Genomic DNA, 58,842 nt, shown 5'->3' on the forward strand with positions numbered 1-58,842 from the left:
TTCAACAATTTATTCAGTTGAAATGGGCCATTTATTCAAATCGGACAATTGAGCCATTGACCCAAAAATCGATGACCAGAACAATTCTAATTCTGGGTCGGTTTTTAAAAACTTGGCCAAGGCTAACAAGGGAAACTTTTGATACCCCTCCCCCATAAATATATGCCAAATTGAATTTGAGCAATAGATTTTTTTTTTTCTTTTTATTTGTATTACGACTGTAGAAACTTATTGAGAGTAATCAAAAGGGGATCCCAAACTGGACCAACAAATCATTGAAGCCCACACACCGGCCAGGCCAGTGAGGAGGCAAGTTGACAAGGGAATGAGCCAATCTGTATCAATAGTTCAACAAGATTCAATTTAGGGATGGCAATTTTCCTGTTTCCCATTCCCATCAGGTACCCGGTTTCTTCAATCTCATTGGGTTAGGGGTGGAGATTGTCTGCAGGAACGGGGTAAGAATGGGGAGTGAATTTTCCGCCCCACCCCAACACCGATCATATATATTAAATACATACATATATAATATTATTTATATCAAAATTTATTTTAAAAAATTCCCTTGTTTTAAATAAATATAATTTTTAAAAATTTCAGGGATTCGGGTTCCCAACGGGGAATCCATCTTCGTCGGGGATCAGAGATGGAGGGTCATTTTTATTTCCAACAGGGATCAGGGTCTAGAACGGGGACTTGTTTGAAAGTCGGGGTCTGAGGAATATGGTCTTGCCAGAGATTGATGATAGAGGGTCATAGTTATCTCCAATCTAGAACCACGATTTATTTCAAAGTCAGGATTGAAGATGGAAAATATGACCCTCGCCCCAAAATTGCCCCATTGTCATTCTTATTCAATCATAACTGCGGCCAAGCTCAATGACACCACTTCAAAATAGGTAGCATGTAAATGGATTGGATTGGATTCGAACCAGGGTATATTTAAATCCGATCCAACATTGTTCATGTTGGATCCGATCCGATCCGATCCGAAGATCTGAGCGGATCTAATAAGACTCGATTTGAATTCAAATCCGATCGATAAGTCGGAACTTTCAGATCTGATCCGATCTAACTTGTTTTCTTTAAAAATTAATAAATAATTAAAAGAAAGATAAAATAGAGTAATTTAAATAAAGTAAAACAATCGGATTGCGGATCGAATCATGATCCATTTGCACCCCTGAGAATAGGTAGCTGGATAGCAATGCCTTCCGGTCATAGATCATCGCATACTGTTGATTTCATCGATACAGGATTAACTGCATTTGATGGCTGTGTTGGGGTTGTTTAACTACCACCATTGTAATCTATGACTTAGCACGCATAGTTGATTTGTGGCGTTATTGTTGGTAAAATAACCTCTAACACAACAATAGATAATCCAAACTCGATTCATCAGCTGTTCCATTAGCAAACCGGATGAGATAGATGCTAATAATATTTTACTCATTCTCTACAGCTTTTATTAGCATTGTTTTAATTGGCATTCATAGCTTTGGCATTATCTGTGTAATCTCTGGATTTAAGCTCTCAAACTAAAATTATATTTAAGATTTAGTGAATCTTAAAATCATAGTCATAGGTTGTGTTTGGTATTCATTATTATTTTTTTCTAAAACGTTTGGATTGTCATAATATTGTGCAATATGTGAAAACGAAGAGCCAGAATTGAGCCCGAACTTGAGCCTGAACTAAGCCCAAGTTCAACTATTTATTCACAAGCCCAATCCGATCGAGATGGGCAAATTTATCACCATCTACACACTCTCTTGACTGCTAACTTTATCATCGTTACTCTATAAGAAAACTCAAACAAAGCCTTTGAAGCATTGGAGCTTACAATCTCCTCCTATATATGAAGTTGATGCAAATTTCTCTTCCCCACCATTGTGCAGAAAATGGTAGAGGTTAAGTTCATATCCAATCATCTGATCAGGTTCCGGGACTTGCATTGTGTAATGGCTCTTTATGTACAATATACGTCTGTCTTCTCCACTCCGCATTGTCTTTCCCAAACAAAGACACTAAAATATTCCATCAACCATCAAGCAATGTTATTGGTGAGGCCAAAAATTATCATCCCTGATTTTTAACCTCTACTCCATAAAAGATCCTATATACCACTTTAGCAGGAATTATTCTACATTTTAGAAATTTAAGGAATTTTTTACTCTTTCTTCTTTGATAAAATTTTAATTTCTTGCAAGCTCCTATATTTGACTATTTATTGTTTCATTTTAGGGGCTGTTTGGCAGGTGCTTTTAAAGAAGGATATTTTATATCAAAAGCCTCATTTGAAGTTTCTCGATTTTCAGCCGTTTAGGGCATTTGTGAGGTTTTTGTCGAATGAATCTTTTTGGTATTTATGTCTTTTATTGTAAAATGGAAAATGACCAAATTTTGGTCTTTTGAACTTTGAAAAACCCCAATGAAAACTTCCCAAGTACCCTCTTAATTATTATTATTATTATTATTATTATTATTATTATTATTATTATTATTATTATTATTATTATTATTATTATTATTATTATTATTATTATTATTATTATTATTATTATTATTTTGGTAAAGGTCCCAGCACATCATTACAAATCCCCCCCCCATTTGAATTTGGAACATTTAGGGTTGTCAATAGGTCGGGACTGGGTCAAGACCAGTTAGAATCGGAACCAATTTCATAGGAAATATTGAGGACTCGAAACCAAACCAAACTTGATAGGGTTTGTAATTTTCAGACCCAGAACCAAATCGATCGATTCTCAGAATAATCGGGTCTGACTCGACAAACCCGATTATAATAAATAAATACATTTGTATATATATATATATATTAAATATTATATTTATTATATGTATATTATATATAATTTACTAGCGTCATGCCCCCGCTTCGCAAGGGCTAATGAATAGACAATTTATCAGAATAGCAAATTAAAAAAGCAAAATAAGAAAAAAAAAACAAAATTTGAAACTCACATCATACAAGAATTTTAAAATAAAATAATATATAAATCAAATTGATGCAAAAAATAATCTTTATATGATTTAATATTATGAGAGAATAAAACCATTTTAAAAAACATATTACCTGATTACTTTATGGATATATAGGGCCACCGTGGAAATATCCTACAAAAAATCAACTAAAAGTATATATATAATAAAAATGCCAATACATCTATTATAGCCTACTTTGAGCTGGGGAACATTTTCCTTTCACGCTATTAACTAAATTCCATTAAATATCTACCTTCCCCCTCCCCCTCCCCTACTAGGCTATACACTTAATGTATGTTAAATTAATTTTACTTAATGTATTTTTAAAATAATTTATTAAATACCTTAAAGTTATTAGTTGTGATTATAATTTTTTTTAAAATTTGAGTAATTAATGTAGTTTAAGTATGTAATTAGATTAATTAAGTTAATAATCTATTTAATTTATCATGATTAAATCAAATAAACAAACTAAGACAACTAATTAAATTATACTAAATTAATTTGCTTAACTTAGCTAATTGAATATCTAAAAACATTTTTAAAGTTATAATTAGACAAAATCTATAAACATTCTATGAAAATTGATGCAATATAGATTTGCATTGTAAATATTACAATTGAAATCATATCACTTCTTCTTCTTATATTAGGCCCCATCAAGTTTCGTACAACCCCCAACTCTCTTGGCATATCCCCCTCCCCTTATAGGTGTAAAGTGTGCCATGCCATTTGCTGGTCCATAGGCCGTCACAGGTTGTGCTGCCCTCTACGGTGAAAAATTTGGGGATTGGCCCAGCACGGCCTATGGCCCTGGCCCGTGGGTCAAGTCTTGGTCCAAATTGGGCCATGGATTGAGCCAAATTATTTTTAACTATTTAAAAATTTTGAAAAAACACTTAAAATTTTAATTTTATATGAATTTTGATATATACAATTGCTTATATATACAACAATTAAATAAATTAATATAATAAAATTGAAAACAATTATTTATTTTATTAATATATTATATACTATATATTATTATAATTATAATTTATATAATATATTATATATTATATAAAGCTACTCTCTCCCGGTCTCTCCCTAATAACAACACCAAGTCCTATGCAACTCCTCACTTTCTCTCTCTTGACACTAGGCCTCATTGGTTCATCGTGTATTCGTGTCCCACATAAACCCCTCCCTCTCCCCCTCTACCTCCCCCCTAATTATGACACTGAGTGCCATATAACCCGTACCACTTCCCCCCTGACACCACACCACACAAGCCACTCTCTCTCTCTCTGGTCTCTCCCCCTAATTAATTACAACAACGGGTCCTACGTAACCCCTCTCTCTCTCTCTCATGACACCACGCCCCATCGGTTCATCGTGTCCCACATAACTCCTTCTCTCGCTCTTCCCCCAGTCCACATTACCTCTCTCTCTTCATTTTGATCAATGTGTAATACAAATTAATTAATTGATCTAAATTCATTTGATTAAATTAAAGATATTTTAACAAAGGTGAGAAATAGGAAAAGTAATAGAAAGTAATAAAAAATATAAGAATTAAGTGATTAGTGATAGTCGAAATAATAATAATAATAGAAAATATAAATTAAAAATATTTTTAATAAATGTAAAATAGAAAAATAAAAAATCATGTTCTTTTGCTTACATTAAAAAACAATAATAATCATAAAAATATGTTGATGATGTTAGTATAACATTAAAAGTACAGAAAATAATGAAAAATGTAAAAACAAAATTAATAAAGTTTTAAATTAATAATGTTTAAGAATAGGTCGTCGGCCTTGTAGCCAAAAAAATCCCATTTTCTGAACTAACTTATATGTTAAAAGGTTTTTTTTAACCACCACTTATGATAAAGTTAAGTGAAATTACTTAATTAATTAATATATTTAACTTAATTTAATGTAAGATTTAAATTATATTAACATACTTAATTGAGCTTTAATGTAATGCAATCTAATAATTTATCATGGTTGATGTAGTGTCACAATTTATATAGTTTACTGGTCCAAGTTATTATTATTATTATTATTATTATTATTATTGAATGGCTTTCATGCAACGGTTTTGGTCATTGGATCATATCACTTACAATGGTCTAAAAATACCACTGGACTTGCTTTAATTAATTTTGTTCATCTCACTACTGATGGGATAAATTATATATAAATAAATATAAAACGAACGCTGCTCCAACATTTTGGAAATAGTTGCCAGCTTATTGTGGGAAATGGATTTTTGAAAAATTTAATTTTCAATTCTTCATTATTAGTCTTTTATCCCTCTTGGAGTTGGACTTTTATCTATATGACCCCTAAAATATTATAAATGACCCCTCGATTAATAATTTTTTTGATGTTTATCCCTACATCTACATAAATTCTATAAAATTGTAATACATACAATAAATCAAGCATTAAAATCCCCTTTTTCTCTCACTGAATTAGGTTATTACTACTATTGGAAAGAATATTTTTTACCAATTTGAAAGAATTAAGTATGGAAAAAAGAATGAAAATTGCTAGGATTTGGAAGAGAGATTTCAGGGGATTTAAGATACATTTTATTTAAAACCAATTAACTAATACCAAAAAATGTTATGTTATGACACTTGTAATACATAGTATATCTAATATTTTATATCATATAATATACAAGATATATTTTATGCACAAACATGACAAATATAAAATATTTATTGAACATTTTATATATAAAAAACATAAGCACAGGCGACAGAAAAGTTTGTCTCAACCAATAGAAAACTGCCACGCCACCTTCTGCATCTGAAACTTAAATTTAACAGAGTTAGACTTAATGGTTGGACTCTCCAAAATGCATTTTAATTTAGTTTATGGGAAAATTCTCTATAGGTACCTTGTATTTTACGCTAAGTGCTAATTTAGTACCCAAACTTTAAAACGTGACAATCTAGTACCCGAACTTTTGAAATGTGACAACCTAATACCTACCATTAATGGACCGTCAATTATGTATATCACGTGACATCATGTACGATTTAAGACTTTTGAAAATGTCAAAATTACATTTAAAAATAAAACACACTGTTCATCATCTTCTTTCTTAAGAAAATGAAACAGAGCCCAAGCCAAGCTTTCAACAGTCCAATTCAGACCATCATTTCATGATGAAAACACAAGAACCAGGAATTGCCACTGGCCGCCACCATGGCCAACAGGAGGGGTGGTGTTCTCAATTCACCACCGTAGCTGCCACCATGGCCCACGTTGGCATGACTGAGTACTAGGTTTCAACTGCACTAACTGAACACTTACAACTACTCAATCCACTCTACAAAGTACACAATGGCAGATTTGGATAATAACAAGAGCGTGATGTCAAAAGAGAAGCAGAAAACGGCAGAGAGAACCATAACTGATAAATGTTGGCACGACTGTCTAATAGAGGGTCCAACGGCACAAACATGACTGTTGGGAGTTGGGACTCATTTACGTTTTCTTTTTTCATTGCATTTTATTTTTAATTATTTTGACAAAGATAATAAAATAATGGATAATTTCTATCTAATGGAACAAAAATGTTTGGATGAAAGGCACATTAACTAGGACATGTGTCACACAGCTATTACGTGCTCACTCATTGTGCTTACCTAACGTGCCTACTACATCTGGACTTAGTACTCAGTCTCTTTAAAATAGAATGATCAACTAAAACATTAGAGAGGACTATAGAAGAGACAGGGAAAATGAGCACTACTGCAATCATCATGAAACCTAGGGAATTGTAACGAAGGATCTTAACAGTTTCTCTCAAGATCTTCAATGCACCCATGGAATGAAAATGAAATTGTTGATCTGAGCCAAGGCTCCTATACCAGAATCCGCTGATTCCATCTCAATGCTCTGCAAATGTGATACTTCAGAGCATCCATCATTCAACAACTCTGAGTCAATTTTACAAGAATGCTCACCAAAGACCTCCATCTTCATCAATATCTTCAGAAATTCGATAGTTCTAGTTACATGATTAAAACGGTAATAGGAGACAAAGTAGTCTATGGACTCGCAACAACGAATTTCCATTACAAAATTCAAGTATAATCATCTTTAATCTTTGAGTTCGAAACCGAATTTCAGCAAACAAGAACAAAAAATGATTGAGCTTTTCTCCATTAAAAATCCTTGACTATAGCACGAAAAGAACTACAAACAAGTTCAACAAGCCAAAGTTTCCCAACAGCAGAATGTATACGAATCCAAATTTTATAATTTCCTCTGTATATGTTTAGCATTGATGATGCAGTTGCAGCTGCTGATGTGTGGCTTGGAGCAATGAGCTGCAACTCCAGGAAACGCCAAATTTGGCGTTGCTCCAAGCCATGCCTTCCCGATTTCCAACGCATGGCTTGGAGCGCCGTTTTCTATGAAAAAACGGTTCCAAACAAAAGGTTGTTTCCTGGAGCACCATTTTTTCTTACATGACACTGATGTGGCACCGTTTTGTGGAGCAACAACAACGGTTCCAAACAGACACATAAATCAAAGGGAAAAATTGTAACCGACAGGTACCATTCTTTGAATTTACAAGGGGCAGGCTTTTCTTCTCTATTTTGGCCTCATCAGGACTGTTTCTGCCACCACAAGTAGTCATGTACCATTCCTGGTATTATGACTGCTACTCCTCTTACAACTCTTGTTTATGTTCTGACACTTTAGGTCATCCAACTCAATACGACAACTAGTGTTTTGGGCGAGGGTGGGTAAGAAAATGGTTATTCACTCTTGGCTTGTATCTAGTGGCGTTGACGGAGCTGCTATTCGACGAGTTGTGGCTTCTGCAACTATCTTAACGGAATCCAACCAACCCATTATCAGAGCTAACGAAGAGTCATAAAGGTAGGATCTGACCCTGAAAGAACACGTCGTTGGCTGCACACATTTCTGATTCTGTCGAAAGAGAGGCACCCCATGAACCAAACTCGAATTCCTCTTTGGCTTCAAGAGATTTAATTTCCTCGCTTAATGCTTATCTCTCTTGATTTCCATAATCGGTATATCAGAGAGTGACAAGGCTTCTGCTTCGTTTGTTCTTATGCTTTCATATATTTGAGTTCTTATGCTTTCTATTTGGTTTGGTTAGCGGGAAGTTGGGATCGTTGTGCTTTATTAATATAAGGTTGATAAAAAAAATTAGATATGACACTTGAAGGGCATTTGTGTCTTTTCTTATAACACTTAACAATAAATCAACACCGTATACTAAATCGTCACAAAATAAAAGTTCAGATATTAAATTATTGCATTTTAAAATTTAGATAATAAATTTATACTCAACCTAAAGTACAAGGTACCTATGAAAAATTTTCCCCTAATTTATTTACCCCAACCCAATCTCTCTCTCCCTCCCTCTTACCTTCTTACTCTCTTTCACCGCCCTCCTCCTCCTCCTTCTCTTGTTGCAAAACAGGCAAAGTCGAAAAAAGAGACCTAGAGCAAAACACCATTGCCCGATGGGATTATTTGATGGATTTTTACATGTATCGCTCTTAGGACCGAGAGAACTCACCTTTACAAACATTTAAAAAATTAAAGTAAAACATTAAAGTAAAAAAATCATTGGTCGATGGGATGAGGTGATGGATTTTTACACGTCTCCCCCTCAAATCAACTTTTGTACGTCAAATCATCCTTACAAAAATTGAAGCAAAAAATCGTTGGTCGATGAGATTATTTGATGGACTTTTACACATGCCGCTCCCAGGGCTAAGAGAACCACTCCCAGGACCAAGAGACTTAACTTTTATAAACATTTAAAAAAATAAATTTAAAACTTTAAAGCAAAAAAAAAAAAAACCATTGATCGATGAGATTAATTGATGAGTTTTTTACATGTGTGGGTCCCCATAAAAGTAATGGCAGTCTATCTACACTCGTATAGATTCTATTTTGTGAAACTTTAGGAGGTTGGTTCGCAGTCGGAATCGAAATCAGAATCGGAATCGGAATTCATAGGAATCAGAAATGGAATGGCCCATTTCCAAAGTCTATTTGGTTGAGACAAGAATGGAATGGGAATTGAAATTGATGAGGGCCAAATCAACTTCGTGATACATGACATCTTGGAACCATTGGATGACATATATACATCATCTAAGCGATGATTTGGAGTCCCAGATCGTAGTTCGTCTTTGCTCAGACTTATCGACCTCGGCTACAACTTAGGTCGGATAGGAGCACATCGTCCAGCGCTGACCTGTAGCACCTCGTCATTGGCTAAAGTGACCTTGGCGCGAGAAGCGACCTCCCTTGAGGGCTTGTCGGCCTGACTAAGGTCCAAGTGGCGACCTACGAGATGTGCTCGTCGACAAACTCAACATGCATATCCCGACACTCCCAAGTTTCTCGGAAATTGGCCCACGTACCGAGTGTTCTAGAGCATGGTCAACGTGCGTGATAGTTACCTTCAAGGATTTCGGAGCAGTAAGGCACAATCTCCCGGAAATCTCGGATGTGGTGCGTGAAACCAACACCAAACAATGCCTATATAAAGGCACCAACCCCAATGACACAGGGTAAAAGGTACACGTGATTATTTACTTACAAGCACTCAAGCATTCAAGTATTTAGCTCGCATCCACAGTATAGAACTGAATTAAGCATCGGAGTGACCCCGTCGGGCTAGTCACCCTGGGTTCTCTGATCAATTATTTTGCAGCTTGGTCCAGCTCGCGGCGCAGCTAGAGTTCGGATCACCTTCCAGCTAGGAGTATCTAGATCGCACACCATCAATTGGCACTGCCTATGGGATGCGCTACAAGAAGTTAAGTTCTCACTCTCTAATTTCCATTTTGTTACTAACTAAATGGTATTTTTAAGCAGCACCAACATCAAGAACGAAAAATCAATTACTGGGGGACAAGAACATCTGACAAACCTTGAGAACCCCTCCTGTGACAATCAGGTGTAAGCATGGGAGAAGTTCGGTGCATTCACAAAACAATCAACAACTGAATGGCCCCAACAACCAACAGTCTGATGACAGGCACCTTGGAGTAAGGCCACCCCTCCAAGTCAAGCCCTTCGTGGCTCCCGCAAGAGTTGATGATCAATTGATTAAGCAGCTATGGCAACCTCATTTCAGCTTAGACGAGCCTCATTAGCCTTCATCGCGAGGTCTCCCCTACAGGTTGAACCCTTCGTGGCTTCCACGGGAGTTAGGGGCCTACGGACTATGCGGACGCCCTTGCTAGTTGAGCTTTTCAAGGCTCCCACACGAGTTGGCGAACTACAACTAATTGAGCTGCCCCTACAGGTTGAGCTCCCTATGGCTTCTCGTAGGAGTTGATGACCAGCATCTCCGAGGGCTGATGTAGTGCAACCGTAACATCAACTTATCATCTAACGTCGAAAGTAATGACAAAACCTACAAACTGAACAGAAATGAATAACCAGCCCAGGCAAGCCTCAACGATTTGACCCGAACTGCGAAGCCTCACTATAGATCGAGCTTTTATGGCCCCCCTAAGAGTTGGAAGCGAATTGAAAGTGAAACTGCCTTCATAGGTCAAGCCCCTTATGGTTCCCGTGAGAGTAAGCGACTAGCATACAACAGAGCTAACCCCTCAAGGTGAGGCATCCATGACTCCAATTGGAGTAGGCGGTTAGCAGTTCCAGGAGCAATACGCCATGATCTTGCAAGCACCTTCCCAAAGAAGCCAATCTCAAGTGATGATGTAGAAGTAGCCACATCTAAAGTTACAACAGAATGACCACCCGCTTAAGTGAACAGGTCAGGTCGCACATTGGCTAAATAATGTTATGGAGAGTGGATTATGAGTTGCACCCAGAGCCTAAGGGCTAAGGTGCCGAGCTGATAAGACCTCGGCACCACATAAGACCCAATCGCCTCTTCGGCATGGGTAAGATCAAGGATAAAGAGAGTAACCATAAGTCGGTCCTAGAGCCAAGGGCTATGACATCAAACGAAAAGTGACCTCGGCGCTAAACACGAATAAGACCCAATCGCCTCTTCGGCATGGAAGAAATAAAAAACAATTTGCATTCAGCACGAGAAAGAGACAAAGGAAAATCTAGTTCGCTCTCAGCATCATGACAGATGCAAACTTAGCCAATCTCTTCACCTCGGTTTCAGGCTCCGTGTCGAACTCGCTAGCTACTCTTTTGAGAACTAGCTCGAGTGACACTGCGTCGAAATCTATCTAGGTGGAGTGACCTGATAAAGCAATCACATAGAACCCCTTCATGAGGGCGACATGATGAGCTTTGCTCTTGAGGTGATAGGTCGGATTGCAGAACCCCTTGATGGTTGCATCCCTAATAAGGTAGATGTCCTTGGGGTACCTATTTCACCTCTCCTCGAGCGGATGAGTTCACTCTCGTGCCCCGAAAATCAAGACAGCGAGGTCCTGCTTAAGGCTGCAAACACTTAGACTCTTCTGACCTGAGAAGCAAATTGGGTCGACGCTAATAACTACGAGCTCATCAAACAATCATTCTGGGCCAAAAGGAGCACTCTCTCCCTTCGCCGAGCTGCCCTCAGCTCGAGAGTGGGGGGCAATTGATGAGGGCAGATTTGGCCCTCTAGTAACATCGTGACACATGGCATCTTCGCTCCGACTTGGCGACCTCGGCCACAACTTAGGTCGGCTAGGAGCACCTTGTCCAGGGCCGACCTGTAGCACATCGTCACTGGCTGAAGTGACCTCGGCGCAAGGTGCGACCTCCCTCGAGGGCTTGCCAGCCTGACTAAGGTCCAGTTGGCGACTTGTAAGATGTGCTCGTCGACAAATTCGACATGCATATCCCGACACTCCCAAGTTTCTCGAAAGTTGGCCCATGTGCCGAGTGTTCCAGAGGATGGTCAACATGTGTTGCAGTTACCTTCAAGGATTTCGGACCAGTTAGGCACGACCTCTCAGAAATCTCGGATGCGGTGCGTGAAGCCCATGCCAAACAATGCCTATATAAAGGCACCAACTCCAATGACACAGGGGAAAATGTATGCATGATTATTTACTTACTAGCACTCAAGTATTCTAGTATTCAGCTCGCATCTACAGTATAAAACTAACTTAAGCATCAGAGCGACCCCACCGAGAAAGTCACCCTGGGTTCTCTGATCGATTATTTTGTAGATTGGTCCAGTTCACCGTGCAACTAGAATTCAGATCATCTTTCAGCTAGGAGTATCTAGATCGCACACCATCAGAAATCAACAAAAATAGGATTTCATTCCCTAAGGAGGGGTAGGGAATTGCCATTCTCTCAAATGAGGGAATGCCATTCCAGCATAAATGGGAATAGATAAAATTGATTTCAAACCAATAATAATCGGGATACTATATTATAACCTGAAACCGACCCATCAATTCCAATTCATAGAATTGAAACCGACCCAATCAATTTGGGTCCATCAAGTTGGACCCCGACCCACTGACCACTTTGGATCATTTGTCCACAAAAATTCTGTCCACGTCTACCCACAATAGACTACTCCTGTAAATTAAGAATATCTCCGCCTCCATGATACATGAGATGTTATGTAGGTAAACGTAGACAGAGTTTGTATCGACAGGAGTTGCGGACTCCCCATTGACAGCCCAAGGAACATTATTACTCTCATTTAGCATCCCCTAAGCTCAGTTTGAAAATAGTATAAATACAAATATATAATAAAAACAAGGTTTATAATATATAAAATACATATTTTTGCACCGTAGACTTGATGATCAGTTTGGGATATGTGTAATACAATCTACAAAAACCTTAAAATGTACATATTTGTAATTACACTATTTCGCTCTTATCTGTTTGGATCAGAAAACAATTTTGTATGAGCTTTGGGCACCAATGGCACAAGAACACGTTAGGTACTGATGAGTTTAGGCAATGAAGACGCCCGCATTGAATCAATTTTTATCAAAGCCAGAGTCCACGTAAGCGATAAAGGGATAGGAACAATGACGCGTCTTCCCGTACCTTTTAAGACTTTATCGTCTCCAAGACAACGACAAACTTTCTTTCCTACACCACGTGGCACCTAATCCATACCTTCGTTATGATCTCTACCCACTCACTCACACTATCGCTTTTCCTTTTACTTTTTGTTATCATCAGCTTCAGCTTCAGCTTGGCTTCCGAAGACTGGCTAGCCAGCCACCAAGCCCCATTTGCCTTTTATCACTCATGACTTTCTTACACGTGGAAGATAGCTCGTCCTCCGATCAGTAGCGGCTAAGCTACGAGTTTGGACTTCAGGAGCTTTGGAGCTCACAAACACTTGATTCTAGAATAGGCGGGTGAGGACGAATACCGCGTGCTCTCCCAACGGTAATGACTTTGGATGAGAGAGAGATGTGGGCACAGGAAAGAGGAAAAAAAAAACCAGGTGCCCTGTCGAATCTACTACTACAAAATCAGTAGTAGATTCGGAACATTCTCAACAGTGCCCCTGCCCTTATCGATAATTTACAATGTATTTGTTGCTATAGATCAGCTATTTCACAAAACCCCGAGGGTTTTTGTTTATTCTTCTCACCTTATAAGGAATTGGTCTATTCGTTCACTGACGCTGTTCTAAACTTTTCCAGCCCCCTTCATCTTCAATCCTCTTATCCTTTTGTTGCTAAATAAAGGTAGAAGAGATCATCGGGTTTTGCTTTTCAATCGGCGACGGCTGTTTTCTGAGCGGTAATGGACGTAATGTCGCGGCGAACCACATCTTCCTTGAATCCAAACGCTCCATTGTTCGTTCCATGGGCTTATCGGACGGTGGAAGATTTTTCCGACCAATGGTGGGAACTGGTCCAGACTTCTCCTTGGTTTCGCGATTACTGGCTCCAGGAGTGCTTCCAAGAACCTTCCCAAAACGGCGACCTTGATTGTCCCCATTACGACGGCGATGAGCCTTTCCTCCCCGAAATCGATTTTCTCTTCGATGGCTACGGCGGCCAGCGTAAGTATTATTATACTCCCGAAAGAAATCGATCGATCGATTTCTTTTTCTAATAATTTTTAGATATCTGATTTGAGCTCACTTGCAGAGGAGGATGAACAAGAGAAGAACTATTACAGGGATCTTGTTTCGTTGGGAGCCTTGAAGTGGCGTAGGCCTCGAGGATCCTCAGATATTCCCAAGTACTCAGAGAAAGCCCCTAAGATTGTGAATGTGAAGGTCAACCCTCGCCCAATTCAACAGCCGAGGTAGAGAGAGAGTCGGTTTCCGGCATGGTTTGTTTGTCGGAACGAGAGAGGGGCAGGCAACAGACTTATGAAATCAAGTGTAGTTACGTTGTTGTTTTTGTTCATCCGTCTCCTTTTTTCTTCTTCTTTCTGTAAAGAGAAGTTGCTTACTTTTAGTTTTCAGAGTTTCTTTGTTCTTCGTTGTCGTTTGTAGTTTCTTGTAAATTTACCAAAAAACAAAAAAACATTTTCCGCTTATGAGAAGAGAGAATTGTCTGGTCGCTCTTCTTACTTTGATTCATGATGTTCCGTACCACCGTGATTGTTTGTTGTATATAGACATTGTGTAGTTTAGTTTTTTCCACACATGAGCAGCAGAAGCAGAACCGAATGGAGAATGGTACTGGGTTGTGCTTTCTTTGGGCCTGTTGGTGTTGGCGTGTTTTAAGTGGGGCCCCTCGGTATGGTTTCGACGGATGGATTGAAGAAAATCTTGAAATCGGACATACCTGTGGAAGATTTCAATCCAATGGTGTAAGGAAGATGGCCTACACAATTCTAATTCTATTTCTAATCTCATCAGCCACTTAAAATTTTTTTTTTTTGTCAGCCAAAAAAAAAAAACAATACACTAAAGCTGTATTTTGGTTTGAAGGAAAAAGTAGGGAAAGGAAGGAAAGAACTTGTATAAGTTTCCCTACCTTTCCCTTCCTTCAAACCAAACATAACCTAAATTAACAGATGAAATGTCTATGCCCTCCATACAAACTTTGTAAGCTAAAATATGAGCCAAGTTATTACTATCCCTATTTATGTAGTTTACTTGGAGGTGGGTTTGGCCGTTTGGGGCTTGGGCTGGTAGCCTGGTACCAGTGTTATATTTTTTCTTGCAACATCGTTACTGGGCCTATGCTGGTTCGGCCCAGAGACGACCGCAGACTAGGACAGGCCTAGCCTATCTCGGTATCTCCGGATTTGAAAAGCTCAAACGTGTACGAGGTTTCTCTAGTTTTTTTTTTTTTCAAACCAAACACAGCCTAATGGAGGCTGCTTAGGGCGAATTGACTGTATTAAGTAGGTGTGTATTTTAAATTAGTGGAACCAACAACCAAGTCATCTCAATCCTGATCCTTCTCGATATTGTGAGATGAATTTCACATCCTTCTTTACTGCAAAAGCCGAACAATAAAGTATTGTTTGCCCTTCTTATTAATATTTCATCAGCTAGAAGAAGCTTGTCCTTCCTAAAAGTGGAAGTCCTTTTCTTTTTCTTTAATTTTCTTCCAACTCCTTGAGTGAGTGAGCTCCTAGTGACGTCCATCTATTTGTCAGTTCAACAGTGAAGAGAGTGAGCCAAACAAAGCAGATGGGCAGACTGCAAATCTGCAATGTCTGATAACATGATAGTACTTCTAGTTTTGAACCATGCATTCATGTAGAAGCTAGCAAGTTCTTTTGTATTTGTAGACATACCTTAGGAGGTTACAGCACGCGCAATACTTGGCTCTGAACTCCAAGCCTAAATCTTATAACTCTAAACCATTAAGTCCAAATCCTGAAACCTTAAAATTTAAACTCTAAACCATTAAATCCAAATCCTGAAACCCTAAAATTTAAACTCTAAACCCTTAAATCTTAAAATCTATATTCAACTCAAAATTAGTGTATAAAATGACTGGTAGGATTTATGTCCTCCAACGTGGTAGGTCAAATATTTTGTGTTGGATGTTACGTGAATAGATGTGGGCAAGAGATCCGGAGGGCCGGACTCACACAAGAATGGGTGGCCACTGCCCAGTGCTCCCCGAACCGAATCCTGATGGTAATAGGTGGTCCACCATGGTAATGTCCCGTATTCAACCCAAAGATCCACAGCTGGATGCTATCTTCGTCAGCTCGTGCCTTGGAGCTCTCATAATCTACTGATACAAAACCCAATAGGGGGATCCAGTCTGCTTATTTTCCCCGGGTCTGATATGGGATTACCCACACTGGTGGCCCATTTACTTGAGGGTATAACCATGGCTTATATTATTGGATAATACCATTAAAGCCCATACTTTTTCACACTCTATACTGTAAGGAACTGGCCAACTAAACTTGTTAGCCCACTTTTTGCCACCCGAGCAAGAATCATGTATGTGGAAGATCATAGACATTGATGATGTTAGGGTTGAAAAGTATGAATTTGGTTTAACTTTCGGGTTGGATTAGGGTTGAGGCATTTACCAATTCTACCCAATTTAACATTAGGTTTATATGTATAAATTATATAAATATGTATTTATGTGTTATTTTTACTGCAAGTATTTATGTTTTTTTTACATGTATTTCAAAAAATTTAAAGTTTAAAGACAATTTTTCTAAAACAGTACAAGTGTAATTATATTCTTTTACACATAATAATGCTACACTTTAAACGTAGACCTTTGAATCTAGAAAATAAGAACACTTGACAAAAGGAAATAGTAAAATTGGAGTAACATGAACCCAACCATGAGGGTAAGGGTAAGGGTTAAGGTTCAAGAACTCAGGTTGGATTAGGGTTGATCTCAACTGTTTGTAATCTAGGTGATATTTGGCATTGATGATGATTTTTTGAAAATCATTGCCATGTCAGAGCCACGTCAACATTAGAGGAATTGGCATTGAAATTTTTGTTTGATTGGACAATTTTCTTGATATTCAGAAATCCAGACATTTTTTTGAGGATGACATGGCATTGAATAATAAATGTAATACAAAAATAATCAACCTTTGAGAATCAGTATCAAATAGACTCAAGGCCAACTTCTCAAAAATCAGCTTATATGTCAGAAATGATACAAAATATACCGATTTTTGAAAAAAAAAACATTAATTTCAAGAATCACCGATTTTTGAAAAATCAATAATAAAAAATCATCATCGCTGCCCAACATCATCCTAATCGGAGTTATACCCCTACTCACGGCCCAAATCCTCCCATGATATCATATAATCAGTGGTAGTATGTTGACACAATGGGCCATGAAATCTGGGCCTTATTGTTTTGACAATGTCAATTGGGGAATTGGTCTAAGTCTACGTCAACGATATATATATATATATATATATACAGGAATTCTTAACTATTTCGAGTCTAATCTAATTTTATAGTAATAGTAAAATTGGTTTACTAAAGACTCAAAAGTTCAAGTCTCACTGCAAAGTTATTTTTAAGTGATTTTATCGGTGGTGTATAATATTTAAATATCGTTGTAATTAAATTTATCTATGATAATACTATACGAATTCTATTTGGATAGAAACTACCTGCAGCCGTAGATAGTCTGCTAACCTTGAATAGAATCGAGATGATGACGTGTACACATGTTTAACATTGGGCCAATCACCAAGTGATGGTGGCTTTGTTGCTATGTCTTTGACATGGCTAAGTTCTGCATCAAGCTGACATGGCGTATCATCATGATTGCTCCTCTTCTTTTTCTAGCGGATTCTAATTGCGAGTCCAAAGTTTAATTAGTTTCTACCCAAAATTCCAAACAACTAGATTATGTGGTCTCTCTCACTGAACATACGAGGGCTCCTTAGGAAGATCATTCATTTATAAATTATGTATGTTGTGTTTGGTAAAAATCTAAATAGCTAGCCTTCAATAAAAAAAATTGGCTTTTCACAATAGTTCGATTCGATCTAATGGCTTTCCCAAAACGTTTTAGTGAACGCAGCTACAGCTCAATTCAAGCTTCAACCCTCCCAAACGGTCAGACAGGGTATAACCGGATGAGTTCAATTCTGAAAAATCTGGAGATTGGGGAAGACTTTGACTTGATCAAACAGTGAACACCTTTTCAGTCTCACTTGAAAAGAACACGGAAGAAGAAACACCATATCATTTCCTCTACCGATGAGTAGATAGATGTGCTTTGTTTTAATTACTTGTTGTTTTCCGGTTTTCCCTCTCTGTTCTCTCTTCCCAATCCCCATTCTTCATTAATAACCAAACAAACGAGGAATCTTTTAAGTAAGTCGGTGGGTCGGTGCGTACGTAGGAGCGGCCCACTTGCCACTTGGAGAGTGCCCCCAACCCCAATCACCATCTTCTGTCAAAGAAGTTGTGTCGTTCAAAGTCTCTCATACGTAATTTACCAACTTAACCTTCTCTCCGGAATTGAGCAAGAAGAAGGGAAAGGGCAGTGTTGATAATTTCAACTTTCAAAAAGAGGAGGATGAGAGATGAAAGAAGGAAAAAAAGAAGTCGACGTGGACAGACTTGGCTTGGCATCAACAAGAGGAGACAAGCTGAGGGCTTAACCTCAACCAATTCGTTGGCCAAGTAAAAACACCGCTACAAATCTTTGACTTGGACACGTTCAAGGCCGCTGGTGCTGCCACTTGTATGCATCACGCTTTCATACTCTTCTTCTTACTTCTTATTTATATTTATTACTGTCTTATCTTAAGAAACAAGAAAGATAGACAAATCACGCTTTATTAATAACAACAAAGAATGAAAGGGCAGCATCTCCGTTTAAATTTCATCATCAAAAGAATATATGTTATTGAATTGGAAAATCAAATAAATAAAACTCTCTCTCTCTCTCTCTCAAATTCTGTCTATTTCTTACTTTGTGATACATGTATGAATTGAAATGAGGCCTTTCTCTTTTCTTCTGACACTGCAAGAGAAGGGCCTCAAAACAAATGAACCAATGGAGAACCAACTTGTTCATGTCAGTTTCAGTTTCAGAAATATACAAGCCAAATCCCTACCAAATATACATTATACATTAACCAAACAAATTTAATGTGTCCTGTTGAATCTGTTTTAGAGCTAGCCCTCATCCCCTCCCTCCAACTAATTAAATTAGTATCACAAGTCTCAACAGAGCAGTGACTCAAGAAACAAGTCATCCCCGGGCTCTTCTTTGGCTGTAGCGAACACACTACTGTCAATGTGTAGTGATTGGTTGGTGTAGGAGGGCATGGAGTTTCCAATTCCTGAAGAGAACCCAAAATTGCCGGGGCTACTATGGCTGCTACGCAACATTTCTAGTGTGAAGGGTGGTTGAGTTTCGGCTGTTATTGGTGGTCTAACGCTGCGAAGCGGGTTGGTGGAGCTGTAGGGACTAAAGGTATTGGTAGTGGGGGTAGGCCTTATAGCAGCCATGGCCACATTGTTAGCAGCTGCAGCAGTGTTGTTGTTCTTGTTATCAGGTGTGGGCCTATTAATCAAATGGCTTCCGCTGCCACGAGCAGCCGGAACATCGTGGTTGTGTTTGCCCTCGTAAGTGGTGATCACCGCCCTTAGGTCATGGGATGCTCTCTCCACATGCTTTCTAACCGGGCATCCCACATGTGTACACTTGTAGTAGCTCCTGCACGCCAGCAAGAAAACCATGTCAGACACAAAAAAAAAAAAACAACAGATACACAGACAAACAGAGAGATCGAATTCAAACGTCTTTGATGCAAAGCTAAACAAATAAAGGATCTATTTATCAACATAAAAAGTAGGTCCTGATCCTGAATAAGGTTCAAAATCATAAACCAAGCCCACGTTCCATGCAACATGTAAGTTGATGAAGAAAAAAACACTATTAAATATGACTAGATTGGGCGGCACTTCTATGGATAATGGATGACTATTTTTGACTGCAACTTGAAAGCTAAATGCCTTTGCAAAAGTAAAAGGTGGGATGAGGAATGCTTATTGCCTTGGATTGGGATTCCCCTTCACTACTTTCTGCCCATATTTTCTCCATCTGTAACCATCATCAAGAATATCGATATCGCTTGTTGTTTGGACTATAACTCTGGGCTCTCTCACGGTTCTGCTCCCAGCTGCTGAGATACCCTCATTTTGATCACCCTCTGTGGTAGTCTTCCTGAACTCCAATAAAAGAATGAACAATCAAAACCAAATTTCACCATCTCCTTACCTAACTACGGAAACATACATAAATGAGAAAGAGTATCTTCCTTGTTGCGATGAATATAATAGTTAGGCTTACCATCGTTTTGCATTGGGTTCATCTTCATCAAATTCATCTCCTGCTGATCTGCTCATCTGAGAGCTCTGCTCGAAGTCGTCCTCCCCCATTGAAATTGATGAATTCTCGGGTGTTGCACCGGACTCCATTATTTGCGATGCCACCCCTCGTGTTGCGAACGACGGATCTGGGATTTCCGAGATGGGGGCTGCAGACGCTTGAATTCGATGAGAGGAGGAGGAGGATCTTCTGGTTGACTGAGGCTTTGGATGGTTGTGGTTACCCTTGTACACTATCTCCGTAATCTGTCCATCCAAGGACCTCTCCACTTTCTTCTTAACTGGGCAATCCGGGAAAGTGCACTTGTAATAGCTACGTGGATTCTCGCTTCCTTTCACCTGTTTTTGCCCATATTTTCTCCAATTATAACCATCATCCAATCTCCTTTGCTCCCTGAAAGATTGACAAGGTTGAGAGTACTGATTATGATTCGACTGGAATCCACCGTTGCTCTGGGTGTTGTTGGCTTGGATGCTGGAAATCTCATGAGAGAAGTTTTGCATCGGAGCATATTCAGATTTCACCATGGGCTTCCCGGATGAGAAATCGGCTTGCTTGGTGGGTTGAAAATTCCACTCTTGCTCAAGTCCTTTTGAGTTTTCGTCCTATCCAAGTTGGAACGAAACAAATAAGAAATTTCGAAGAGCTATCTATTTTATTTATAAAAATGATTAAGAACTCAAAAAGAAAATGATAAGAGGGATTCCCTCTGATCGGGAGAGGGAAACGAAATAAACATGGACAAGATAAAACAACACAGCACGCGAAGATGGAAATTAATATACCTTAGAAATCGTAGTGATAGAAGATTCAAACATGGATACCGAGCCCATAGCGGGCCTTGTTTGGGGTTGAAAAGAGAAATCCGGTAAGTTTTTCTCTTCCTTCTTGATACCATGCTGGTAGTTAACAGAATTACTCTTCCAATTGAACGCTTGAGAGGGAAGTGTCCCAGTCGTAGGAGACTGCAGAAGCTGCTGATACACACCAAAAAAGAAATGCACTTGAACTCAGAATTCTCTAAATAAATCAATTAATCAATCCAACACAGAGAAACAAGATTAACTGAGCTACCCAACACAAGACAGACAACAACACGTGAAGATTTTAATTAATTAAAGAACAACAAATGGATTTCGAGTTTATTGATTCTAAGAAGACAAGATCAGAAGAACGTAGAAAAAGGAAAGAACGTTGATCAGATTAATCGTACAAAAGAGAGGGGGAGAGAGAAGCGCGCAGTATTCATGGAAACTTGGAAATTAAGCAAGAGAGACGAAGCGTATACTTACATTAGAAGCGGAGAGGAGGACGGGTGAATCCAAGAGGTCGGTGGGGCTCAAGCCAGGTGGAATAGCGAAGTAAGAAGAAGGAGAGACAGGAGGAGGTGAGATGGGCAGTGAAGGAGGAGGAATCGACTTGAACTTTGGAACACTGGCTCCAGTTCTATCGGCGAAATGATCAGAAAGCCATTTGTCGTCGTCACCGGCGAGAAGGTCGGAGAAAGAAGAAGTCATGAATTGGTTAGAGAATGAGAAGGGTGTTGGATGAGAATTTGCAGATGTCTCTAAGCTCCCAGATGAAGAAGCCATGAGAGAGAGGATGAAATGTGAGATGGGCGGTGAAACACCCTGTTGAAAGGAGTAAAAAGATGTGCAACATAGTCACATCCCCAAGGTCCGAAGCATTTTCTGAGAAGCTAAGAGGAGCTTTGACCGTGGAAAGTTTCCTTTCGGTCAAAACGTGTGGCTTTGACTGGCTGGCTGATTGCTGAAGGAAGGAAAAGAGGCGGCTTGCCTCCTCGCGCGCGCGCGCGCTCTCTCTCTCTCTCTGGCTGTGTGTGTAATCAGCGTAATCAATGTCTTATCCAATCCCAACTTTTCGGGACAAAATTACTATTTTTACCCCTAATATTTTCGCATATGACATTGTCCACACATTGACTAATGGTGACTTTAAATGTCTTTCATGCCCCTGTGCATTGTATAATATTCAAGAATGCTCCACCATTCCTCTAGAAGAAGTGAAGAGCAATCGTTGTAAGCCTGTCCTTTATGTTGGACCGCAACATACGGACCCCACAGTCCCATCCCACCGTCTATTGGGAACATTTGATATCTCCCGTCCTTTTACGGGCCTGTTTGGCATGTCTTTTTGTATGGTTTTTTTGGTTGTTTATAAGTTGGGAAGACCGATTTTTGGTCTATTCCCGTTTGACTTGCAGAAGATCTAGCCGTCAAAAGGTGGAGTGTTAAAAAGATGCGAGAAGCCCATTTTGGACTGATTTCGGGAAGCCTCAAATGAAGTTTTACGTGTTTTTTACGTTTTATTCTCATGCGGAAAGGCACAGAAAGACGTGCATCTACCAAATGTGCTTCGGACTGTTCAGATCTTCATACAAAAGTTAAATGCGTCTTTTACATGCTAGAGCTGCCAGAAGATCTTCCCAAAAAGACACGCCAAACGGGCCTGTTGTTTCTTACGACTAGCTGGCTGGTTTCTTTGTTCGCTTCTCCTTATTCCTTCCAACATGGGACTGAACGGTTAAAACCCCAAGAAGCAAATGGCCCCCATACAAGGAATATCCGGACAGACAAGTAGGGCTGTCAATTGGACTGGATTTGGTCCAATCCGATCTAGTCCAACATTGGTTTATTTACAAATGGACTATCTGATTCAAACCCTATACAAATCGGATCCAATCCAATCTAATTGAAATGCAAATGGACCAATTGGAGACCCAATCTAATCCAAATTAAATAAAGTTTGAAAATTACATGAAAGCCTAAAAATATAAAATAAAATGTAGAAATATACTAAAATTTTCACAATTTGGATTAGACCGTTCGTAAATAGACTTATCCATGCTCAAACAACATACTGAAAAGAGCATTTTCTATGCAAAAGTATTAATTCATCTTAAAATAAAAAGCCTACAGTCCATAATCCCAGATTCCCAGTGGGCTAGTGAGCTTCCATTATTTGATGCAAAAGAGCATTTTGGCTCTAGGCAACTCCACTCATCGGTTCAAGTCACCAGTCACTCTCACTAGCTAGTCAGTCAATCACATGAGGGATGCTAAATGTAAGTTGTTTTTTGTTTCTCTGTCAAAAGTAATAAACTTTGTTTCTCCATTTCTCAGCACAAGTAACCAGTAGCATGTAAGAAGTAGGTCACAAAATTCAATGAAGATGTAAAGGAAATATTGTGGGACATCTGAACCAAGATTTAGGCGTGCTTCAATTCAAGAAAGGGTTCAGGTGCAGAAGTATTTTCTATTTTATCACCCAGAGATACAGGGATGGCAGCATGAGCGGCTCCTAACCCTACACTTTTCTATTATATTTAATAGAGATGTTACAAAAATGTTGGGGGAATTAAGTAAATTCTATTAAGTAGGATGGTAAAGTTATATGCGGGGGTCTCTTTGAAAGACAAAGGAAAGTCAAGAGCAAGAGATAGGGTAAAGGATAGGGTGAATGAAGTGATAGAATGATGATCTCGTTATGAATTAGACCCCATTTATAGAGAGAGATCCTAAGGTCCCAAAAGGAATGAGCCAAAAGTGTTTGATTCCCATTAGGGAAAGGAATCTTGGATTCAATGTCATTTGTCAGGGAACACTGCTAGGGTTTCGCTATATGTCTTATAAAATATCTCAAAGACGAGCTTTCATTTCGTATGAGGATTCTCATAATGCACGTGCGCTACTTCCTTTTGCGAGCCTCTTAGACTGACATAGTGCGGGTGATGTCACTATTTGTCTCTCATATCCTTTCTAATCCTACTAGACGTCTTGTCACACGCGTTATTAATGACGCACACATTTCTTGTACTCGTTTTTAACCTGCGATGAACTTAAGCTCATCGTGATTGCACGATGGCTTTAAGCTAATCGCAGTTTCGTGCGAGGCCATGAGATCATCGCATTTCTATGTGGGTTCTGAGGTCATCGCAGATGTATGCTGAGTTATGAACTCATCACAGACATTCATGTTGTAGTGGTTTAGCACCTTCTGTGCTTTCATGGTCTAGGTGACCATCATACACCTACAAAGAGTGTTATAGAATCCAGTATTTCCATAAATGCTACTTTTATGGAAATACATATATTTATTATATGTATTTATTCAAAACATTTTTGTACAAATCTCTAGGATTTCAGTTCAAGCCGGTATAAGACCACATATACTTATTAAATTCTACATGATACATCAAGGAAAACCCCCTTCTTGTTATGAATGTCAAGTTCCCACATACCAAACAAAAAGGGAATTGGTACAAAGAAACAAAGAATATTTCTGTCAATTAGATTCACAAAGTAATTTTCTATCAACAATGAAAACATGCATTTCACCAAGTAAAATGAAGGTGCAACAGTACATAAACGTACAAAACCTTATTCTTGATCCTAAACATAGAATCAACAGGGAAGAAACAAGAAAGTCTTGGCATGCTATGCATAGATTAGAGGTTGGAAAAACGAAATGGCTAGGTAATCACTGTAGGAGCAACAATGGAGGCCCCATTTGTGATTGTTGGCTAGGGCTTGCCAAGCTGGTTGACAGGAATTTAAATCTGGCCAACTCATAATATCATGTAATTCTTAAACATTTTCTGATCTATGGGCTTAGTCTCCTTGAACTCATAGCTAATCCTTATCTGTGTGGCCTTTGTTGGTTAAAGCCTGCCTGAGTTTGAAACACAGGAAAGTGACTTTGAAGCTTGGAGAATTATAGTGACTGCAGTCTACAGTGCAACTTTTTGCTACTATCGAATTTTCAACCAAGTTCAAATAGTAGCAGTTTCCAACTGTTTGCTACTAAGGCATGTATAAAGAATTTACATGAAAAAGAAGAAAAACTTTCCCTGTTTTCATGACTGCATCATTTTTTTTTTCTTTTTTTGTTTTTGAGAAGCAAAATGGGAAATAGAATGATGTAGTTCCCACTTTAAAGCAAAGAAAATGAAGGCAGGTTGTTCGTTTGATAACTATGCTTTATTATTCAAGGTTACACATTTTGAATAAATTAAGGCTTGCCCTCAAAACTCAGTATGATGATATGGGATCCGTCATCATCTAGATGGGGGCACCAATTTTGTCTTTATGTAATCAGTACTGCATAACATACACTTAGATTGAATTGGCTTGTTGGGTATCAAAATGTAAAATAGTTATAGGGATTAAAACAGAGCTCTAAGACTATAGATTGAATTATTCAAAATAAATCTCTGTACCGATCTTTTTATCTTAGAATCCTCTACAACTAAAACCAAATATAAGAGGCTAGGGATGAGAAAAAAATAAACAAGAGAGAAAATACTTGAATGAACCTAACAGTCACAGAGGTCTGAGGTCTGAAGAGCATATTGCTTGAGAGAGAGAGAGACATGGACCAAAATACCACGGGAGTGTTGTCACTGGAGGAGTATTGTCATGGGAGAAAGTGAGAGGGCGAGAGAAAATAAACAATGATAAATCGCTGGGGAGAGAGAGAAATACCATCGGGACTATCACCGGAGTTAGGAGAATATTGCTGGAGAAAAACGGACTATCGTCGGAGTTCGTTCAATCTTTAGACTCTAAAGATGGAGTGATGGAGGCACCAAGCTCTAGCCTATGAAAGTTTCCAAGCTTCAAACGAAATGAAGGGACCAGCGGACTGATTAAAAATAATTGGCTTTGGGTCCATTTTATGTATAGACGATTTATATATGTTGGGAGCGGTCCAAGTCCATATCATTTTTAGGACCGTTCAATCCGTCTATAACAAGTCCGATTTGGACGGGTCCAACCCGAAACCGGTCCAATGACACCCATACGGACAGGGAGTGGGACAGCCCAAATATAAACCGCCCATGTCGTCGTCGATTTGGCTGACTGGTAATGGAAAAATGTGTCGTCTAGAAAAGAAGGCAAGTTAAGATATATGTATGGAAATAATTATGATGTGTATCATCGATCCTGATCCTCACTCAAAGAGCTGGGGCATTGGAAAAAACATCACTTTGATTTGATGAGTTGAATTTGAAACAACTTCCAGAACAAGTAAGAGAAAATAAATAAAGGATTTTGAGTATGGAATTAAATAAGACAAAAAGGTGTAGGAGAAATGGGCCATTCATAGGCCCACGTCTCGTGCTCACGACTCACGAGTCACCACACCATTCATATTTCTTTCTCTCTCTTCATAAAAACAAATTTTCTTCTTGACGTAATAATACACGTGTAGCCTACACTCCATAGTCTGGTCGCGGCGTGAATGCTGGAGGCACAAGACATTGCATGGGTGAGCAAAGAGTCTCAAGGAACATGCGAAGCACGTAAGACGAAGAAAAGGTGGGTGTGGAACGCCCTCCCTATTTCAGTATCAGCCCCCAGCCTGCAATTTAGATTCACACACAAGTCAATAGTTGTTTATTGAACAAAAAGTTTATTTCAGGTTAGATATCGCACAGCATGGAGCCAATTCAAGCTACTAGCTCAAACTTCAAAGGTTTGGTTTGGGTGCGTGTTTGAGCGCTATCGACGACGCTAGCTAAATGCCTAAAACCGAATGAGCAATTAGAATAGATGATGATATCAAATTAATTAATTTAAGGGTTGCTTTCTCTTATAATTATTATAAGATAGAATCATGGAGATTCATAGCTTAATTTGCGTTAAAACTTTAAAAAAAAAAAAAAAAAACGTACTGAAAACAAACAGCAAGTGGATATGGATCATTTGCCCTCCCAGTCCCACCAGAAGGAGCTAGTGTAGTTATAACTTGGTGGTCCTTAAGTATTAAAAATGAAATCCTACTTTACCCGCTAATCGCGCCCACAGGTCTAATCTCAGTGGCTGATTAAGAACCAATATATTCTCGCTCTCTATATCATGCATGAGTACAAACATGAGCATGCTTTTAGCCACATTACAAGAAGAAATAGGTTGACAGGTCGCTAAACTCCTTTTCATGGAGTCAAACTGATGTGCCATGTGCATTTGACGTATAAAAATGGTTTAAACAAATGGGCATAGGAATCACATGAAGCTTGCCTACTATCGATGCGAACCGTGGAGACGATAGATGCTTAGTGAATATGTCAGCAAGCTGCTTAAGAGATGGAATGTGATGGAGCTGAAGTGAGCGCTTAAGGAGGAGATCTCGGAGAAAATGAAAATCAACCTCAATGTGGCAAGTGCGAGCATGAAAAATTGGATGAGCAGCAAGGTAACAGGCACCCACGTTATCACAATAAAAAGCTAGAACCGAAGGTAGTTGAACTCCGAGATTTGTTAGTAGAGATTGTAGCCAAAGTAATTCAGTGGTGGTATTGGCAAGAGAACGGAATTCAGCCTCCGTACTCGACCATGCAATGGTTTGTTGTTTCTTAGCACTCCATATGACATTGTGAGAGCGAAGATAGATTCAATAACCACCAATAGATCGTCGATCATCTAGGCAGCCAGCCCAATCAGCATCAGAAAAGCCAGTGAGGTGAACAGACAACAGTGAGGAGAAAAACAACGCATGATTTAAGGTGTGTTTAAGATACCGAAGAATGCATTTGACTGTCACTCAGTGTTCATCAGTAGGATTATGCAAAAATTGATAAGCCTTGTTAACTACGAAGCTAATGTCAGGGCGGGTGGGAGTAAGATACTACAAACCTCCAACAATACTCCAATACTAAGAGGGGTCAGAGAGAGGGGAGCCATGGAGCCTTGAGAGCTTAGTAGAGGCCACCATCGGAGTAGAGAGAGGCGTCACACCATCAACTCCAGCACAATGAAGGAGGTCAATAATATATCGGCGCTGGAAAAGATATAGTCCATTTGTATCTCTGTGAACTTCAATCCCTAAGAAATAATGTAGGGAGCCGAGGTCCTTGAGGTTGAAAGAATGTGCCAGGCTATTAACCAGGGATTGAATGATAGCTGGAGAGGTTCCAGTAAACAGTACATCATCCACATATAATAAAAATTAACACTGTGGTCCCCTCTAGATTAAATGAAAAGTGATGGATCGTAACAGGAAGAGCGAAAACCTAGCTTAGCAAGTTTAGTACTAAGCCAAGAGAACTAAGCCCATGGAGCCTGTCGAAGCCCATAAAGAGCTTTGGATAATTTGCACACATGAGAAGGGTGAGCATCATCTTCAAAGCCCTTCGGATGCCTCATATAAATATTTTTAGTGACAAGCCCATTAAGAAAGGCATTGTCGAACAATTGATGGACATCCCACTAATGGGAGACCACAAGAGACAAGATACTGCATATAGTGGTCAGTTTAACGACAGGGCTGAAGGTGTCAGAAAAATCAACTCTCGGTACCTAAGTAAAACCTTGAGCTACAAGTCGAGCCTTATAGTGATCCACAAATCCATCCAGTTTTCTTTTGATTTTATATACCCACTTAGAACCAACCACATTCATGGAAGGTTGATGTGGTACAAGCTCCCAAGTCCCGTTGTTAACTAGAGCATTGAATTCATTGGACATGGCATCACACCAATGTCTATGGTTGGAGGCTTGGGAGTAAGAGGTGGGTTCGGACTTATTAGCTACAATTGAAGCATTAAAATAGAGAGGTAGAGGGTACCGAGTAGTAAGAGATGCAGATGGTGAAGTAATGGAATTCATGGATTAGGTTACCATAGGATGAGTGCGCCTTGTAGGAGTAGGAATCGATTGAGTGGTATCCAATATATCCTGAATTAGTCGAGTATGTGGGTGAGCCCGAGGGGAAGAGTAATAGTCATCCGAGACGGGATCTGAAGCCACAGGAGCAGACTCGGGGCAGATAAAGGCGATGGCGTTGAGGGAGAAGAAAACTGTGAGTTGTCAACTGGTGCCGATGTTGGACTTTGGACCAAAGCTATACAAACTAGAAGTAGTGAAACACCATTGGTGCTTGGATCAAGAGATGATGTTGGTGGTGGAAAACCTGGAAAATATTGTTCGTCGAAGACAACATGACAACTAATATATAATCGACCAGTTTTGACATCATGGTAGTGATAACCTTTGTGAGAGGAGTTGTAACCAAGTAACAAGCGTAGCCAAAAGGGCGGAGAAGAGAGTAACCCGATGTCCGGACAAATAAAATTTCATAAGGAGACTTGCCTTTGAGTGTCGGTGTGGGAAGGCGATTGATCAGAAAAACTGCGGTTTCGGCGGCACCAGACCAAAAAATCTAAGGGAGAGAGGAGGACGCCAATAAGGTGAGAGTGGACTCTATCACGTGCCAATGCTTTCGTTCAACAATACCATTCTGTTCATGAGTGTGTGGGCAGGCAAGCTAATGTCCAATGCCTTGTGAGTCGAGATATTGGGAGAGCCGCCAGTATTCACCTCCCTAATCAGATTGAAAAAATTTAGTTTTGACATCAAATAAATTCTTAACATGCATTTTAAACTTAAGAAAAATGTCAAATACATCAAATTTTTGGTGCATTGGAAAAATCCAAGAAAATTTTGAGAAAGCATCTACAAACAATACATAATATCTGAAACCATTACTGGAAGCAACTAGGGTTGGTCCCCCATACATCTGAACAAACTAGTTCTAGTGGATGACTATAGGAAGTAGAAGATGCTGAAAGGGAAAAGCAATGACTTTTCCCTAGCTGACATGCACCACAAACTTGTGAACTAAACGAACCACTATACAGAAGACCAAATTGTGAAAGAACTCATTGAACAATCCTGGTGGAAGCATGCCCAAGTCGATGATGCCAAATTCGAACTAATGCTTTCTCACCAACAAACGCAACAGCACTACCTGATGAAGTGGAAGAATCAATGGTTGTTGAAGTAGGAAATTGATAGAGCCCACCTTTACTGGGTCCTCAAAGTAGAACTCTCCCCGTATGGTCCTTCAAGAGAAAATAAGAGGGATGAAATTCAAAAATAACATTGTTATCCTTGGTAGACATGTTGATTGAAAGAAGATTTTTTGTAATTGGCGGGACAAGATAAATATCTTGCAGATGAAAATTATGATCACCATGGGAAATAACAGAAGAACCAATATTTTTAATTTGCAAACCTGCGCTGTTATCGATTTTCACTTAATCAGACCCACCATAGTCTGATCGAACCTGAAGATTGTCCAGTTCGGATATAGTGTGGTGTGTCATTCCTAAGTCCGGATACTAAGCCGGATCAAACTGTGATGAGTTACTAGTGTGAAATGTTGATGTTCAATAGTAGGGTTCAGAGCAGATTGTCAATCACCACCAAGGAAGGAAATATCAAATTGGCGATGGCACTTCCAAACTCCATGACCAGGAATATTGCATAACTGACAAATAATGGTATTGTCGCATCCCTTACCGTGTCCTGAATTATCAGTGTAATTACCACGACCACCTCTACCTCGCCCACGCTGGGAGTTATTGTGCGGTTACTGAGAGTGATTCTTATTGCCAAAGAAGGCCAAATCGGCAAAAGCATTATCGTCGCTCTTAGTGTATTGATTCTCCCGAAGCCAAGAGTCTCATGGTTAAACAATTGGCCAACAATATTAGAGATTCTCAATTTATCAAGGTTAGATCGATTAGTAATAGCAGTAATAATCGATTCATATTCAGGTCCAAGTCCAGCCAAAATAAATAAAACAAGATCCTGTTTTGAAATAGGTTCAGAAATGGCTAAAAGATTGTCGGCAATACCTTCGGCCTTTTGAACATATTCAGAAATAGAAATAGTACCTTTCTTGAGACTCTGGAGTTGTCTCCTTAACTGAAGAATTCTAGATCTAGAGTGCGAAGCAAATGAGTCTTCTAATGCACCCTATACTTCGGCTAATGAAGACATACCTACAACTTGAGTGAGGACGCCTTCTGTGAGAGAAGAAACTATCCAACTAAGTACCAATTGATCCAACTGGTACCAATGATCAAATGCTAGGTTGAAGATCTTCCTTGTCGGATCTTTTGGGTCATCGATCTCTTCAAAAGGGACAAGAGTTTTTCCTTCTACCATTCCCATGAGTTTATGGGTTCTGAGAATTGGGAGAAGTTGTGCATGCCATAGGAGGTAGTTGTTGTTGTTCAGCTTGATGGGCAAATAATGAGTGACGTTTGGCATCGATGTTAGTGTTCCTGGATTCACAGCTGAAGCCAACGATCCAAGATTGTTGATCCCTCCTTCAATCGAGCTGTTGAAGATCTTCCTTGTCGGATCTTTTGGGTCATCGATCTCTTCAAGGACAAGAGTTTTTCCTTCTACCATTCCCATGAGTTTATGGGTTCTGAGAATTGGGAGAAGTTGTGCATGCCATAGGAGGTAGTTGTTGCTGTTCAGCTTGATGGGCAAATAATGAGTGACGTTTGGCATCGATGTTGGTGTTCTTGGATTCACAGCTGAAGCCAACGATCCAAGATTGTTGATCCCTCCTTCAATCAAGTTGTTGATTGACGACATGATGAATTGGCTCTGACACCAAGTTAGAAAAATAACAAATAGAATTGTGAAATGGTTCAAGATGATTGGGGTCATCGAACCTTGTTCTATTTATAGACAAAAAGATTGAGTTTGAATACAACACAATTATTAGAGTTTGTGTACAATATTCAAGTTTGGAGATTGGTCCAAGTTATAATAGATCTCTATCTAGGGAGAGATATGGATCTTATCAAGATAAGAGAGTAGAAAAGCAATTAGAGATTAAGTAGAGTGAAGTTGATCGCACGTATAAATCATGCGATCTCATCGCATGTATGGGACATGTGATAATCTGGTGACATGTCACCATTATCCTTGATAATATATATACATACATATTCTTTCTTCCTGTCTCAGATAGCTTGAGTGTGAGAGAGGATCCAGATAAATAGGTTGGCTTTGGGTAAAACATACCTACATCTCACTCTTTTTTATACTTCACCAATCACCACCTTTGTTAATAGATGAAATGATCCAATATCTGAGATCAAACAACATCCACACCTAGCTTAATCAAATTTGAGAACTGCCCATGTAAACAGGCCAGGTTGGGATATTCTTGTCATGCATTGTCGGGGCGGGACCATAGAAGCTACTTAATATATTAGTCTAAAGGGAAAAATCCCGATCAGTACCCTGCACTTTGGCTCGGGTGACAATTTGGTTCCCAAACTTTAAAATGCGACAATCAAGTATCCAACTTTCAAAATGTAACAATCCAATACCTGTCGTTAACTAGTCCATTAATCAGCCATTAAGTGACATTTGAAAAGTGAAAAATGCCCTTCGAATGCCATATAATCCTCATTAACAACCATCCAAACATTGACAAAAAACAGAACAATCCCAAATTCCAGCCTCTTCTATTCAAAAAAAGTTGGTGACTGTTTAGAAGAATCTAAAATTTGGGACTATTCATTTTATTGTCATTGTTTGGATGGTTGATAAAGAGAATTAGATGACATTCAAAGGATATTTTTGACTTTTCAAATACTTGATTGTGACATTTTAAAAGTCTGTGGACCAAATTGTCACTCGAGCCAAAATATAGGTTACTGATCGGAAATTTTCCCTAGTCTAAAATAGAAGATAACTCACCCGGCCGTTTGGAATGCTCATGCCATTGAAATACCACTAAGGCTTTTTTTTCAATACTACAGCTAACTGTGACACAATGGAAGCATGCATACAAGATGTGGTATTTTTGAAAGCATCTCTTCTGCAAAAAAAAAAAAAAAAGTAGACAACCATCTCATTCCTTTATCAGTGTATCGCACTTAGAGGATTCTTTTTATTCAGAAATAGTGATCTGATTTTTTTTTTTTGGTATTTAAATAGTGATCTGATTTGAGACGTGCTTCCAAACATCTCTCTTTTTTCTTGGTTTCTGAAAATAGCTACTTCCATTGTTATCATATCAATGAATACAAGTTCACCAATGCTAAATGAAGTGGAACCAGAGCAGCTAAAATGGAAGTTGAGAGAAAATGATTGAGGCTGTGTTTGGTTCTATTGATTCAATAGAAAATAAGAGAAGAATAAAAAGTTGAAAAAAAAAGTTATAAAGAAATTTCACAAATTTTGTTAACAACATTCCCTCAACTTTCTGTTACTCTTATTTCCTATCAAACCCAAATATAGCCTTAAGTTCAGTAAATAGAAAATAACTTCTTAAGATATATAAAAAAAAATAAAAAATAAAAGCTATAAATCATGTATCAGCAATCTTGCCTGCACCTGGATTGGAGGGATTATGAGTTTGGGGATGGGCTAAATCCCATTGTGTAGCCCTTCAGAACATAATAAAAAAAAAAAAAAAAAAAAAGAATACGCCATGTCTCTGAACCCCCAAAAGGGTATCGGGCATGTAATGATACAGATCCCACAAGGAAGAAGAAGTATCAAAACGTGGAAACTTCCATAAAACAGTGTTCATTTTCAACCTCGTTTAGATTTTAAAACCAATGTTGTAAGGCTTGAACGGGACTAAAAACAGAGTGCTCCATGGGTTCCAGCTCTGCCGGGTTAACCGGTAGATTAACCTGTAAAAACCAGGTCATAACCTTGCGCTCAGTTGTTCAATTAAGATTTCTTTTTTAATTTCAGGTAATGTTTCACTATCTGCGCATTCCAAGGCACCAAAAAAATGCCCTCTTTTTTGCATTGGATTTTGATATTTAATATAAAAAATTAAACCTGAAGTAAAAAAAAAAAAGTTCAGCCTTTGGGTGGGTTTGATCAAATATTATGAAATACGTTCTAGAGTTTTCTAGTTCATGTAATACTTGTGATAAGATGATGTACATTAATATTTTAGTACAGGATAAAAAAGAATTAAAACCAAGAATTACATCAAAAAATTAAGTTTTATAGAATAAATCTGATAAATGGATATGAAATGTCTGGTCCATTCTGAAAGTATAGTTTCTTTTTCATATATACCCAAGAAATGCACTATGTCCTGACAATCGAGGCTAAGGCATCCCACTCAACCAGATGCATATAACACCCAGTCTCTGGCAGAGTTTGCACAGAATTATTATTTCTATAGTAAGTTCACCACAACTTGGCAAGTTCTTATTTTAATCTCTGTGCAGAAGTTCTATTTGTACTTGTAATATCTCAGGAAAGCAAATGACTAAACCTAATCTAAACCACAATATGCCCATTTAAATGCTTGAAGCAAGTTTGAACAGCAAAATAATTAAGAAACAACAGAAACAAAATTGAATATGAATTGGCTGATAATACATCAACAAAGCAAATAGTCTAGACTTTAAGTCATACAATGAATATACAGAGTTTAGGATAAACATGAAAACTGCCAAGATTATCTACAAGGATAGATAAGCTTATCAAGATGAATTCCGAATTGTAACAGATCTGGATACATATGTTTTATCAAATCATGTATAATTGTATAGAGAAGATGAAACATTCCCATGTGATTATCTTAAAACCCACCAACTTCAGTCGCTGAAGTTCAGTGACACACCAGATCCCAACACACTACTTAAGTCCCTTGCAATCCTAACACTATTTTGGGAAACAAAAGGATGTGCTTCCACACCTGCTGCTTATTACTTAAACCACCTCTCCTCATTTCAATACCTGTTTTCTGCTTTGATTAACCAGAAGGCTGCATTTGTTTGCAATACAAACTTCATTTGTATTAGAGTAAAAGAGGGTGTGTAAAAGGGCCGAGTGTAATCAATTTGTTGATTTAAGCATCAAAGTGCCCATTCTGAATAAAGCATCCCGGACACTCGACCAGACGATCTATTTAGTCCAATATCCGAACTATTCGCCAGCAGAATACCAGATCGTGCATCATCAGAACCCTAGTTTTCATTGGCAAAAAAGTCTATGCCAAATCACCTATATGGAGATAGTAACTAGTTCATAAGAAGTGGAAAATTCTCCACGAGTACAGTGACTGAGGAAGCACAATAAGGGAATAAATATAAAGATCATACATTCAATCACGATAGCTTTCAACGGGCCAACCAGGCTACGTGGAAAGTATTCTGTTCAAAGTCCGACAAGCTTGAATAGTATTGAAAAATACCAGAACGAGATCATTTCCTGAAAGGAGAGATCAAATAGAACCACAAACATGAAGCGAAAACTTGGAGACCAGTAATTTGCGGCAAAGGTCGAACGCCTACCGGAAAGCAACTCGTGTTACAGAAATTTCAACTCGTAGTTTTGTACTTCTGTTTGTTGCCGCTTGCCGGAGGCTTGGTGAGATAAAAGAGTATAGAGAGAGAGAAAGAAGGTAGACGCGTGTCACAAAAAGATATGCTGCGAATACTGGTGTGTGATCCAGGCTACTTGACCAATCACGAGCGAACACGCCGTATACGGCACACTAGCGTGTTCATTTGTGATTAATCACTTTCACTTGGACCGCGTTTGAAAGTGCTGCTCCTTTTCAACGGGCTATTGAGAAAGCAGCTCTTTGGAAAAGTCTTTATTTAAAAACTGCTTTTTAAGCGTTTAGATGGGTGCTTTCTTTTGGCACCAGCTTTTTATTCAGAAAAGCCCTTTTTCTCTACAAACTACAATATTATTGGCTATTAGAAACCAGAGAAAAGGGCTTACCTATTCTGCAATTACCACTATGCCCTTTCCGTAAGAATCCTAAAGCTACATTAGATGGGCAAAAGCAAAATATTACGGGTTTAATATCATCGAATGGCTGGCTAATTTTGCTTCAGGATCAGGATCAGGAGCTTGGGTTTAATATCATCTCATTTCAGGATTTAAAATTCATTCCATTTGGAACATCCAAATAACGATTGAGAAAATTTCGATTTTGGTTGACTTGGTTAAAAATCTCATCTTTGTAATGGTGAAAATAATTTTATATGATTCAGCGAAAGAAGTTTTACAAATCTTATAAAGCTTGTTAATCAAAGTCATTGAAAAAGTAAAAAAACTACATGTTTTCTAAAATTTCTGTGCTTCTCATTAACAAACATTTTGCTTTGCTTCCTGCTCAGTCGTATGGATTCCATTGCTTCCGTTGACATATGGGATACATGCTCTATTAGTACACATTTGACCAGACAGAAACAAAGGTAACTTGTAACATGACAATTATTAACAGAAAAAAAAAAAAAAAAAAAAACTGCTTTGAGCCCAGTAATATAAGCATAGAGTTTCTTTCATTTATTTATTTTTTAAATTAAACTCAACAAAAAAAAAAAAAGAAAAAGAAACTCATCGATCTCTTCTTATATATTCACGTTATTTACTTTTTTTGACAACGCCAAAGAATGCGGATCAATTAGAAGCTGCCACGTGATCCATGCCAAAGGGAAAAATGGAGAATTCATGGAGATACCGACTCAGTAATGGTAAGTTGTTCCCACATGACATAACAGCTAGCATGGGAAATATCTCCCTTGTCATTGGAGATGTTCCTAATACACGGTGGCAGTGTCTGGTGGGTATTGATGTGGGAACAAATAATGGGTATGGGTAGCAGATTCAAAGTGCCAAGTAACGGCCGAACTCAGCAGAACAGGGTTTTTTGATGCAACGGCTTATCCACCCGTTCATAGTTGGTACCTGGAACTACATGAATTAGGTCATCATCAAGGGTCCTTGTCCCTCACGAATCCTTCCATACAATAGTTTTATTTTAAACTCTGTTTTATGTGACATGTTTCAACATGTTTTCTCTCAATAATCTTCCTAAATCAACATGGGAAAGAAGAATATTTCTACTATTTTCGCAATGTATAATCATACAATTAAAGGTAAAAATTTCACACTTTCTTATAATCATTTCTCATCCCGTCCCTCCCAATTCCTTGGATAGCTAGGAGCCTAGGACCAACATTGGATAATGGCCCTTTTCCAACATTAGCATTAATGTGGACAGTGGCAAGTTTATCAAACTATAATCCCAAAACATAGTTATTGAAGATGCAGTAGGTCTGGAAGAGCTGTGAGAAGTTTATAAAGTTAGAATTCTGATAAAAATCTTGGGCTGAAAAGTTCAAATCGGAGAGTGTCCGCTTCGTGCACAGATGCAGGAGGTTAAGTAATGACCATTTCTTTAGTGAAGTTCTAGTCATGTCCATTTGACAATGTGGGTCATCTCTGGGTAGCATGGACTGGATTGGTGATCCCAGGCTCCCAGCAACTTAGATTTGCTAGAAGCAAATTATTCATGTTAAAAAATTCGGTGCTGTTTGATCCAACTGGTTTTTTAAGATCCAACTCTAGAAGCAATGAGCCAGAAGAAAATTGCAACAAATAAACAAGGGCATAAATAGAGTAAGTATCCATTTCAAACTCTTCCTAAGATCCACTCCAATTTCTTAAGAGAACATGATCCAAGGTCTGCAAGTATACCATATACACTCTGTGTTGTCATCAAGGTCACTAGAATTAGACCGCCCAATTATAACAGCAAAACAACCCAAAAAGGATATGTTATGAACTGGCCTCTTATATACAACTATACAGTCAAACTTCCGCTAAATCGACAGCATCCTTTCGAATCCAGCACTTCATAACTCATTTTTTTAATGAAGAACTTTGTAACTCTATGGCATATCTTCCAACTCTAGCTTCCAAGCCTTTGAATCTATGTCAGCCTGTCAGACATAAATAGTTAAGATTAGTACCATCCAAGGATTCCGGTACTCTACATTGGTTACTATTGCAAAGGTATCTTTTCGTTATAACTTGACCAAAAACTAGAAGATAACTATGAGAGCTATTGTCCAGGTCCAATTTTATAGAAGACTGGTTTGAAATTTTAAACATGCCAAGTGCTCAGCACAAGGTGTCAGGAAGAACTTGAGAAGTTGAGAGATAAAATTTGGATTCAATCTGTCATATCATCAAGCACTACAGCCATCAGAAGTATTTGAAATATTAGCAAGGTATAGTTGTTTTCTCTTTGAGTAATTTCTAATATCTACCAAAAATTTTTACGAGTGAGCTGGTGCTTAGACCAATAAACATTGAGCTTGATTAAATCTGTGATAAAAGAATGTACCTGAAAAGCTTTGTCTCTCCACTGGAGTACACATCCACGGGTTTCAATGTGTTCAAGAAAAGATTTAGCAAGCAAGGGCTTAAAGGATAAATGGAGCTTCACTTTCCTTAGTCCACCGCATGCCAGCAGTGCAGCTGCTAGCCCATTTGCAGTCAAACCCCTCAAGTGCAATAAATTTATGCAATGTAGGCAGCTGATGCTTGCTAGTGCCAAGAGTCCAACATCTGTTACCGAACAATATGACAAGTTTATCTGCAAAAAAGAAAACAAAAATATTACTATTACTTAGTTGTTAAAGATATCATGTCAATCTGCAATGGTTCAAACTCCAAACAACAAGAGAACTAGAACTACCTGTGTGAGGTTTTGAGAAAAGTGAGCAAGTGAAAGCATCCCAACATCATCAATATCGTGACACTTTTTTATGTCCAGTCTGGTGAGTTGCTTACATCCCACAGCTATGGCTGAGAGACCCACAGATGAGATACAAGGACATCCTCTAATTTCAAGTGTATTTAACCTTGAGCATTTTGACAATGATCTTAATGAATTATCAGTAATGTCTTTACAATAGGCTACATTAATCATCTTCAGCTGATGGCAACCACGCGCAATTGCCGCAATGCCTATGTCTGTTATTCCTGTAGACCTGAAAAAATAAAAGGACTACAATCAGGTAAATTATGGCCAGCTTTTTGTGTCAATATGAAAAGACTACATTGAGAATACAAGCAAGCGACAGACAACTTGAAATGTCATTTTACAATATTTAACTTTTAGTCCTGACTGCACACCCAATGAAGCCAAAAACACAAGAAAAAAGATAAAAAAAAATAAACAGAACAAAAATATAATAATATGAAAGTACTCAAATGAAAGAAAGAAAAAAAAAAGATAAAAAAGTGTGGTTATGAGAAAAAGAAAGATATTGAAGAAAGCATATGGACTGTCTTTGCAGTTTCCACTTTCCACATACTCTGAGTCCTCAAAAACCCAGTAGGAATCATAGGCAGCATATAATGTTTAGTGGTGGATTCTTCCTGGTTTGAGTCCCATTACCAATTGTCATTTGCCATTATTTTTAAAATTAGTGTACAGTCAATACCCATACCCACATATACATGCATACACAAACACAACCAAGTCACCATTTTCTATCATTTCTATGGCATTGGTTTACACACCCTGGGTTTTTCCTTCTTCGAGTTGCATTACCAATTACCATTTGTTGTCATTCCCAAAATTAGTCTACATTTTACACCCATACCCACATGCATATATAGACACAAATACAAAACTTAAACTATTTGCTATTATTTCTACATAATTGGTTGATATTGCACATACAAACACTAAACATAGATTCATGTTTTTCAATGGATATTAGGCCCTTCCTCGGGTATAAATTCACATGTGACTAATGTATCCATCTGTATTTGCTTTCTCTTTCCAATTCCGTGTCATTGAATGACCTCCTTCTGAGTCTAATAATAAAGTAACATGGATATCCTACTTGATCGAGTTACAAACCTGTACAGATCAAGTTCTATAAGCTTTGGACAGAACATGCCAATGTTGGTGAGCCCCTCATCAGTTATGTTCAAGCAAATTCCTATTTTCAAGCTGGAAAGTTCAGAACATCTTGAGATGAATTTGAGACCTGCAGAACAAGCAAGACAAATAAGTCTCTAGATGGTGTTGTAAATTCATTGTCAATTTTGGTAAAGGTCTGAGATCTGACTAAAACCTTCGTTGTCGATTTTGTTATCTGTAAGGTCCAGTTCTTCCAATAGATAACAACGCTGTCCAATCAGGATAAATGCCTCCTTTGGAACAAGACTACAAGATTCCATTCTGAGGGAAACAAGGGAGGTGCATGAAGTAGTGATGCTATCAATAGATACATGAGTAATCTTGCGACAGCATGTTATGTCTAGCTTCTTTAACTCTCTGTGTTTTGACAAAAGGAAAGAGAGTCCTTCATCAGTCACTCCTGAGCATTTACTTAAGCTTAGCTCCCTCAGTGGTATACAGCAATTCCCAATGGCATTTAGTCCATCACATGTAACCATACATCCATTTAATTTGATTGAATGCAATTTTGAAAATTTTTGGAATGCCTCAGCCAAAGAAAGTGTAACCTGAACCACAACCAGAGTTTCAAGTAATGAAAATGACAGGAACTCAACTCAAACAATTAAGAAATGTATAAAAATATGCAAACTTACAGGAGAACCATAGGCTAAAACCAGTTGACGAAGATTTTCTGCTCCATTTATTAGGGAAGACAAACCCACATGGCCCACATTCTGACAATGAGATATATTGAGTACCTGTTACGAGCCAAAGACAGAGATTCTCTGAATGCAGGGAATATGATAAATGAAAGGTTTTTCATGCATGGTATAGGAAACAAAACTTTCTGTGTTCAGTTGATAATGTAGTATGTCACAAATCCAATATCTTATGTAAGAAACTTTATAATACACACACACACATTTGATTGATTATAGAAACTTCACAATATTAGTATGCATACATTTGAAAGGTCTAAATTGACTATCATGAAAAATGTTTTGATATCATGCAACTAAAAGCCATGTCTGAGCAGGTGATGAACAGACTCAGGAAGTGTCTTCCAGATAAGAAATTCTTCTAACATATCAAGATATATGCACCAAACTATCAACAATGATTATGCATTATCTAATTTCCTTGGATTGATCAACCAAAAAAATCCTTGGATTGTATATAAACCCTAAATTCTAGTCATTTGAATATTAAATAGTTGCCCATTTCCCTCAGCAATCAATTTTCTATTTCAAGAAAACCTGTGTAACACCCCATTCATGTTTGAGATTTTATACTGGTAAAACAGCTATTGTGAAACAGCAAACCAAAGATCCAAAACCAATTGAAAAATAAAGAAACAGAAAGAAAATGAAAAATAGAGCAAGTCAAAGAGCACACAGAAATTTTACGTGGTTCAGCCTTGTTGCCTAGGTCCATGGGAGGAGGAGCAACCACTATATCAAACAATTGAGTACAAGTATGAATAACCTCTCTCAAACCCTACTGCCCTGTACACCAAAAACCGTCAAACCTTAGGGGAAAAGATACATTATATTTGGGACCCAAATAAGTGAAAATGGATCGGGTCTGTACCACGGGGCACCCAATGAGTTTTCCCCCTTCAGGTTCTGCTCCACAAATGTCAGGTCAGGTCATGGAGCAGAGCGTAACCAGGAATTCAAGGCACATATACAACAACAGCTCATACAATATGGTGTGCATCACCAATTGAACTACAAGTTTAAGTCAGATTTTCTCTAGTTCTTGACACAGCACGGGCAATTGGCATTAGCAAAACATATTTCATTATAATTGCACAAAAAATTCTAGGAGACCGAAGCAACAGTGCAATATCATGAGTTGAAATCAAGACATAAAAATGATCAGACACTTCTCTTTTATACAAGAGTAGCCATAAAATGAATTGCATATTATAATGATAAAAAGATGATTTGCATACTAATAGTACCTCAAGGGATGGGTGCTTTTGTTTGAAGGCTGCAAGGCCTTCATCATCAATACCTAAGCATCCTATAAGAGCCAAATCTTCCAAATACTGTAGTTGAAAGATAAATGGCAGGCATTTGTTGGTGATCTGGACAATGAAGAATTTCAATTTGATGAGGTTTTTGCAGAAAATATTATTGTCAAAGAAAATGGAATTGTTCAGTAAATTATGTCACAGAATAATCATTGCAAGAGAAATACACATCTAGACCAGGAGTTTTCATGTAAATGAATGGCAAGAAAATTTCTTCAACAAATATGACCGTGCAGAGTATCTAATATTTAGATTCATCATTTTGATTCAGTAATACACTTCTAGCTTTAAAGTTTAAACCCATCCCGTCAATATAGGTAAACGTCCTCCCAAACTATGGACCATGTAGAGGAAAAATATACAAGTATGACCAAGTCTTCATGCACCATTCGTTTTGCATATATTGCCATGTTACAACAGAGCGTTGGATTTCTGCTTTCGTTATACAGAGTATAGATTTGCATTGAATAAACAGCCTAATCAGCCACAGGGAATTACAAACCCAATTAGTATGAAAGATCACATGCACTTGTGAAGTTGTGGATCACCCTGGTGTTTTGATTTTTTTGGTAAATCTCTAGTTTTGATTAGTGAATTAATAAGTATGACTTTTTTTTTAATTAGGAAAAAATACATATTTGCTCTAGAAATCTTAACTGAAGACATTACATAATCTACAAATCTATGAAACCAAATTAAGAAAATGCAAAATTAGAATTAATGTAATCAATAAAGAAAACAAACATAGAGGAAACAAACTCCCCAATCATCTGAAGTAAACAAAGCAATTGCATTTCAATTCAGCATATGGAGAATAAAACATCAAGCCCCTTATAAGTTATAATCATCAATTTACACAGCATAATCTTAAAGTGTGATAACGTATGATAATTAAGAAAAGATACCACTGTGTGCGTATGTGTGTATGACAGAGAGAGAGAGAGAGAGAGAGTTCCATTTAATTGTTTGGCGAAAGGGATCTGAACAAAGAAGCAAGCAACTCTGCTAAATGATAAACTAGATAAGAAGAAATCGAATAAAAAAGAGGCATTACCGGTACATAGGAGAGATCTAAACTTCGGATCTCCTTGCACTTGACAGCAAGCAAACCAACCCCCAAATCAGATACACTCAAACACCACTTCAAGCTGATAACCCTGAGCTTCCTGCAGCCAACTGCAATACAGCCAATCCCTAAATCCGAAATTCGTTTACACCTGGCCAACGAAAGCTTCTCCAAATTCTTCGCCTTTGCAATCGCCTTGGCAGCAAAATCCGTCAGCTCCGTTCCATTGGAGAGATCTATCTCGACCAAGGAGGAGCAGTTAAGGGCCAAACTGGTGAGGCCCACGTGGGAGAAGAATTTAGATCTGGAGAGGTCAATGGAACGCAACGGGGATTTACAGAGACCTGAGACGACGGAGAGGGAATTGTCATTGACCCGAGGGCATAGCGAGAGATCGAGATGAGTAATGCAGGGATATCGGTTAAGGGTGCAAGTTAGAAGCTCGGAACGGAGCGGTTTGAGAGTCTTCCGGTGTCGAGATTCGACTAGGTAGAAGGACTTGCATACGAGACTGAAGGATTTCTTGTCGAGAGGATTCTCCTCGAGGCAGTCGAGAATCGTGAAAAGAATTTCTTCCGAGAGGAGGTCGAACGGGTTGAAACTGGGCTTCTTCATGGATCCAAGCTTCTTTGTTTATTTATAATTTCGGGAAAAGATTTAGGATTTTCAGAGAGCGGCGCCTGCGGTTGCAATTGCAATCTCTTCTAAGACTGATGAAGCATATTAATGGAGTGCCGGATAATAATTGATAGAGAAAAATTTATATTTGCAGGAAATTTTCAGGGACTCGAAATCGGATTGTTCGAGTGGTTGAAGTTGAAGAGTCCTGGGATTTTTTTTATATAAATTAACGGTTAACCGAAAACATTTAGCTCTGGTTGGTGAGCATCTGCTTGGGGCAGAGTGAGGAAGAAGACGTTACAGCAAAATTACTGTTAACAGCCTTGCCTTAGTCCGTTGGTCGCTTTACGGAAAGGTGGCTGCCTGGCTGGGTGTTTCTTGTTTGTTGCTGGAATGACGAAATCACCCCCCTTATTTACTTAAATTTACCCCTGCTCCCTATCTATCAAAAACAAAATTACCCCTTTCCCAAGGCGTGCAGAAAATTATTTATTTATTAATGTGTCAGCAGAAATGTTGAGCAACCTCACATGGATGCTACAAGTCTTTCTTGTTTTGCCACGCGTATTGATCCTGTCGGTCGTTGTCGACAGGTGTTGAGAGTAATCATCGTCCGCCAACGTCAGGGTGTGGTTCGCAATTTTATCAAATTATATTATTTCCCTATTTTCCAAATGAAAGAAAAAAAATAAACGCCATTTTATGGCTGTTGTAAGGGCATTTTAGGCATTCTATATAAGTAGATGCTTTCGTACGGGAAAGGACGAGAAGAGTATATAGTGACGTGGAGGAGTTAACGGGGTACGTTTGGTACTAGGGAGGAAAAGTCAGAGTCATTTTATTTTTCTTCAACAATCTATCCATCCATCTACGTAGACCATCTCTATTTGGTGGAGGGAACATTTGAGGAAGGACAGATGCAAGTGCAGGCAGTACGAACGCCACAATAAATATAAGGATAAAATAGAAAAATCTTCCCTGAATTTTATGACAATTATAAAAAGCCTTGCCTCTAGTTTCATTTTAACAAATACTTCCCTTTTCAAAAAAATTAACAGAAACCTCCCTTTCGTACCCATTCTACCTAATCTCCCATTCTTGAACTCCATTAACTAGGAACCTTGTTTAAAACTCCATCGGCACAAGAACAGAAAAACCCTGGAAGAATATTTATCATTTTCACCTCTTTCAATCTCCTATTCTTAAAATTTCATCGACTCAAGAAAAGGTAGAAACCACCGTTGACTCTTTCAGTCCTGAAACTTGCTCCAATCAAGAAGAGAAACAACATTTGACCATCGGAGATTGCCTGGTAGAGAAGCGAAGCAACGTTTCTGGTTTATGCACAGGAAAATACAGATAAAATTTGAACTTTAGCTATAGATTAGAAGGTGAACTGTTGTAGGTGATTGTTCTTCACTAGAAGGTTGGCTGAGAAGTGTGTTAATCAACTTAAAAGGCCGACTAATTTATGATGTTGGTTTTCTAGTGGAAATGCCAAATGATGAATTCTTGAGTTTGATTTCATATCAAAAATAAAACTAATTGTTACACTATTCAACTTTTCCCCCTATTTTGCTTTTGGGTTTTATGTATTTATGAACACTTTTGAATGCATCTCTTTTCTCATTTTGGATCATACAAAATGTCATTTATTGAGCATTGATTTGGTTTTTTTGTGGGCTTCAATGAATTTGTGCTTTTATTATTTCTATGTTTTTGGATTGGATGAAGCATAACTTTGTTTGTTCTGCAATTTCTTATCAGTTGGCTGCTGGTTGCTCAACTTACAAGTCACCAATGATGTTAGTAATACCTTCAAAAGAAAACGTTAACAGATTACATCACAGAAGAATTGATTTCTTGTCCTTGAGAGCCTTGGTTATGTTTCCATGCGGTATTGGTGAGAATACCCACATCTATTTGTTAAATGCAATCCTCATAGCAAGAGAAACGGGAAAAAAAAAAAAAAAGCTTTGGTGAGAAATTGCTCGAGGGGGAGTAGATATGTATACAATGAAGAACAGCTGCTGGTGAAGAATAATTGCTGATAAAAAACTGTGGTTGGTGAAGAATGGTTTTTAGAAAATGGGAAATATTCTTGGGTGAATGGAATATTTTGAATGATGGTGCCATGCAAGTGTTTAGTAGTGTTAGGGTTCAAACTCTATTCTTTTGCTCTAAAAAAAAATATTCATAAAATCGCTAGAGTGATGTTAATCGTATGAGAGCATTTTTAGATTTTTTAATACATTTTCAATGATGCCCTAACAATTAGTCAGTAGTAATTTTGTGACTTTATACATTTTCCATCTAGATTAATGAGCGGAAGGAGGTTTCTATTGACTTTTCAAAAAATCAGGGGAGATATTTGTTAAAATTAATTTCAAGAAACATTTTTGTGATTATCAGAAACTTCAAAGGAGATTTTTGTATTTTACCCTAAATATAAATAAACCAATAAGACGTTAAAATTTGTTGCCTATTCATCATATTGTCCTGTCTTTATCAAAAGGGAATAGCATCCTTGATGTAGAAAACTAGCATATATAGGAACAGAAAATAACCGAAATTGGAAATATGATAATACCTTTATCATTACGGTTGGATGGGAATGCTTTCTGGTCTAAGATTAAAATACTTACTATCTCGTTTCAAATATTCCAATCAAAGGGCGATTGGCGATGTGTTTGTTTTTTTTTAATCTCAGCTTGTTTAGACTTCAGATAAGGTCGCATTTAAAGGTTTTCTCCGCCAGGTCAGTATGATACAAAAGTCCTTTTGCCGTACTTATGGGATGGACCTCGCTAGTACCAGCCTGACCCTAATAAGAACGGACAAGAGAGGGTCGTTTCTACTTTTTAGAATTTTAGGTAGGAGTTTACATCTGCGCCTCACAAGAGGGCGTCCCACAAAGTGTAGAACGTCTTGTTGTAACTTGTAAAGCGGGAAAAATAAACTTCGAAAATGAGAGCGTCTCTCCGGTGAAAGGGTCACCCGTCGCCCAACTTGACCACACAGCAGATCGGCACTGTTGGCCGAGTTCGACTTCTGTCATGGCAAATTGATGCTCGCACCGTTTGAGCAGCCCCTTACAATCTTTACATCGAAAATATTTCTCATGAAATAAATCACATAAATTGGAAATATTTTTTATGTTGGAAGGGGTTTTGCCCTGACCAAAGCTGGACTCCTGTTGGCCTCTTAACATCTGCACTAAATAAGTAAATAATCCACCTCGAATTTCAGGAGAACACATCCACATCGTTTGTCCTCCGTTCTGCAACAATTTCTGTTCATCCAGTCGAGAAGTATTTTGAAGTTCTTTTACTGTCTTTTATTGTAAAAAGGTTTTTTGATCGCTTATTATTGTAAAATATTTTTCTGAGTGAGAAAAAAAAAAAGGAAGAAGATGAACACAGAGCCAGTGCCCTTTTTTGATATTTTAAAAAAAAAAATTATCCTATTTTAATTATTTCATAAAAATATTAATTTTTATTGATATTCTGGACAAGCTAGAAACCCAAGACAAAATTATCGATTTGTGAATGATGACGTGCGAATCTTTCATTTGACGCTAGAGAGCTTGAATATAGAAACAGTTTGATTTGCCACGTGGCAAACTTTTCGTCACGTCGAAGAACCATAGGCGACCTGCGCACAATAAATGCTCAAAAATCTTCCCTGTAAGTGTAAAGTACCCTAACTTTACAAAAAATGGAGAACTGTGATAGGCTGGGAGCAACTCAACCATGACTCTAACGTCAAAGGTCTATCCATCCGAGTAAAACTCGGTGTTGGTGACTCGTTCGTTGATAAACATGATAAACATATGATGATGTGGCGCAGTGCATGGAATCAAAAGACAACTGTACGCATCCAAACGGGGTTCGCATCTGCCCCCCAAAACGTCCCACGAAATCTAGGCGCAACGCGTGTCATGACAACGCGCACTAGAATAACTCGTGCGGTCTCTATTTCACGCCGTTTGTATGACGTCCGTTAATTCCTTTTCGCCCAAAAGGGTTTCTTTTTCCATTCTGGGTATTCTTTATCCTATTCTACTATGAATTAAAACCCTTGGGCGCCCCCTTTCGTAATCCACCCATCGGAGATAAACTCTTTCAAGTTCCGCCGGCCGACACCGACGGCCATACAAACGACGAGAAAGTAAGTACTCTGTAATGGAGGGAAGTAAGCGTTGCTGGTTTTCTCAGCGCCCCCTAATTAGGGTTGTTCATAAGAAGACCCAACCCGACCAAACCAACTTAATAGGTTTCGGGTTTTCTTCAGCATCAATCGATTTTGGGTTGTAAAAAATCATAAACCGGTGGTTCGGGGCGATTTCAGTTTTCATGTGAAAAAACTGAAATCGAACCGACTTAGTAGTTAGTGCCTATTTAGTAGTTACAACCTACTTAGTTCTTACTTAACTAAGTTGTCTCTATCCTACATACAACCTAACTTAATTTCTAATCTTCTAGTTAGCAATGACATTAATGGCAAGTATTGTAAAACAAATAGACAAGGAATTTTTTGGAAAAGTTTAAAGAAAATAATCAAAAGATCATTATTTTTTACACCAACTAGGCAACCGATTACAATTAGAATTAGGTGTCCTTTTTTTACTTAGATAAGAAGGTTTTTTAATACAGTTTGACTTTCTATTTTCTTGATAACTTCTAATACAATTTGACTTTCTATTTTCTTGATAACTTCTATTCTAACTTGGTCCACCCCCCTTAGCCCCTCAACTTAGAGCCGAAATCAACCCAACCCGACTCAAACCGACCAAGTCGGTTTTGCTTAACACATGATCGATTTCGGTTTCAATTTCAGATAACCCGACCAAGTCGGGTCGGTTGGAAAAATCTCAGTAAACCAACCCAACCCGACCCGTGAACAGCCCTAACTACTACACTTACTTCCCTTCCACCGGTAGCGTCGCTGGTTTTCTCAGCGAAATGCTTATCACCGGATTTAATGTCGTTGGCTCAACTGGATGTCGTTGGCAGCGGCCACAGAGCTGGAGTGCATAGTCATGGATTGGCTTGGCAAGATGCTTAAACTCCCCAAGTCTTTCCTCTTCTCTGGAAACGGTGGTGGTGTGCTACAAGGGACTACCTGTGAAGCCATCCTATGCACGCTCACGGAAGCCAGAGATCGGATGTTGAACGGAATTGGTAGGGGGAACATAGGGAAGTTGGTGGTTTATGGTTCAGATCAGACCCACTATGCACTCCAGAAAGCTGCCCAGATTGCAGGAATCTTTCCAAACAACTTTTGTGCCGTTGCAACGAGTAAGGCCACCTCATTCGGGCTGGCCCCCGAGTCTCTTCAGCCTGCAATCCAAGCAGATATACAAGCTGGGCATCCCATTATCCCTCTGTGCTACTGTCAGTACTACATCGTCGACAGCCATCGACCCAATTGCTCTTCTATGCGTAGTGGCCAAAGAGTATGGAGTTTGGGTTCACACCGACGCAGCATACGCCAGAAGTGCATGCATATGTCCTGAGTTCAGACACTTTATCGATGGGGTAGAGGATGCAAACTCATTCAGTTTCAATGCACACAAGTGGTTCTTCACCACTCTCGATTGCTGCTGCCTTTGGGTCAAGGACCCTAGCGCCCTTGTTAAGGCCCTATCAACCAGTCCTGAGTATTTGAGGAACAAAGCTACTGAATCAAAGCAAGTGATAGACTACAAAGACTGGCAAAAAGCCCTCAGTCATCGATTCCGAGCCATGAATCTCTGGATGGTGCTCAGGAGCTATGGTGTGGCCAACCTAAGAAATTTCCTTAGGACCCACGTGAAAATGGCTAAGCACTTCGAAGAGAAGGTAACCATGGACAAGAGGTTTGAGATTGTGGTGCTGAGGAATTTCGCGATGGTATGCTTCCGGCTGCTACCGCCGCCGGTGAAGGATCATGAGGATGAGACGCTTAGGCAATCGTCGGAGTTGGAACGTGCAAACGAGATCAACCGTAAGTTGTTGGAGTCGATCAACTCAGCTAGGCGCCTATACATGACGCATGCGGTGATTGGGGGTGTTTACTTGATCATGTACGCTGTTGGTTCAAGCCTTACGGAGGACCGCCATGTGAACTTGACATGGAAGGTAGTGCAGGAACATGCAGAGGCCGTTCTCAAAGCGTGCTGATTAAGGTGGCGACCTGCGACTACCACTCCGTCCGTATTCATGGTGTTGAGGGTTTAATTCAAACTTACAAAATAAAGAGTAAGACCCAGGAAAAAAATAAAAGAAATTAATTACTTGGGTTCATTAATTTTGTTCGTATTCATCATCTGTAATTTTTTTCTTAAATTTCTTTTGTATCTATTAAATCATCTACATTGAATTATTTCAATTGTGAAACTATCAAATTATTATTGATTTTACAACAACGATTCTTAATACTCTCTCTCTCTTTCTCGCCGTTTGTATGGCCGTCGGCGTCGACCGACAGAACTCGAAAGAGTTTATCTCCGATAGGTAGGTTACGAAAGGGGGTGCTAAGGGTTTCAGTTCACAGTAGAATAGGAAAAAGAATACTCAGAACGGGGAAAAGAAACCCTTTTAGGCGAGAAAGAATTAACGGACGTGATACAAACGGCGTGAAATAAAGACCGCACGAGTCATCCTAATGCGTGTGTATTATGACACGTGTTGGGCCTAAGTTTCGTGAGACGTTTTTGGGGGCAAGTCTGTGGGGGCAGATGCGAACCCATCTAAACGCAATTAGAAGTCAAAAAGTAGTCTTTCTTAAAAAACTAAACAAATGTAACGATTTTTTATCGAAAGACAACTGTGTAGTTTGGAGTGGAATAATTGTTATTTGAGGTGCAAAGTTGGTGGCGCTGAGCGTATAACTTATTTGGACATGATCCTTGCCATACACGAGCAGATCTCGTCGTTGCCTTTTTCCATCATTCTCTTGCCACGTGGGAAAGATAGACAATAGGCATCTGCCACATGGCAGTAAACTAGTTATTTTGTTATTGCTAAATTAAAAGAAAATTCAAAGAAATGATTAGGGAAAACAAACCGGGTGTATAAAGTAATGTAGACGGCATCGGAATAGATAGTGATTAAAATTCCAAATGGGACATATCAAATATTAATATATGGATTGACTGCCTTTTTTGTTTGGCAGTTAGCTAAAGACGACTAGGGAGAGCATTATTAGTATGTGTCAGAGGCGCAGTGCGCATGTGATGGCAAATCAAACGTAATCACTAGTTAGAATCTTTAAAAGCTGGGTACCCACTTACCCACCTAAGTCCTAACCTAACCTAACCTAACCCAACCCAGACAGATCCCAATTCACGGGAGATATTTTCAATACACGTGAAGTCGATGTGAGGCGCCTTGTGTGAGGAGTATATCTCAATTCGATAGATTAAAATCGTAATAACTGTCAATCTGTCATCAAATAAAGTCGGTTGCAGCGGAGATGTGGGAAGATTTCCGCCTTCGTCAAGGGTCTAGCCGTCTAGGAATGGAATGGCAGGAGCGGGGCGAGGCTAGTTTTTGCATATCCCGTCTCCCAAATCCTGAAATACGTGCATCTAGTATAGCAATACCAAGATTTTGACCTGACCGATCTCTCTTGGGCCTGTTTGGTATGTCTTTTTATATATTTTTTTGGTTGTTTGTAAGTTGGACAAACCAATTTTCGGTTTATTTTTGCTTCTTTGGCAGAAGATCTAGTTGTTAAAGTCGGAATGCTAAAAAGACGTGAAAAGCCTATTTTGGGCTGATTTCGGGAAGCTACAAATGAAGCCCTTTCGCATTTTCTGTGTTTTATTCTCGTGCGGAAAGACATGAAAGGATGCACAGAAAGACATGTATTTGCCAAATGTGCTTCGGACCGCTCAGATTTTCATGCAAAAGCTCAATGCGTCTTTTTAACTATCAGAACTACCAGAAAATCTTCCCAAAAAAACGTGCCAAAGGAGTCCCAAATAAAGAAAAAGTTTCCAAATCTCTATAAATTGATTTCAAGAGAATATGACATACAGGAAAGAAAAATCACATAAATACACAAGATAGCCTATGTTGTTATTTGGGGAAAAACGAGCAATGTCTTTGGAGAACAGAATCCACTTATGGAGTTAAAATAGGAGAGAGAGAGAAAGCTGAGAACTTATTTAAATTTTGGGAAATTTAAGGCTATTTAGAATTTTATATTACGGACGATAAAGTGGTGATTGATAGAGCTTTATTGCCCTTTATGGACTATTATGAAACTAATATGAAGCCTAATGGAGTTGATTCCCATATGTTTGGGAAGTATGTCGTGTGGCAAATTCCAAAAATTGGTACTATCAAAATAAATTTTGACGTGTCCCGACTAAACAGTGGGATGTGCTCAGTTGCAGCCATAACTAGGAATTTCATGAGTGAAGTAGTACATAACAAGGCTTACCACTTAGGTCCTTTGACCATCAACATGGCAGAAGCTTGGCCCGTTTGAGAGGCCCACAACCTAGCAGTAAATTTCCCAAATCATTCCATCACCGTTGAAGGTGACTCTTTGATCGTGACTTCTTGTTTGAAGCGATTCATCGACCCCCCTAGAATCTACGGAACATCATTGAGGAGTGCATGGATTTGAAGAATCGAACAAATGAAGATTTGGTCTACAATCACATGTATCGGGAAGCTAATCAAGCGGCAGACTGGCTCGTCAATCACGCCTTTTCTTCCCAACAAGGTATTGTAAGTCTCAATCTCAGAGATCTTCCATGGAATTTAACTTGTATTTGTATGTCTGATTTGTGGCGACATGCTACCCCCCGTCTTGTGTAGCCCCTCTCGGTTTCTATCGAAAAAAAAAAGATTAACGACAATCACTTTGTGGCGGTTATTGGATGCAAAGATAAAGAAGTTGCCGGAGGCCATCAGGAAGTAAAGATCCTCACCCAGAGGAACGATTAGAAACAAAAATAAGATTTGTAGAGCTGTTTGCATTTGAATCTCTTAGTCCAATTCTGCGATTTCACTATCTTGCTTTCTTTAATCGTTGAGCAACAAAATACGTCTCTATTAACGAAAACATAGAAAGAATACGCCAACACCAAGCAGAAGACAATGAGCAATGTTTTTTTTAAGGGTAATTTTAGTATTTTCAAAAATTTTTAAGTTGTACATGTTATCACGTGATTAGGTAACTGATGGTCGATTAATGACATGGACCAATTTGACACTATTTGAAAATTTAGGCTCTTTTTGGTTTGTAGAATGGGGATGAAAAAAAAGGGAGTATTCAAAAAATATTCCTTTTTCTCTCATTTGTTTTGAGGGAAATAGAGGGATGGAATGAGAAAAGTGTGGGATGTCAGATCCCAAAATAGTGAATTTGGGGTTGCACCAAAACCATGCGACCCCGGTGGAAAAATTTGAGAAACCATTGTTACCATTGAGACGGACAGAGGAGGGAGAGAAGTAGTGCCTTCCTCGTTACCATCGGCGATCTACTACCTCCCCTTCCCCAATTGAACCTAGAAACAGAGTAGTGGCGGCGACACCCCCCTCTCAGCCACTCCCTTCCTCCCTCTCTCATCTCTTCTTTTCTTTCTTCTTCTTTCGTCTTTTGTTTTTCACCCAAAAAAAAAGCACTGTTCACCATCTTCTCAACAACGAAGACAGGAAATACTAGCGGTGGTGACTAGGATCATTTACCCTCTAGTACCTCTCAGTTCATCGTCTTCGCTTTTCCGCCAGCGAACTATTGTCTTCGGTGGCACTGTTCGCTTTCCAATGGTGACTAGCGGTACTGTTCATTATCTTCGCTTTCCGCCAGTGAACTACTGTTCGTCTTAGTGAAACAGAGCACCCCACAACGGCTATACTCCATCATTCCTACCATCTCCAACAACTGTTTCATTGGTTTTGACTAGTTTTTCCGATCATCCATTGTTTCTGATTCCCTCATTTTCCTCTCTCTCTAATGGTTGCTGTGGTTATGGAGCTCTTTTTCGCCTTACATGAATATGATGAAAAAGTAACTCGTCACAATGCTTTTCCCATTATTTTCCCATATATAAAATCAAACAATAGAAATGTAAATTTTTATACTTTCCCATCCCATCACATTCCATTCCATCCAAATCTTCTCACAAATCAAACGGAGCCTTAAATATAGTGGAATTTTCCCTATTTAGAATACCAGGCCCAACCAGCAGATAATTCCCCACTGACACCCGTAAAAGCGTAAACAATGGGCTGGTTTCGCGAATCACGCGCCCATGCGACGCCCATTCGAATTTTTGGTTTACGGTTTCGCGAATCACATTCCTTTTTTGTCGCATCTTACGAGTTTACGGTACATCTTTAGGCCCATGGTATTATTCCTTGTTTAGAGTTCAGACCCTGTAATGCAACCAATAATCTGATAAATCATTTAACTGGTAAATGTAATTGTTTAATGGAAAAAATATTTTTTTTCGGATAAGTGTATTTATCGATGTTTTTTTTTTTAATTTTTCAAGTAAATGTGTATACTAATTAATTTGTCCAAATAAAAGTGGTATTATTTATTTTTATAAAAAAACACTTGAATAACAAGGACAACAGAAAACAAACAAGACAACAAGAAAAAAGAGCAGAAACAGACTATGACAGCTCCCTGAAACCAAGAGGGAGATAGCCAACAAAAAGAAAAGAAGATTTAAAACCAACCTTCGCAAGCTTGTGAGCTGCAACATTAGCTTCTTGAGGTATCCAAACAAACTTGACCAAGAACAGAGGGCCTTGATAACGAAAACAACATCTTGGTGGCAATCTCTTGATTTTGCACCGAGACAGTTAACAATATGCATGTTATCAATTTTAAAAATCAAATCTGAGTCACTCAGTGTAAAAGCATTTTTAAGGGCTTCTAGGGGGGTTAGAGCTTCAGCCAGTTCTGCTAGGGATGGTAATTTTTCTCATTTCCCCAATTCCCATGGGGATCCGCCCCGAATGAGGTAGGAATAGGAATGATTTTCCCCCTACAAGGATGGAGATGAGGAAATTTTCATCCCCGTTAGCAGGGACGAGGTGGGGACGGGGAGAGCACTCGACCCCAATCCCCACCCCCATGGGATCCCATTAACATATATGTATATATGTGCACATATGCCTATATATTAATATTTTAAAAAATATGTTTGACTATTTTCTAATAGGATTGTCAATTTTAATTATTTTATTTTTATTTTTTAAATAAAACAAAAACAAAAAAAATGGTTAACATTATAAAAAATCACAGGGAGTAGGGATCTCTATGGGGATGGGAATCCCCGTGGGGACGAGGATGGGGATAACCTTGTCCCCATTAGTGGGGACGGGCGGGGATGGGCTCCCCATCCCTGCCCCACCCTGTTGCCATTCCTAAGCATCGCTGGGGATGCTTTACTTTGACCTCCACCAGCCCACCACACAACCCTGTCCTTGTCACAAGCAAAAAAGCCATATGATGATCTGCCTGGAGCCAAAAAACCACCATCTACGTTGATCTTCAAAGCACCTGAATTTGGCGGTAGCCAAAAAGAACGGGAGTCTGCTACCTCCCTTGAGCTAGAAAAGCTTTCCAATAACGGAGGCAATAGTTGAGATTTCTCTACTATCAACATGTTCACATTATTAATAACCGTAGTAGGATTTGTATCAGTACCATCAAAATTAAAGGCATTCCTGTCCTTCCAAATCATCCACAGACAAATAGCCATCTAAGCTGCAACTTTAGAGCTTAACATTCCATTTTGGGTTATAGACTTTACAAGTCATCTACTAAACTCTTCGTTAAGCTCCACTGAGTAAGCTTTTAGGCCCAAACCCGAACCAAACCAAATACACCTAGCCTTACTACAGAGAACTAAGGCATGCAGAGTGGATTCTTTAAAGGCTCCACACCTCAAGCAATTGGTTGAAATCATAACTTTCCTTTTCTCTAAGTTCTCTCTCACAAGAAGACCATTGATGCAACACCTCCAAACAAAGTTTTTAATTTTTGGTTCAACAGGGAGCTTCCAATTGATTTGACAGAAAAAATGCCCGAGGGGGAGTGTTAGACCTTATCAAATATGCTAGAGTTGGAAACCAACTCTATCTCTACCTGGTTGTAGTGTATATCTTATCCCTCTGTTTTTATCCTTGTTACCTATTGTAACATGACACAACACCTGTGTATATATATTGAGTTAATTACAACAATAGAATACACGAGAATTCAATCTTCATTATTTCCTTCATAGTATCAAAGCTAGTCCCACTCATGGAAAACTCCATAGAAAGTTCCATCACCAACACTTCCAATGGACCTATCAATCTCTGCTCAAATGTCACTCAACTTATCTCTATGAAATTAGATCGACACAACTATTTACTGTGGTGATCTTAGATCTGGCCTGTACTCTATGGACATGAACTTCTCGGCTATGTGGATGGCTCCTGCCTGTGTCCACAGCAATTTCTTCCCTCAACTTCACACTCTGCTCGAATTGAGAATCCAACCTATAAACCATGGATGGTTCAGGACCAGCTTCTTCTGAGTTGGCTTCTCTCTTCCTTAACTGAGCATGTACTCTCTTAAGTAATAGGCTGCACAACCTCACGATGGATATGGTCTCTCCTTGAATTAGTTTACTCTCCAAAGTCTAAGGCCAAAATTATGCAATTACGGTTTGAACTTAATGATTTGAAAAAGAGAGGTCTCTCCATGGGAGATTATCTCCTCAAAATAAAAAACATAGTCGATGCTCTATCTGCTGTAGGAGAACCATTGTCTAAATCCGATTTAGTATATCAAACAATTGAGGGCCGACCTTTCGATTATGAAAGTTTCACCACTATTGTACTCACTAGACTTGAAGAGGTAACTTACGATAATCTTCAATCTTCTTCTCCAACATGAAATCAAGTTGCAACATGCCAGAAAATTAAGCACACTTGACATCTTTGCAGACACGGTGACCAAGGGACGCAACAAAACTCCTCAACATTTAGATTATTCTTCAAATAGAGAAAGAGAGAGAGAAAGGACTTCCCCCCAACCAAATAGAAGATACAATGGAAGTCCATGTTAGATCTACAAGTTACCTAATCATTTTGCCTTAACATGTAGAACCTGGTTTGATGCCTCCATCAAATATTCTCCAAAGAAGCTTTTAGCACATCTCATTGAATCTTCATCTCAAACTTCTCCATGTGCAGACTTGTGTTGGTATCCACATTTTGGGGCAACACATCATGTAACCAATGGATCAGGTTTGCTTATTCAACACGTTGCCACTTCTTCAGTTCCCACTCATGAGAAACTTTTACTGCTTAATGAAACTTTACATGTGCCCAATGTCACTAAGAACCTTTGTTGCTCGTTTTACTAATGATAATGACGCCTTCTTTGAATTTCATCCTTCTACGGTTCTTATTAAGGATCAGAAGTCGAAGAAAACACTGCTTCAAGGAACTCTTGATCATGGCCTTTATAAGCTTTCTCATGATGAATCGGCTCCTCTAGTTAATAGCATTCCTCAAGCATATATTGGTGAACGGGTTGATCTTGACATCTGGCATCAAAGGTTGGGTCATCCTGCTCCCAACACAGTGAAGCACATAGTGCAAAAGAATAAGCTTCCTGTGGAGTCTAATAAACGTTTGTCCTTTTGTACTACCTGCCCACTTGGCAAGGCACATCATTTACCATTTCTTCCTAGTTCTTACAAGGCTACTGCACCTCTTGAACTAGTTTATTCTGATTTAGGGGGACCAGCCCCCGTTAGTTCCCATTCTTGTTATCATTACTATGTGAGTTTTATTGATTCTTTTAGCTAGTTCACTTGGATTTTTCCTCTTACTCATAAAAGTGAAGTTCCCTCTATATTTATCTCTTTCAAGACACAAGTTGAAAATCCATTGAATCACAAATTGAAAACATTGCAAACTGATGGTGGCTCTGGATATAAGAAACTGGATTCTTTTTTTTATCAACAAGGTATTATTCATCGACTCTCATGTCCACACACTCCACAATAGAATGGGTCAGCTGAGAGGAAGCATCGTCATATTATTGAATTCGGCTTAACCTTGATGGCAAATGCATCTATACCACCATATTTTTGGACTGAGGCATTTCAAACTACAGTATTTCTCATCAATAAATTGCCTACGAAGGTTCTTAACTATAGAACTCCATGGACCCGTCTTTTTGGCAATGACCCAGATTATCTTTCTCTGTGGGTCTTTGGGTGTGAGTGTTTCCTTTACACTCGACCTTATGGTGATCATAAACTGGATTACAGAAGTTTGTCTTGTGTTTTCAAGGGATATTCGAATTGTCACAAAGGCTATAAATGCTATCACGTACCATTAGGTAAAATGTTTATCTCTCGGCATGTTGTTCTCAATGAATCCCAATTCCCTTTTGATATTCACACCCCTCTCAGTATACCCTCATCACCTCCTCATGGTACTTCCATAGGCCCTCCCCCAATTACATCAAGACCATCTCCCCCTTCTCATTCCTCTGCTGCTTTCCCCTCTCCATAGTCGTCACCCCATGACCCTTCTACCCCACCCCCATCTAACCCATCCAATGCATCCTTGTGCTCCACCATTGACTTACCTTGTCCATCCTTGAACCTCCTTGCCCACCAGCACCTCGTCACACCCATGCCATGGTGACACGTACCATGGATGACACTCGCAAACCCAAGCTATATCTATCAACCAAATGCCCCTTACCTATCAACACAACAGAACCCAAATCTGTCCATTAAGCCTTACTCCTACCTCAGTGGCATGCTGCTATGCAGGACGAGATAACTTCACTACATGCTAATAACACCTGGACACTTTGCCCCTTACCCACTTATGCCAATGTCGTCGGATGTAAGTGGGTATTTCGGGTAAAACATAACCCTGATGGTACTGTTGACCGCTTCAAAGCCAGGTTGGTAGCCAACGTGAAGGTCTCAACTACACAGACACTTTCAGCCCTATTATTAAGCCAGTAACTCTTCGGGTGGTTCTACACCTTGCCCTTGCCAATGATTGGATTTTACAACAACTTGATGTAAACACGGCTTCCTTACATGGGGATCTCCAGGAGGTTGTATACATGTCTCAACCCCCTGGCTTCATTGATTCTGAGAAGTCTAAGCATGTTTGTCGCCTCCACAAAGCTCTCTATGGGCTCAAACAAGCGCCCTAGGCTTGGTATTCCAATCTTCGTAACTTTCTTGTTGCCTCCGGTTTTCGACCCTTTATATCAGATTCCTCTCTCTTCATTCAACATTCAACTGCTGGTATCTTGTTGGTGCTCATTTATGTTGACGACATAATTATTACCGGG

At 38.8% G+C, this 58,842-nt stretch overlaps 3 protein-coding genes, 1 long non-coding RNA gene and 1 pseudogene across 5 annotated transcripts; 2 read left to right on the top strand and 3 right to left on the bottom strand.

Annotated features, from left to right (window-relative positions):
- Window positions 1-13,575: 13,575 nt before the first annotated feature.
- On the top strand, window positions 13,576-14,508 carry LOC104597248 (protein EARLY RESPONSIVE TO DEHYDRATION 15-like). Its single transcript, XM_010258704.3, has 2 exons — window positions 13,576-13,980; window positions 14,069-14,508. Exons 1-2 carry the CDS (start codon window positions 13,719-13,721, stop codon window positions 14,230-14,232), a joined length of 426 nt encoding a protein of 141 aa, XP_010257006.1. The 5' UTR covers window positions 13,576-13,718; the 3' UTR covers window positions 14,233-14,508.
- Window positions 14,509-18,725: 4,217 nt separating this feature from the next.
- On the bottom strand, window positions 18,726-21,881 carry LOC104597247 (WRKY transcription factor WRKY24-like). 2 transcript variants are annotated; one of them, XM_010258703.3, is made up of 5 exons: window positions 21,535-21,881; window positions 21,028-21,216; window positions 20,204-20,847; window positions 19,907-20,077; window positions 18,726-19,567 (listed from the first exon to the last, which is right to left on the bottom strand). In XM_010258703.3, exons 1-5 carry the CDS (start codon window positions 21,832-21,834, stop codon window positions 19,072-19,074), a joined length of 1,800 nt encoding a protein of 599 aa, XP_010257005.1. In that variant the 5' UTR covers window positions 21,835-21,881; the 3' UTR covers window positions 18,726-19,071. The 2 variants fall into 2 exon arrangements, with proteins under 2 accessions (XP_010257005.1, XP_010257004.1); XM_010258702.3 differs by having other exon boundaries at window positions 21,028-21,219; window positions 21,535-21,880.
- Window positions 21,882-34,387: 12,506 nt separating this feature from the next.
- LOC109114698 (uncharacterized) lies at window positions 34,388-35,630 on the bottom strand. The gene is made up of 2 exons (XR_002022637.2): window positions 35,157-35,630; window positions 34,388-35,058 (listed from the first exon to the last, which is right to left on the bottom strand). It is a non-coding gene; the product is annotated as an uncharacterized LOC109114698 (long non-coding RNA).
- A 1,829-nt stretch (window positions 35,631-37,459) lies between these two features.
- On the bottom strand, window positions 37,460-43,759 carry LOC104597246 (F-box/LRR-repeat protein 3-like). The gene is made up of 8 exons (XM_010258701.3): window positions 42,868-43,759; window positions 41,742-41,867; window positions 40,429-40,533; window positions 39,948-40,341; window positions 39,731-39,860; window positions 38,555-38,849; window positions 38,201-38,452; window positions 37,460-37,793 (listed from the first exon to the last, which is right to left on the bottom strand). The coding sequence occupies exons 1-8, from the start codon at window positions 43,492-43,494 to the stop codon at window positions 37,743-37,745; spliced, it is 1,980 nt and encodes a 659-aa protein (XP_010257003.1). The 5' UTR covers window positions 43,495-43,759; the 3' UTR covers window positions 37,460-37,742.
- A 3,925-nt stretch (window positions 43,760-47,684) lies between these two features.
- On the top strand, window positions 47,685-49,921 carry LOC104597351 (tyrosine decarboxylase-like; annotated as a pseudogene).
- The last annotated feature ends 8,921 nt before the right edge of the window (window positions 49,922-58,842 follow it).

The sequence above is a fragment of the Nelumbo nucifera genome, chromosome 2 (genome assembly GCF_055504915.1).
Source record: "Nelumbo nucifera cultivar China Antique chromosome 2, China Antique-T2T, whole genome shotgun sequence".
Classification (NCBI taxonomy): domain Eukaryota; kingdom Viridiplantae; phylum Streptophyta; class Magnoliopsida; order Proteales; family Nelumbonaceae; genus Nelumbo; species Nelumbo nucifera.

Bases quoted from the DNA above. Each gene is read 5' to 3' on its own strand.
- LOC104597248 (XM_010258704.3), top strand. From the start codon at position 13,719: ATGGACGTAATGTCGCGGCGAACCACATCTTCCTTGAATCCAAACGCT. The intron at 13,981-14,068 runs GTAAGTATTATT...GCTCACTTGCAG, and splicing joins CGATGGCTACGGCGGCCAGC to AGGAGGATGAACAAGAGAAG.
- LOC104597247 (XM_010258702.3), bottom strand. From the start codon at position 21,834: ATGGCTTCTTCATCTGGGAGCTTAGAGACATCTGCAAATTCTCATCCA. The intron at 20,848-21,027 runs GTATATTAATTT...CAACTTGGATAG, and splicing joins CTATCACTACGATTTCTAAG to GACGAAAACTCAAAAGGACT. The intron at 19,568-19,906 runs GCAATAAGCATT...GCTGGCGTGCAG, and splicing joins AAGGGGAATCCCAATCCAAG to GAGCTACTACAAGTGTACAC.
- LOC104597246 (XM_010258701.3), bottom strand. From the start codon at position 43,494: ATGAAGAAGCCCAGTTTCAACCCGTTCGACCTCCTCTCGGAAGAAATT. The intron at 41,868-42,867 runs GTAATGCCTCTT...TTCATTGTCCAG, and splicing joins TAGATCTCTCCTATGTACCG to ATCACCAACAAATGCCTGCC. The intron at 38,850-39,730 runs GTTTGTAACTCG...TTATTTTTTCAG, and splicing joins ATAGAACTTGATCTGTACAG to GTCTACAGGAATAACAGACA.